The following is a 70460-nucleotide window of genomic DNA, read 5'->3' as shown; positions in this document are numbered from 1 at the left end:
TAACAGTCACCCTTTTCAGAGTCGCTGTAAGAAAATTAAGCAATAAGATAAGTGTTTGTTCTCTATGAGATTGTATGTTCGAGTCTCACGGATTGGAGGCCAAACATTCCAAACTTTGGGGTCGATGGAGGTTTGCCCGATTTTGGAGCCACTGGAGAGTTTATCCGTTCGTTAATTAATTTCAGGCCCCGAAATTAATCAAGATGCGCGCAAGCTGAACCCGAACAACCGGTTATAAAAAAAGAAGAAGCTTAGAGCCTGTTCCAGAACACCTTCTTAAAAAATAAGTACTTATTTCACATTTTCAAACTCAAAAATAATGTAAACGAAAAATAAATTTTTAATTTTTTTTGCACCGTATTAAAGATCTCATTGAGATCTCTTAAACAAGATCCATATTGAATATTTTTAGATTTCAATAAGCCTATTATTTTTGAGCTTAAAATTGTCTTTTTAAAAAATAAGTACTTATTCGGCTTTCTGGAAGAGAGTCATTGTTGATAAGGATGTCATCAACTTGTTGAGAAATTAAATCACTGTAGGAAAATAAGTAGCAAGAGCATCTGCAGTGGAATAATCAAAAGTCAATAATCGAAAGTTGTCATATCATCTTTTGGTTATTTATTTAAGGAGTTGTTAAAGTTAACAATGTAGAGGTCCACAATAGTACAATCAATATTGAATAACCAAAACTTGCCACATCACTTTTTCAACTTATAAAAATTTGAAAATTGTGACATATTAAACAATTTTTTAAAATAGTATTCAAACTAATAAAATCAGGTTATTAGAAAAAGAGAAAATAATTTTTTGAAAACTTTGATTTAAAATAATCAGGTAATTTTTTTGAAAATAATTTTTTGGAAAGGGAATTGATTTCTATACTCCTTTTTTTGATAATCACACTCTTTTTTAAATTTTAGTGTTGAAAGTGTATGAATTTTTTTGGCTAAAAGATAAAAAAGGAGTGTGGATATCTAAAAAGAAAGTGTAGAAATTAATTCCCTTACGGAAATTTTTTTTAGAAAAAACAGTTTTTGAAAAATAGTTTTATTTTTAAAAAGAACAGTTTTTGAAAAAAAAAACTTTTAATAAAAAACTGTTTTTGTTGCAAAAAAAAAAAACAGTTTTTATTAACAAACATTTTCGCAAAAAAAAAAAGTTTTGGAAAAACAATTTTTGCAAAAAAAAAAAAAAAGTTTTTAAAAGTATTTTTCTTAAAAACATGTTGAAATGGAAAAAATAGAAAGTTTTGTGTAATGATATGTACTTGACTAAGGAAATAGGTTATTGATAAAAAATTGCTAGTTTTGATTATTTAAGAGCTTAAATTTGATGATCGAGCAGCTCAATGTAATCAGAACGTAATTTTAAAGGTACCCGCGAGAAATTGACCACATACTTTTGGAGTAGCCGTCCATAATTTTAAGAATACCGGCAAGAAATTGACCACATACTTTTGGAGTAGCCGTCCATATTTGATATCACTCTGCCCCGCATACTTTGGAGTAGCCGTCCATATTTTATTCATAATGTCTACACACACAGCAGATTTGTGCACAGATTTTGTTGTGGGGCCCACCACGGGTCTCACACAAATCATCCGAGCCGTTCATTAAATGTGAAACATTTTTCAAGGGTCCTTTCAAAAAATTAGCTCAATTCGATACCTATATGTGCTCGATCCAACTATATAACTTTTAATTATCCAAAAATTTGAATGAAAAGTTAGATGGTTGGATGAAGCACCTATAGGTATCGGATTGAAGTTATTTTTTACGGGAACTATTGAAAAAATGTTTTGCATTTACTGAACGGCTCGGATGATTTGTGTGAAACCCGTGGTGGGCCCCACAACGAAATCTTTGCACAATCTGTGCACCGATCTGCTGTGTGTGTAGTAGGACTCTATTTGATATCACTCTGCCCCCCTTTTCACACCTGAAATAAGTGACCTCTCGATCAGGTTATTTATACAAACTTAACGAAAAAACAAAAATATATAGGAGAGAGGAAGGGACGGACCCAAGATTTTCGCGTAGTGGTGGCAGACATGTATACTAAAATCAAAACCAAAGGAAAGGACTATATATATATATATATAATCCGGATCCAATGAAGGATCCCGCACGGCCTTACGGTGCGGGACTCCCCTTTTCCGATCGAATTGCGACGATTCGAGCCGCTCAAAGTTTGCAGAACGTGATTTTAAGGGTACCCACGAGAAATCAGCAAAAAAAATGATCGGGAAGGGTTTGATTCGAGCAGTTTTTTACTGAACTGTTCAATAAAAAATTGTTCGGATCAAGCCCTTTCCGATTATCTTTTTTGCTGATTTCTCCTGAGTACCCTTAAAATCACGTTATGATCATTTTGAGCGGCTCGGATCGTCGCAATTCGATTGGAAAAAGGGAGTCCCGCACGGTAGCACTGTGCGAGATCCCTCATTGGATCCGGACTGTATATATATCGGGGCGGTTCCGAAAATACCTAAAGAAATATTTAAAAAAACACCCCAAAGTTCCCGATCGAATTTCGATGATCTGAGCTGCTCAATGTAATCAGAACGTGATTTTAAAAGTACCAGCGACAAATCAGCAAAAAAAAAAGTTTCAAATGAGGACCTCTTAAAATGCGGACTCCCCTTTCTCGATCGAATTTCGATGATCAGAGTCACTCAATGTATTAAGAACGTGATTTTAAAGGTACTCGCGAGAAATCGGCAAAAAAAAAGAACGGGAATGGCTTGATTTGAGCAGTTTTTTTATTGAATTGTTCAATAACAAACTGTTCAGATCAAGCCCTTCCCGGGTTTTTGTTTTTGCTAATTTCTCGCGGGTACCTTTAAAATCATGTTCTGATCACATTGAGCGGCTCGGATCATCAAAATTCGATCAACAAATGAAAGAAATGTGGAGGTTCGCATTTTAACTAAAATAAGAACCACCTCATATGAAACAACGTACTAAAATCATGTAATAAACGTTATTTTTCAGATGAACACGGAGTAGAAAAGATATGATTTCACAGAAGAGTTTCACTTTGAGGAAGATCTTAAACAATTCTTAACTACATTTTTTTAATCACCGAATATCCAAACCACTTTACGTTGTACTTCGACTAATCAAGGTTCTTGAGTGATAGGTCAGATGATAAACTATCGGTAACTCTAAGGCAAAGTTTTAAACAGAAGCCATTACATATCGTATCGAGTCTATCGACCGACACATAATGTTTTTAGCCTATGCCATTATACCCGAATGCACCGGTGATATAGAAAATCAAATGTGACGTGTGTATCAGCCCGTTCTCGTAACGTATCAATCCGTTTATGTTTCATGGATCGGTTCACAGGCCACAGCCGTTACAGGTGATAGGCGTTTTAAAATTTACTCTTCTTTTAAAAAAAAATGAATTTTAAAAATTTACGACCACTACAATCAATTCTCATTACGTATCATAAATTCGATATGCTCTGTACCGTTACGTGTTCCGATACTTTTACTTAATTAAAGCTTTGATGTAAGGAATTTTTTGGCTTTTGGCTAGAAAAACGATGGTTGAGAGTTTCATGGACTTCCTTTGCAAAGAATTTAATAAGTCAAATTGGACATTGGTGGCGATTTATTTGACAAAGCTGGAGCCAACCGTCCTGGACCATAAAAGTATGTACATCCAGCTTGCAAAGTAGACTCATGACTGCCCACCTTAATTGATGGTGAGATCATGGGGAAGGAAAAATCAGTTAACATATTAAAGAAAACTAGCTATGCTGTTTGTTGTCTTGATGATGTACAAAGCGCGAATGTAGCTAGGTAGTCTGGCAACCCCAAGGGGTTGTTCCAAAAAAACAAAAAAAGGGGTTGGTCCAAGTAAAAACGAGAAAAACAATAAGTGTTTATCGTCTACAAGATCGCATATACGATTCTCACGGAATTTAAACATTTCAAATCTCGGGGCCAGTGAACCACTAAAGGGTTTGTCCGGCCAATCGTTTAGAAACTCAAGATCTCAAAATTGATCGATGTGTGTGTAAACTGGCTCAGACATCCGCTTATAATTAAAGAAACAAAGAGGCATTGTCCAATTCATTAGACAGAGAGAAATTTGATTGAGTTATTTATTTCCAGTATACTTTTTAATACGTGTGGCCAAGTTGTCGTCCAACACGAGATCAAACGACTGAGAGAGAGAGTATTTAATTTAGTCGTGCCATCTAAGGCTCCGTTCCGGAAAGGAAAATAAGTACTTATTTTTTAAGAAGACAATTTAAAGCTTAAAAATCACGTGCTTACGCAAATAATTTTTCTACCAATATGGATATTATTTTATAGATTTCATCGAGATCTTTAATACGGTGCAAAAAAAATTAAAAGATTCTTTTTTATTTACATTATTTTTGAATTTGAAAATGTGAAATAAGTACTTATTTTTTAAGAAGGTGTTCTGGAACGGGGCCTAAGTATTCGGTCTTTCGAGCTGGGCCTTTATGAGTCATGGTTTGATCTGTCCACTGCGTAGGGTATATTGACAAGAAGTTGATGATGACCTGAATCGCTATGAGACTAGGGAGAGATTATTCCATGTCCCCGGGCATAGCCACGTGGTGCCCCGGGGCTTCCTGCACCACACATTTCAGTGTGGCTATGCCCTTGGGGCATAGTATAATTTTTCGAGACTAGGACCATCTTTGTGACTAGTGAGAGGAAGATATATAATATAGTGCATACAAAATGTTCCATTAGGTAAGTGGATTATATATACATATACATTACGGATCCAATGAGGGATCCCGCACAGTGCTACGGTGCGGGACTCTCCTTTTCCGACAAAATTTCGATGATCCGAGTCGCTTAAAGTGTGTAGAACTTGGTTTTAAGGGTATTTCTCAGAAATCAGCAAAAAAATGATCAGGAAGGGCTTGATCCGAGCAGTTTTTTACTGAACCATTCAATAAAAAGCTGTTCGGATCAAGTCCTTTCCGATCATTTTTTTTGCTGATTTCTTAAGAGTACCTTTAAAATCACGTTTTGATCACTTTGAGCAGCTCGGATCATCGAAATTTGCTCGGACAATGGGAGGTCCGCACTGTAGCACCATGCGGAATCCCTTATAGGATCCGGACTATATGTATGTATGTGTGTATATATATATATATATATATATATATATATATATATTTCTGATAATTAACTCAAGGTGTTCGGGTCAATTGACACTGATCATACTGCAGATTAGCGAGGGCTCTGCTTTGATTAAAGCCGCGCAAGATTTCACATGGAGTGGTATTATCAAAGTCGAGCAAAATTTCATATGGAGTAGTAGGTAGGAGATTTCGAATTTAAGTCTCAGCATGCCTACCCCTAGCTAAGGGTTTGGTAAGTGGATCAAATGAAATGGGAAAATTGGTAGGACAAATAAAACATGGAAGATATATAATTAAAGTACCCGATTTTGGATCTACTGGAGAGATAATACACATATAAAGACAAAATGGCTAGAACTCCAATATACGGAGTATATCGTTTTCACAGATATTAATACACTTTAACAGATATCTATGCACTTTTTATAGATGTCAATACACAGTTTTAGCTATTTTTCCATGAAGATGTCATGTAAAACCAAGGGTGGTACTACGCTTAGGCTCCACTAGGCTATAGCCTAGGTGCAATTCCGAAGAATTAAAAATAAATACTCCCTCCGTCCCTTTTTTTATGTCTAGTATTCTATTTTGGGCTGTCTTTTAATAAGTGTCTATTTTGTAAAGTTAGGGGGGTAAAAATTAGTGTATTGTCTATTTTGTCCCTAAAAATATATTTTATTTTGAAAAGTTAGTGAGTAAAAGTGTAATGATGATGTCTTTTTAATAAATTGGAGTTACGAAGCAGGACACTTAAAAAGGGACGGAGGGAGTAATAAATTATGTGTAAAGTTTCAGTCCAAGTGAATTTAGCCCAATACACCATCCTCCCCAGCCTAGCTCAATCCACCATTCGTTTGAACGGCGTGAAGATCTTATTTGTTTGATCATTTTATCATAAATTGTCATAATTAATTTTTGTTTTTAGGGCTTTTGAAATCAAGTATCTACTCTTTATTTGAGACTTTATAGGGTAGATACTTGATTATGAGAGTTCTAGATGCAAATATTAATTATGACATTCTAGAACAATATGATCAGAAAAATAAGATCTTCGTACTGATTCAAACGGATTAAAAAAATGGAGTACTTGATTTTTTTAGATAGTTTATATATTTAAAAATATGGTTAAAATTAATTATAACAATTTAGAATATTATAATCAGAAAAATAAGATCTTGAAATGATTCAAATGAATGAAAAATTGAAGCACTTAAATTTTTTGAGGCTGTTTAATAATATAAGAGAAATCAAGAGAGAGAAGTGAAAAATAATATAAAAGAAATTGTTGATGAACAGTCGTTCAGTATATATACCAAAGTATTGTAGCGAAATGTATTTTATCTAAGCTTTTATCTAATTGCTTTAGGTGGATTTTCTCAGTTTTAGGTTGCTATGATAGCTAATATTTTATTTTTGCTGCTCTGGTGTACATACTCTAATCGAACAACAAAATAAAAAGGGAGGAAAAACACTTTTGTTTTGTTTATTTTTAAACATTTATATATTTATATATGAGTTTGCCTTCTTTTTGGTTCACATATATAAATTTTGGTTAGCCCAGGACGAAATAAATTCCTGGTTCCGCCGCCCTTGTGTAAAACAACACGCATGCAAGCAAATTAAGTTTCTTGGTTTTTTGGAATAGACATTTTTTGCATTTTTTCCATGAAATGTAAAACAACATGCACGCATGCAAAGTTTCTTGTTTTTTTTTGGAAGGATGCATGCAAAAGTTAAAAACATGACGACCCGTTCGTTTTGGAATTTTGGATTTAGATTTGGATTTATAGATAATAAGTATAGAGAAAAACAGAGTAATAATTGAAAATATGTGTAATGATTAGAGAAAAAATGAGAGTAATAATTAAAAAAATGAGATAATAATTAGAGTCCAAAATCCGCTGCCCTTAAACAAGGCACAATTTTCTACGTATATCATTTTCATAGGATTTGGACTCTAGCGCACGTCAATTTCTTTCAGCAGGCAATGTCGATCATTCCTTTCCCCCTCGTCAAAGGATAATATGTGTATGGTGTTGATTAAAAAAAAGGACAATGTGCATGGAGATTTGGTATTTTTCCTCGTTTTTAGGTCACTTTCAACTTGTGAGATAGTAGGTGGAGAAATTTTTGGGTGCCAAGTCGGTACCATGTCACCCGGTCGACGTGGTGCTCGAGTAACACATTTGGATCATCTAAAAGTATATTGGACGGCTCAGATTGAAACGCTTTATATCCTCTCACCCCTCAACACTCTCTCTCCTCTTTCTCTCTCATTTTTCTCTTTCCAAATTCGAGCTGTTCAAAATCAAATTGGATGGCTCGGATGCGCCGAGCGGACACCACCTAGTATCCGCTCGGCATTGAAAATCTTCTCTAGTAGGTGAGATAGAGCAATCTACAGTGCCCCATACTGGATAATTACTCCATGAGTTGACATTTAAGACTTATTTTGGCTAAATAAGCAAAATGTGGTTTGTCCTTATTCAAATTTTTCGCATTTATTAATTTTTTGTTAATTTTTTTGTGAATTATTGTGTCATTGTGACGATAGGAATATAAAAAGTAAAAAATTAACATTTAAACATAATTTTTTTGAATAAAGACAAAAAAATTTGGCTTATTGTCTTACTTTAGTCTTTATTCAATTTTTTTTTTTTTGGTTACGGTAATAATTTTTGACTTTTTAAATTCCTCGTCATGACGAAGCAATAATCGACAAAAAAAATTGACGAAAACTAACAAATAATTTTTTTTGAATAAAGACAAAAAAAAATTCAGCTGGATTATTAAGCCAAAAAAGAGGACGGCCTAAACCAATTAGAGCATGTACACAAATGAAAATGTAAAAATGCTGATCAATAGTGCACTTTTTTCATTTTACTTACTCACATCTCTCTAAACACTACACCAATATTATCTATTTTACCTAACTCCAATTAAAAAATATATTTTTCACTCATTTTTTTATTATCTTTATTGTTTAAAGAGAGGAGAAAGGAGGGAGGAGAGAGAGAAAGAAATAATAAAAAAAGAAAGGAGTATGAATGGTGCATAGGTAAAAATAGAGAACAACTATTCACAAATGCATTTTAACTCCTCTTTTAGCTCATTTGGTGTAGACTATTTTTTATATTTCTCTTAGGTAAAATAGCAAAAAATGTATTTTTGCTCATCTAGTGTACTTGCTCTTAGAACTCTTTAATTCCTATTTTTTCTTTTTTTGGCTATTTTGATTGCTTTAATTCATTTCTTCTTCCAGTCGAATTCCATCTTTCATCATTCAATTAATAGCCGTTTAGTTTGGTAGGAGTAGTACTTATAATTAAATGATGATTCTGACTTTTATTATGCCATGATTAGACTAGTTTATTAGTTTGGTAATTGTACTTATCAAATGATGCAATATAGTTAGTTATTTGGCCACAGCCCACGATATGATTTTGATTCATCACGGGCTTAACACATAAGCTTTCAAATTATCTACCTGAAAAATTGTACTCCTTTCGGTCCTAAAGCTGTTCGCAAAACGAAAATTTAAAAAAAAACAAAAAACTCTGTAAAAAAATATTTAGTTTTTTTTGCATAAGTTACATAAAAGATATCAATGAATTTCTTTCCATTTTTAATAATTTGTAGAACTTCGTAAGAAAAGAATCAGTGGAGGCTAGCTATAGCTTAGTTGATGACAACCTGTGCACTTTCTAAGAGTAGTGAGCTGGTTATCAAAGCCAATAATTAATGGCTTACTTCTTTGGTTGTGTATGTCTTTCGTGTTGTGTCTTTTTTTTTTTAGGAATAACAAAAAATGCATTAATAAGAATAATGAGCGTACGTATATCTGTGTTGTTGTCGTTACATTAATGAAGAACCGTCAGCAGTGAGCGAAGACCAAATTAGGGCCTAAGGAACAGAGCACAACGTACAAATCTGCAGAAACACATGCAAAATACACAACATATGCTATCGCCAGAAGATAAATACCAACAAGAGGCCTATGGATGACGACGATAAAGGAAGGCCAACAAGAGCCTAATGAACAAAACATAATGTGGAAGTGTGTGCTATGTGCATGCGGCCAAAAACAAGTACATACGAAAACTTCTTTGGTAACAAGTTTTTACATATGAAAACTTCTTTGGTAACAAGTTTTTACATAAGGTGGAAGTGTGTGCTATGTACCACCGCAAATCTTGATCGAGTTTGCTTTAAAATTGGTTGTATTTAAGGGGGCGTTTTATAATCTTTTTGTTTTCAATTTTTGTTTTTACTTTTTTGAAAACCAATGAAGAAAACTTCTTTGGTAACAAGTTTTTACATTTTTGTTTTTCATAAACTTTTTTAGAGTTTTTATAAACAATGGAAACTACAAAAAAGTGTTTTCCTCAGTTTTTTTTTTTTTTGAGAAACACAAATTAATATTACCAAATATGTTTCTTGTTTTTGTTTTTATGAAAACATAAACATGTTTCTACTTCTAGTTTCTTAAAAACAAAAAATTAAAAACTAAAAAGGTTACCAAATGGACCCTGACCTTTTCCTTGATTTCGTCTTTTTTTTTTTTTTACGGGCAAGGCCTGACTTCTATTATACTCTATTCCGGACCTTATGGTTCTCAATCGACGAAGCCTCGCAGCACGTAACGCACTGAGAGGAAGATTATCAATAGGAAATGTATATTAATGTAAGTAGTGGGTCCACCCTTCATAAATAATGCTCCATTCTATCTTATCCGTTTAAATAAATAATACTCCTAAAACTCATCTCGCATTCAATCGGCCCCTTATGTCCGAACACAAATTTATTTAGCGTGTATGCATCTAAGGGCTTGTTTGTTAGGGACGATATTAGGGTTGGCCGTTGGCTCCAAAAATTCCCCTGTTGGCTACAGTATTATTTATGGTCGGGTTTATATATCCGGACATAACTTGTACTCCATTACGGATAATCCCAAAGAACAAATACTACTAGATTTCTTCTTTCTTTATCATTTCAATATCTTAAGTTAGTTTATAATCCAATTATATCCTCGGATATTTTTTTTATTTATCTCCGACTAATGAAAGCGAAATCCAGGAATTTCATATTTTATCTTTTTATCTCCGAGTAAACAAATGAGCTATCGTGTTGACGCACGTGCATCCACGTTTGTATATACACGCAAAGTATAAGTACAAAAACTCAGGAGGAGTTAAGCTCAACGTTGACAAAAATGTATATTAAAAAAATTTAGTAATACAAAACTATACATGAAATAAACATATATATTTTGGTTGCAAATTAATTGAGCCAAATTTATTTTGTTCTTTTATTGAGCTATATCAGTTACTTACAAATTTTGAGTGAATTTTCTTTTACTTTAGCTACGTACATATGGATAATTCAGTGTTGACAGTATGAAGTAAAATCAAATTATAGAAACAGAAATATGAATTATATGTAAAAAAAAATACAAAATTCCTAGTATGTTTTCCGAGTTCCCCTCAAACCATAGTCGAGCCGCCTATGAAAAAAAGTATAAGTGGTTAAAGTTTGGGACTTAAAAAGTTACTCTCCTAAAATCAATCTCAGGTTCAAAATACATATGTTTATCAACTCTTTTAGGGCCAATACATACTTTAATTTGGACTCTCGCAAGTGAACGGTGAGATTAATTTCTCAAAGTTAATTGAGATGGGCGTAAACTACCGGAACCCCTTGAGGGAGTTGGATCCTGTCAAGCATCTCCCGGACCAGTTTGGTCCATTTTTTTCATCCGAGCCATCCATTAGTGTTTTGGAAGGCTCAGATTTGTTCGAGGTGTTTAGAATATTATCCGAACAAATCTGAGCCGTCCAAAACACTTTCGAACGGCTCAGATGAAAAAAATGGACCAAACTGATCGGAGACAACTTGTATTGACCGGATCGAACCCCACCCTTGAGTTATATACTATACTAGTATAAAAAGAGAGTATAGGAAGTGTAAACGGCAGCTTAATTTGCTTTCAGATTCAGTCAATACTTGGACTGGGACATATGTTTCCAAGGCCAAGGCACCGACTTTTACAGGCGCACGTACGTGTCATTGAAATTGCAAGTAAAATAAAAACCTAATAAAATACTCTAAATAGCTAGGTTTGCATGTTCGGAATCGATCGATGACAAAGAAACAGTCTAAGGTTTGCCTGTGAAGTTTCCACTTTTTCAGCCTCGGCTGGCTGGCTCCCCTCACGTAAACTACTATTCCTACTACCAAGTTTGAATCCTTCTGTTGGAAATCAGAATATCATCGAAAATACTAAACTAGATGCATGCATGCATGCACCTGAAGGGTAAGAAACTTCCTCGATCCGTCCCTAAATAAACGTCCGCACTGCAAATCTAAAGTCTCTAAAAGGATGCATTTTGTTCGTTAAAAATATTTTAAATTTTTTTAACGAACAAAATCAATAGATATTAATGAGTTCTTTCAAGTTGTAAAAAAAAGTTTGAATCTTTTGATCAATTTTTTTAAAGCTTTTTAAAGGTCTAGGTTTGTCAGCCAAACAATTATTTAAGGACGGAGGGAGTATAGTTCATCGTTTTTGTCTTTTTGTAAAATTTCTCAATTTCTGGAATGATTTTTGCGCTTTGTATTTTTACAAATGCATTCCAAAAGTTATATTTTAGTGGCTTTTTAGTGCTTTAAATTACACAAACAAAAACACTACAAGACGAAATTTAGAGGTTATTTATAAAAAGAGAAGTGCAAAAATTATTGTTCTTCAATTTTATCTTAGTTGCAATTTGTCTCCGTTAGAAACCTGAAGAGGTGAAAATTTTAATAAAAAAAATAAATAACACCAAAGTGAAATAAGCAAAAAAAAAGAGAGTCAACTTTTACTGTTATAGAGTAAGCGATAAGATTATCCATATGGCTACGGGACAAGAGGGCCCTAAGGCAAAACATACTATCGAGCTCAAAAACATGATCCGAACTTTTCGCTTTGTAGACTTTAATGTGTATATACAACAGATCTGAAAAAAAAAATCAAGTCAATCAGACATCTGCAGCACAATAATCAAATAGTAACTTTTTGCTCTAGCAAATGAACAACATATATACAATACTATAATAAAATACGCAACAAGATTATTTGATTCGATCTATAATCTATAAGCTACCGTTGCCCAATCGACTTGATTTTTTTTGCAGAAATTGTAGTTCGCACATTACTCTAAACAGCTATTGGTTTGGATTATATTTTCGAGCTCGAAATATAACCAGGGCATAGCAGGCCCCCTTTGTCGTTATATGTGTGTCGCATAGTAGTTTTCGCTGATGTAATTGGAGTGCCCCTTGTCGGTCGGTACGGGTACGTGCGTGTCTCGCAAAAAGTATTTTTCGCACGAGAAAAACTTTTTAACGGAGCATCCCGTAAAGAATATTTATGGCGCTAAATTGTGCGTATCCAAAAGTATTTTGGACAGTTCAAATTAAAAATCAATTTTGACCAGTAAAAATTATTTTTAAATTGGTCAAAATTGAAAACATATATCAGCTATTAATTACACAAATAGACGAATGAAATTGTGCAGAACCGTAAATAAGTTCTTTCTCTTTATGCAGCTTGGCAGATGTGAACAAGGAACTTTAGAATTTTACTTGAAAACATCATATAAAGGTGCTATTTGTGAAAACTTTATGTCCAACACAAAGGCAATCGACAATGAATTAATTAAGAGGATCCAAATGTCATTAAGTGTTCGCTCATTCTACTCTACTCCTAACCAACGTGAGATTATATTTTCTTAACATAGCTATGGTAGAGCCCTGTTCATACGGAGTTTTCTTTTTTTTTTTTGGATCGGCAAAAATAACATTTTATTAGGGAAAGAGAAATAGGATCCAACCAAAAGTTGGAACCGTTTAGCTAGAGGGCAAAGCCCAATATACACCTAAGGGCCTAAATTACCTAAATTAAAATAATGAAAAACATAAACAACCCGAAAGACCAAAAAGCCCAGATACAACAATAATGCCCAGCACGGAGAAAACCCAAAACCTTAAAAGCCCAGTTCATACGGAGCTCTTGCCAGCGAACAATGACTTGTGATCATCCAAATTACTTTAATTGGATGGATATCTAGTCCGACATAGGTGGTCCTGAATTTTTGTTATTTTATGACTTAAGGTATTTGGGTCAACTTATGCGTACCTTAACTAACCTTGGGGAGCAATTTTGCCGTCCACTTGCGGAAGTCCCTGATTAAAGTCAGACTAAAACGAAGTACCTTATATAAAAATTCCGAATCGAAGACTTCAAATGAGAAAGCAAATCCCGAAGTATGGGACGTTGGCTACTTGGCCAACTCCTTCGGGTTCGTAGGCGGTCCTGATTCAGTATGTGCCAAAACGAGAAATGGAGGAAAGTGGGCTTAATCGCTCTCATGACTAACGCAATTTTATGAACATTTTTTTAACTTCAATTGTCAACATTCTAAATTTACTATTACACCCTCTGTTACGTTGGTGCAGTTCTTCGAGAGCAGACGTCCCATAAGCCTTAGAAATTGCAATTTTCAGTGATGAAATTGAGAAATAATTCCAAGCAAAATTGAGCAATAATTCACTTGGTTATTTGTTTTGTCATTATTAAAAAAAAATCGTATTTATTAATTTCGCTTCTAGCTTTGATAGATTATTGGTTCGTCTCGATGAGAGGAATCAAAAAAGTATAATATCATGACTTTTACCCAAATATTTTCAGAAATATCCAAGAAAAAGTATAAAAAACTCGTGGAGATGAACCAATAATCTACAAATACTTAATGCAAAACTAACAAATAAAAAAAAAAATAGAATAAGGATAAAACAAAAAGTCAAGTTAACTTTTTATGGGGGGGAAATAGGCCAAATTTAACCTTCTATGTTGTTAGAATATTCTTTTTCCAGAAAAGGAAAGATATGTCAATATCTATAGCAGTAAAAGAAAATTTTGATTTCATCCTTACCCAAATGTAACACTGCTTGGTTCGTTAGTAAACTAGTCGAGTTTGAGCTTGAATTTTAAACTTGAGGTAAGCTCAATAGAGTAATAGCTCAACTCATTTTTGACGGGTTTTTTTTTTATAAAGGCTCATTTAGCAAATAAACTGAGCTCAAACACTTTCAATATTAAACGAGTCAAGTTCAAGCTGTAGGCTCAACCTAGAGCTAGAGTGCTAGACTAGTTTTGCATGAGCCAAACTAAAATACTCCTTTTGTTCCAATTCTTTTGTCTCTTTTAAAAGTCTGCACCATTTTTCAATTAATTATATCTTGCAATTTATAATGTTTTAAGTGATTTTAAAAATATCGTTTAAAAAAGCTCATTAAAATTTATCAAATAAAATTTATATTGCATGTAATCGATATTTATCAATTAAAAATTATAATTAATTTTTTAACCGATTAAAATAAGACGATAAACGATAGAATCGGGACGGAGGAAATAATTCAAAAGTCATATTGGCGTCGGCTCGTTTGCTGGGTAGCTTTCGAAGTGTGGAAAACTTGTACTCCTACTCATGTCATTCGAGAACCAACAAAAGTGGAGTAGTAAAATTGAAAGAAAAACACGTGCCACGCGGTACGTGTGGGCACCACGTCCGCGGCGCCAACCCCTCTCTCTCTCCTCTCTCTATAAAAACACCTCCTAAACCTCCGCTTCTCCATTCAAACCCAACATTAACAGACCGTAAAAAAAACACCAACAATCCCTCTCTCTCTCTCCTCTCTCTCGTTCACACTCTCTCTCCCTCATCGGGGCGCCAACCATGGACGTTCGCCGGCGCCACCTCAACCCCCTCCCTCCCCCCACCGCCGGCGAACCCCTCCTCAAGCCCCACAAATACCAACAAACCACCAACAACACCAAAGCCTCCGACGCTCTCCCCCTTCCCCTCTACCTCACCAACGGCGTCTTCTTCACCCTCTTCTTCTCCGTCGCCTACTTCCTCCTCCACCGCTGGCGCGAGAAGATCCGCAACTCCATGCCCCTCCACGTCGTCACCCTCTCCGAGCTCGCCGCCGTCGTCTCCCTCATCGCCTCCGTCATCTACCTCCTTGGCTTCTTCGGGATCGACTTCGTCCAGTCGCTTTTTACTGGCCGGAACACTCATGATGGGTGGGATGTGGAGGATGAGATCAACTCGGTGGACCGGTTTGTTATCGAGGAGGACAGCTTGAAGAAGCCTTGTGGGGCCGGGATCGACTGCTTGCCGGTTGTGGTGGCGCCGGCTAAGGCGGCGGTTCTGCTGGCGGAGCAGCCTGCGCTGGTTTTGGAGGTACTTGACTACTTGTTAAAATTCAATGAATGAAAATGAATCCTAAATTTATGTACACAATTCTCGACCATAATTGTGTGCGGAATTATTGAATGCACATGAATAATATCGAATAGCTTCGGATGCAGTTATGATCGAGAGTTTGTGTACGTAGCATTCCTTAAGAAAATTTAACGGGAACGAGTTCTCGGGAGAAGTGCCAATTTTTTTTGAAATATCGGTAAAAAAATAAAATACGGAAGTAAAAAATGAGTAGTTTGCCTCTCTTCATGCCTTTTGAATTCAAAAGGTGATTTTTTCAACTCTTGGTAGGCCATATCCGAAAAAGGAAAAAGTAAAAGTAAATAAAATGGTTTCTTTCTAGTAATCTGTGACAAAGATTGGTTTAATTTTGGGGCGTCATAGGTTTACTGTAAAAAATTCACGGTTTAAAATCATTGATGTGGATCAAAATTGGACCCGTCAATTTGTCAAGTACTATTCCAGATGGGAGGGAATCCAACTCCAATTTAATAAATTACTTTAGGGTTGAATTTTTTTTTTTGGTACTAGCTAGTAGTACTATTGTGAAACTATACATGATGTTATGTTTTCCGTTTTCGTGTAAGAAAACTTTAAATCTTGGGTAGCGAGTTTAAGTTTGGGATTCGAATAATGTAAATTATTCTAACTTGAAGGGAGGTGCATGCACAAGCATTCAATAAGGCCCGTTCTGCTTTTTTTTTAAATTTTTTTTTTGAAAAAAAAAAAATTTTAATTTTAAATATAATAGAAAATAAAAAATAATTTTCTAATTTTTTTTTGTACCTTTTAAAATATTTCAATACAATCTATCAAACAAGATTTATATTGAAAGAAAAATTATTTGCGTAAATATATGACTCTTGAGCTTAAAATTGCATTTATTTTCTAAAAATTCTTTTTAAATGAAAATGGAACACCCCCTAAGTCTCTTAGTAAAAGATAGAAATTATTTACATATGTAAATCTGGACCGTCCAAAAGTATTTTGGATGGTCCAGAAGTTCCTTGTTTTTTTTTGACATGGAGAAGTTCCTTGTTTCATACCAAGACTTTCACGTACATCAAATAAAGCCAAACAAATCTTTGTCTATGTGCGCAAGTAGCATTAGTAAAACAAACTTAATTAATCAAAAATCTCTTACCATAAATCATACACGATCTTGGACGAAATGATTGCCTAGAGGTCTAGAGTTGGAGAAATTTTTCGGTGCCGAGTGAATGGATATATCCTAAGTGGCTCGGCATATTCGGATTGTCCAATACATTTTAGGATGGTTTGGATTAAAATATTCTCTCCTCACATCCCAACATTTTTTCTCCTTCCAAATTCGAGCTGTCCAAAAACATAATGGACAGCTCGAATGCGCCGAGCAGGTACCACTTGGTATCCACTCGACACTGAAATTTTTTCTGAGGATTGGCCTCTTAGAAATCTAACAAATGCATCTTTCTATTGCCCGGTAAAAAACACGTAGCAGATTGGCCTCTTAGAAATCTAACAAATGTTATCTTTCTATTGCCTGGTAAAAAACACGTAGCGCCATTTTGTTTGGTTTTCATTTCAGAAATATTATCTTCATAATTTTTAACTATTTCGTTATCCATGTTTTTTCATTTTTAGTCATTTTTTATCAAGTTGTACTTATTTGTTACTTTTGAGATGTATATAGCGTACTTTTATTTAAAAATTAATTTTTTTGCTAAAATATTAAAAAAATTAATTAAACATGAAAAAATACACAAATTTATAAAGAACTCCTATTTTTATCTAAAAAATATACAGTATCTCAAAATTAATTCCATTTTGTACTTTCCACCAGGCAGAGGACGAGGAAATCATCAAATCAGTGGTGGCGGGCAAAACGCCGTCGTACTCGCTCGAAACAAAGCTAGGAGACTGCAGGAAAGCGGCGTTGGTACGCCGCGAGGCGCTACAGAGAATCACCGGAAAATCCCTGGGAGGCCTTCCCTTGGACGGGTTCGACTACGACTCGATACTGGGCCAGTGCTGCGAGATGCCGGTGGGGTACATCCAGATTCCGGTGGGGGTAGCGGGCCCGCTGTTGCTCGACGGGAGGGAGTACTCGGTGCCGATGGCGACGACGGAGGGGTGTCTGGTGGCGAGCACGAACAGGGGGTGCAAGGCGATTCACTTGTGCGGTGGGGCTACTAGCGTGTTGTTGAAGGATGGGATGACTAGGGCGCCGGTGGTGAGGTTTGGGACGGCGAAGAGGGCGGCGGAGTTGAAGTTCTTCTTGGAGGATGATATGAATTTTGACACTCTTTCTGTTGTTTTCAACAAGTCAGTACTCCTCCTTCTCTCTCTCCTTTGAAATTACTTTGCAACCATTAATCATCCGGTGTCACGTAAGCGGATGTTACCGCGTTGTGTACTTACCATTATTTTTTCGTTAAAAGATCTTGGTCATATACCTTTGCCCCTATCTCATTTTGTTTGCTTTCTTGCAAGAAATCGTGTCATTTAGCCAAAATAAAAAAAGCCACACCGATGTGTCCCTAGCACTCCCCCATACCTTTGCCCCTATCTCATTTTGTTTGCTTTCTTGCAAGAAATCGTGTCATTTAACCAAAATAAAAAAATAAAAATGGGACGGCGATGATTTCACTTATTTTTGTCTCTTTACTACTCCAACATTCTGCGTGCATAAACTTTTGTCTACAAATCAAGACATTGATGTGTTCAGAATTTTCTATAAACATCAAGACATTGATGTGTTCAGAATTTTCTATAAACTTGAAGCGTGCTTGTGTATTTGAAAGATTCAGAATTTTCTATAAATTTTTGTACACAAATCAAGACATTGATGTGTTGCATTTTTTTTTTCAATTTCAAGCTGATTTAAAAAAAAAAAAAAAAGACATTGATTTTTTCAGAATCTTTGGGATGTTGATGTTTGTTGTATTATTGCCTTTTCATTACTCCTAAATTTTGATCCAATAATATCAGGGGAGGTGGTTGGTTGTCGGCTTCTAGCTGTTCTTTATACTTCCCTTTTTTTGGTTAATTTTCTCTTTCTCTTTCTCTTTTCTGTTTTCAAAGTTTGGTAAAATTCTCAATTTAAGCACGGCTTTTGTGAATATATATTTTCATTTTGCCTTTATGGAAATTCAAGAGTAATGGAAACGCTATTTAAGCAATAGTAAATTGACCGAATTTATGTATCGTGTGTTGAACACAGGTCGAGCAGATTTGCAAGGCTACAAGGGATTCAATGTGCAATCGCGGGGAAGAATCTGTACACCAGGTTTACCTGCAGTACCGGGGATGCGATGGGGATGAATATGATTTCCAAGGGTGTCCAGAACGTTCTTGATTTCCTTCAGAATGATTTCCCTGACATGGATGTCATCGGCATCTCTGGTAATTTCTCCTTCCTCCCAACATTTTATTGAAGAACACTGCTCTGTCGTATGTAGAACGGTCACCACCATAGCGCCACATCGCAAGGACCGAAGACCGTAGGGTTTTAGATGAAGCGATGGGTATCACATGATATGTTGGAGTTTTTGGCATCTCAATACGTTATGTCCATCGTTTTCGTATTAGGCGGTTCACCATACGTATCAATTTTGACCCAATTCGCTAAAACGTCCACATTCAAGAGAGTTCAACCACAGGCGATACAGTCAAGTAGCTATAGGTCCGTCTTGTGAGTGGTAATTTACGAAATTCATGATCGCGACCCCTGCTTCTCAGTCTATTGCATACCAAGTTTTCATTGAAATTTCACGAAAATGGTGCAAGAGAAATACTTTGTTTCTACACGGCGAAGTTAACATCTCATTTTTTAGTACTTGCACTAGTTCTTCTAGATGCATAGCTTTGTTGTATGGTCTGGCGTGTTGATATTCACTGGATTCGTGGATTAAACTGAAACAGGAAACTTTTGCTCGGACAAGAAACCAGCAGCAGTGAACTGGATAGAAGGGCGTGGGAAATCTGTTGTTTGTGAGGCAATCATAAAGGAAGAGGTGGTGAGGAAAGTGTTGAAGACAGACGTGGCTGCTCTGGTGGAGCTCAACATGCTCAAGAATCTAACCGGGTCAGCCATGGCGGGTGCTCTCGGCGGATTCAATGCCCATGCCAGCAACATCGTCTCGGCAGTGTATATAGCCACGGGTCAGGACCCGGCGCAGAATGTGGAGAGCTCTCATTGCATTACTATGATGGAAGCTGTTAATGATGGCAAGGACCTTCACGTCTCTGTCACTATGCCTTCTATTGAGGTATTCTTTGTTTCTGGTCTTCGGCAATTTTTGACCTCATACTTGTTTTAGACCTTGCTTGGATCAGTTTCATAGACAGTTTTTGTTACTAGGTTGGTAAAATTGACTTAATGAACGAGGACAAAAATGGCCTTTCCAAGTTAAAAGTTATCTAAAAGGGTAGTTAAAATGCTAATAAAAACAATCTAGACCTTGTTTGCCAATCCAAGAACATGGTATCAGAACTAAGTCTTGGGTAGCCTCGTCTCTCATTGTCGAGTCTTTATATGCTCCTGAGTCAAATTGCCTTGCCTCCTCAATTTCGTACCTCCATGTGCATTCACGTTGCACATGAGAGGGTATTTTACACTTTATCTCATGTTTTTCGTCTAAGCCAACAAGTCTAAGCCAACAAAATGACCAAATTTGATTAGTATAATCTAGAGAATAATCTGGCAAAATTATCACATGATGCCATGCACCCAACTGTGTTTTGGGGAGGGGACAATCAGATTGGATGCATGGGAGACAGTGTAATGGAATCTTTCGTAGACAAACAAAATTTGGGGAATTTAGATCTACTGCTTCAATCACTGCAAGGTTGTAAACAGTTGGCCTTGGGCCTTGGGGATTTGGATTCTTCCTATCTTTTTAATTCACTGTGAGTAATAAATAAGAAAAACAGACTGAAAGAATCCAACTTTCCCTGTTACATTAAATTATTCAAAGGTTCTCTATAGTTCAGATGTAACAGAGGAATTAAATATCAGAACTTTGTCATACAAACACCTGTTTCTCTCATGCGAAGGAGTATTATTTTTTTTGTGAATTTTCTGGTTTCGGGGTGGACGACCATTGAACCAAAAGAAAACCACTGACCATTAAGGTGTGCATAAACTAGCTTGAACATCACTGACTATAACCAAAAGAAAAATTAACTCAATGAACACACACACACAAATATTATCTACTTTTTCTTAGTTCTGATTTGTTTGTTTTTCTAATGATTTGAAAAACAGGTGGGAACAGTGGGAGGTGGGACTCAGCTAGCATCCCAGTCAGCATGTCTGAACCTACTTGGAGTCAAGGGTGCAAACAAGGAGTCTGCAGGGTCCAACTCAAGGCTGTTGGCCACCATTGTGGCTGGCTCTGTTCTTGCTGGGGAGCTCTCTCTCATGTCGGCCCTTGCAGCTGGACAGCTAGTCAATAGTCACATGAAATACAACAGATCTAGCAGAGATGTGACCAAGATGTCTTCCTAAAGAAGAGAGAAGAAACAAACAAACAAACCAAAAAAAAACTAGGGGACCAAAAAAAACCCCACGTACCCACTACTTTTTCTTTGTGTAATTACCCATTAAAAAGATAGGGACCCCAAGAAAAAGCTAGAAATAATAAGTTCTCAGATGACAGAGAGAGTGAGGGGAGAAATAAAACAGAGAAGTCATGTGGAGGAGGGAGAGAGAGGGAAATTAAGAAATGGAACAGAACAGAGCCAGAAGCTAATACTCTCTGTTTTTGTTAAAGAAAGCAGAGCCCATGTGGAGTAAAGCCTGGAAATGTTGTAATGAAACTCTGGAAGTGGATTGGCACTGGCTGTAGTGATGTACTATTTGTTGTTGTTGTTGTTTTGGTTTTTTTATTTTCAGTATGTGAAAGAGGGCTCCCCACTTTACATGAATTGTGGCTATTACTATTAGCTTGTAATTTAGGAAGAAAGTGTATGGATCCAGAAATTGGATTTATATTTCTTCAGAACTTCTCAAGTTGTATATGAAAAATGGAGAGCCACCTTCTGAAAGACTGCGTGGTGTTCGTGTTTTTTCTATTTGTTGAAAAATTTTGGTTACATTTTGTGGGACTAATCAATCTAGGGGCAGAGCAATGAAAAAGAGAAACAGTCTACGAAAACTTGTTTCGTCGTTGCCAAACGAGGCCTTAATATTTTGTTTAGTCCGTTTGGTTGGCGGGTTCGCTCTCCCCACAATTGTGAATTGATCAGGGTTCGATTCTTGGAGTTAGGCCGCAAGAGAAATTTTTCTTGAATATCTTCTAATTTCGATGTGGATGGCTTGCGTTGGAGTAGACTGTAGAAAAAATTATTAGAGGTGCAGATAGGCTAATCCTTGTTGACCATAGAAAAGAGTCTTTGTTTGGACGTGGAAGCACCGTAGGATCCGGTAGTGACCAATGCTGCGTAATACTAATACTCATGTTTTTGTTGCTTTCCATAGCGATATTGATGGATCAAGACTAGTCTATTTGAGAAATAATTATTCTACAACCACACCCAATTTTCATACCCAACTACACACCTAACTCACATGATTTGTGGCCCCCACACACACTTACACATCCAAGTGCTAATATTTAAAGCTGGATTTGACTTGTATGCGGTTAGGATTTCAGCTGCAAACAGCAATACTTGTAATCTCAGCCGTTAGCATTTTTTTGATAAAAGAGATTTTTTTAAAAAAGACTTGGGAGTAATTGATTACGGATTGTAAAGGGAAATGATTTTGCAATTCCATTTTTTATCAACGGTGCTTCTTTACACGTGTATTTTTATATCAAAAATACACTAACAATGAAGTGACGTTAATAAAAAAAAATAAAAATCAGCAGCCATTATAAATGGGCGCTGTTATTCGCAGTCTCGTATTTTCTCCCATAGCCTACTGCATTTCGGTAAATAGTTGTTGAAAATCATATAACATTTCGGTAAATAGCTGTTAAAAACAAAATTATATTTCGATAACTACATGTTGAAAATATGTTCAACATTCGGTAAATAACTGCCGAATATACATTTTCGGTAAATAGCTATTGAAAAAAATATTATATTTCTGTAATTGGATGTTGAAAATGTATCTTAATTTCGGTAATTAACTGTCGAATATAATTAAAAATTTTTAACGGACTATAAAAAAAATAAGAGGCTGCAAATAACAGCGCCATTATAAATTTGAATTATTGATTATTGAAATGCACAACGGATTGATAGATTTTTGAAACATAGAAAAGCCTGGCCCTGCGAAGCAGCTGATGAGTAGGCTCCCCAAAACTAACCTAATTGGAAAAGTACAAGTTGGATGATAGGCTTAGCTGGAGGGTACAGGCCCACTTAGGCTAGGCTATACCACCTACTTATACTAGATTTAAATGCTGCCAAAAGCAGGAGGCATTCACACGCACAATTATAGTCTTAACAAATTAGGTCAAAAAGGTTGTTCCAAATTAAAAAATAATAATAATATTCTCTCCGTTTGGATTTAATAATTTTTTTTTTAAAAGTTCGTGTCATTTTTCAATCTATTATATCTTTTAATTTATAATATTTTACACGATTTCAAAAATATTATAAAACTAATTGAGATCTATCAAATTAGATCTATATTCGATATGAAATTTATTACGGATTCAAAGATATAATCCATTTTTTAGCCGGTTAGAATACAATTAGAGACAATTAAATCCAGACGGAAGGAGTATATCCCATAAAGTGAATTTTCTATGATTTGCTTGCCCTGTCTTGTTAGGTGCCGTTCCAGTTATATTTGATCTTATCTGATATATCTCGCTGAGATCTTTTAAACGGTGTAAAAAAAATTAAAAAATTTATTCTATTTGAATTTGAAATTAATATTTTTTTTAAATTTTTTCTAGAAAATTAGCGGAACGGGGGCCTACACTGTAAGTACACACGAGTTAAATACATATAGAGGTTAGGTTGGTATGTGGCATATGGAGTACGTGGGTAGCAGCATATCCAGTAGTCAGTTAGTCACTTGTGGGCTTCTTGTGGCTCTGTGTATAGACTATTGTATAGTATAGTCAAACAAAAACAGCTGCTTTGATTTCATGCCAGGTATACTCATCATCATATCTCAAGGTCATCGCATATTGTTCTCTCATGAGCTTAAAAGAGAAAAAAAATTCTTTCCACCTTAATTAGGTGGGAAACCCATGGTTTTTACCGCATATTGCGGGCCTTGCCGTGTATTTTTTTCAGTAATTTGAATCATTCATTTTTGTAGAGTTTGCATAGTAGTACATTCATACAAAAAAATCATATTTATTGGATATCGATAGGTATATTAAAAATTAAATCTTAGTTTATAAAATAGACAACTATGATTAATTTAACTAAGTTTTTCACCTAAGTTTATAAAATACCCAAGTTTTTCACCTAAGGTGGATAGAATTTACACTAAACTTAAAATGGTACTGCCATAAAATACACCGGACTTAAAACAACACACAAACTCGCGCACATATTATGGAACACGGGACCGTGTAGCGTAAGGATGCACTACAGCCTACAAGGGTGTAGTTAGTGCACAGTCCAAGCCGTCAATCTCTACACTTATAGACGACTTGGATTGTGTACTACAGGATTCCTATTACACACATTACAAAGCAGCGAAAAAGATCTGGTTGGGATATTCAGCTGTTGGCTTGCTACAGGATCCCCGTCGCATGCATGGTCCTGTAGGGGAAATCCAATATTTCAATAACATGTAGTATTAATTAGCTTATGGCTTCTTAAAAAGTCTGATTCGATTTTAAATATTACCTCTTAGTATTTTTCTCAGATATATCACTTTTATTCATGGGATATGATAATCAACTCATCTTAAAAATTAAACTGTTAAAGAGATGGATAAATTTCTGCTATTATCTTCTTCATTACTATATTCTCATATGTAGGAATACCCTTGTTAGTCGGCTTTTGTAGCAAATTCTATTTTTATTATATATATCTTTAACACGTCCCTTGCGTGTATGTGCAAGTATTTTATTATCAAGTAGGCAATTATGAACTTCGAACACAAAATCTTCTGCCTGCTTTGATACATAGGGGCTACAAACAATCTGATCAGTTGAGCCAAGTTTGAAGTTCTGATTCAAGCGCTTTAATTATTCACCTAACGACTCGAGTTCGAGAGAGTCGTTAATTACTGGACCGAGTCTCGATTGAGCTGCTCACCAACGGCTCGTTTCGTTTGCAACCCCAGTATCATACCAAAGCAAAATCTGGATGCCATTGTCGATGTGCCATTCACTTGGGGTAGTCTAGTTGATTGTGTACGGAGACTCCAAAGTAGAAAGTAGGTGCATGATTGATCAGATATTTGCCTTGTTCCCATGGGAAAAGGGCTTTTATTGACTTTAGAGGTGCCATAAGGACCATCCAATTCAGGAGTGCCCCAATTCCACACTGCTAATTTCAGGCATTTATGAACAGGAATTCAAGGCCTCAAAGTCCCCTTGGCCTCTCAAGGTTACGGCCTCAACAACTCTATGGATTATGGTCAGAGCTAGTCACAGACTTTAATATGTGTACCTAAATATTGGTACTTTAGAGTACGAAAAATGAACGCCGCCACACTTGAATCTATCTCTATATGCAAAAAATGTAAATTTCTGGGGGGCATATTCTTGACTTATGAGGCTCTCTACTTTGATACAATATTCAACAAGCACTCAATGCACATGTGAAAGTGTAGTTTGGCTTTCACACCAAACAACCAGTTTTTCCTCGATTTATGAACATTGCATAGCCATCAACCACTAATGAGAAAAAGCATGCGAGTTTAGAAGAGTAAGCCCCGTTGTACTCACTGCACCACCGAACAGAGGCGGTGGCACATTGAAGCATGGGTTTCAACTGAACACCCTAGAAATTTTATAGGGTGTATATGAGTCCTATGTACTTTTGTTGTATCCCTGATTTGAACACCCAATTCAATTAAGTTTGAACACCCACCCTATAAAAGAGCCAATCAACTTATATCTAGGTTCAAAATCTTTCAAGTGCTATCAACTCCTTTGAGGCTAGTCCATACGACATTTGCTTTGGCTTTAAGTGGGCTACAACTAGTGAACGACATTCTTATGGTCTCCTAAAATTAGTCGAGGTGCACGTAACCGAACACCAAGTTATCCTATGAAAAAAAACCACCACACCCTCAAGAGGAGGAGAGAATGATAAAATTGTTATTCTATTGATTTTTAGTTGTTCACCGTGTAAACTATTGATCCATTTCAAGTTGAATATATATCAAGAGAAGGCCAGGAGAGAATGATACAATTGTTACTCTATTGATTTTTAGTTGTTCACTGTGTAAACTATTGATTCATTTCAAGTTGAATCTATGTTGTTGAATATTTATTCCACTATTTTTAATTTTTTTTTTCTAATTAGTTAAACTACTTAAGCCAAGGAGAGATAGATGAATGTTGGCATGATTAATTATATTTGAAAAGATGAACCGAATATTGTTGATTATGAAACGCAACGGTTTCAAAATAGTCTAACTTATCGACGACAGTTTTGCTTGGTTTAATAGTTTCTAGTAAAATTTTGCTTAACTATTAGTGTTGAACAAAGTTAGCAGAGATTAAGATTTTTTTGAACACCCTAGAAAATATTTCTAGAGCTGCCATTGCCACCAGACAACTCGAGAAGGTTAAACATAGTCCTTCTTGACTACTCCCTCCGTTCCTTTATTTATTGGTCCATTTTAATATTCTTTATTGTCCTAAAAAGATTGTCCTGGTCTAAAACCAATGGGCTAATAAAGGTTACGAAATTACTCTTTTACTCATCACTTTTGAAATGAATTATTCAGGCATAAGAAAATAAAATGGAATGATGATATTTTGATAAGACTTAAATGGTAAAGTGAGAAAAAAACATGGCAAGTGCAAGGATAAAACTTCGTCGTGGAGAGGGAAACCACCAGGATAACCAGTTAAGAACCTTAAACCTTAAATGAACGCTCGGTGATAAAAGGAGGTGGGGTGCAGAAAAAACCACTAAAGATTGCCTAGATAATATACTACCCCGTCGCGCAGGAATTATCATGGTTGGATTCATTGTCCTAACATAAAATTTCGCCTCCAACCTTTTTTTTTTCTTCAACGAAAGTAAGGCCTGCATCGTAAGCTGCCCAACAAAGCTAATATCCTAAGAAGAAGAAAAGAAATGGGAATCCAAGCAGATCTTCATTTACGAGCCGAGCTTAGTCATTTACTAAACGAGCCTCTTTAATCGAGTCGAGTCTCCCTTAACGAGCTGAGCTTTTGTCGAACGAGCCGAGCTCCACTCGGCTCGTTTAGTAAACGAGCCGAAAACTCGAGCTCAAGTTCGGCTCGTTTAGTAAATGAGCCAAGCCTTATTGAGCTGAGCTCGTGAGCTGCTCGGTTCGTTTACAGTCCTAGAGGTCAGTTTTCTTTCAGACATTGTAGTAATCTCAAGTCATATACATCGTACTATTACAGGTCCGTTCCTTTTTCTATTCCTAGGCCCAAAGGCAAGCTTCCTTTATTGACGATAGAATGGGGAGTGAATTGAAGGGCTTCTGTCTCTGTTCTTGGTTTGTGGCCCTCTTTTTGGATCTCTTTTGATCTTATTCGTGACCCCTCAATTGTCACCACCAGGCCTCTCTTGCTACCACAGTAGCACCATTAAGACAATATAGCAAAATGATCCTAGTCCTTGAAATTAATTAGGAACCACAATAACAAAATGTGGCCTTAAGGGAACCCCTTTGCACAGATGAGTTAAGTGCAGACTAGAAACCTTCGAAGAATAACTTGAGAAAAGGCCCCAAGAACCAGGAAATGAACAAAATGATGTTAGCATCCGATAGAAAGACCATCAAGGCTACCTTCTGTTTAGTTGGAAACATGGTGTTCCATGTAGTTAAAAGTGGAAACTAGGCTCTCTATTCTCTTCTACTTTGCTAAACGTTTTGCTTTATTTTTGAGATCCAACGCTCGTCACCTAATTTTTTTTTCAGACTCAAGGATATAAAGGTTCAAAACTACACCAACGGCAAGTCATTCTTATGATGCAAATAGTACCGAGAGATTACTCACTCAAAATAAAATGCAACAATCATTGCCTTCCGTAACATAAGGTTGCAGTTTGAATGACATTCCGAAGCAGGGATACAACCTAAAATCTCATGTCTCACTTCTTGACTAATCTTAATACATCATCACCCACTAGATGTAATCAACCAGTTACGAGCACCTGATAAAAGAAACCAGAGAAAAAAGAAAAAGTCAGTATTGTAGAAGTCTATGACTTCTAATCATCATCCACAAGAAGAAGAAGAAGAAGAAGATACACATTAGAGCAACATGATTTATTGACAGGTGGAACACACAATTGTTTTTCAAGAGATGTAGTGGAAAGGCTGCAAAAGTAAGATGGCCAATTTTATGGACTATTATTGTCTTTTCTTTGTTCATCATAAGCTTTTATGTTTTACCCAATTGTAACTAGATTAGCAGAATGATGTGATTCCTCTCACACATAGTTATCATAGAGGAAGTAGTACTCTGTGACTTTTCTAGTTGGTCTCTCAGGATTGTATTAGTAGGGAAGGCAAATACCCCACTGTATTACGCTTTGGAAAGCACGCTCCCAAACATGATATAAATTTGTCAGTAATTTAAGACATCTAAAGAGGTCCCCAAAGTTTTACTGAAAAATCAAATAGTAAGCTAAAAATCTAGAAAGAGTGGAATTTTGACATGAGAAAATGTTCCAAAAAATTGGTCATTATTCTCTTAAGAGTGTGTTTTGCATGAAAAGTTAGAAAAATAGTAACTTCTATTGGAAGTTTATCTCTTGAAGGAAGCATGATAGTTTAGGGTATGTGTCATATACCACATACCTTCCCATTCCTCATTTCGGTATGATCACCTTTCGAGTAACATAACTCAGGTAGAACTCACCAAAGAGAAAGTGCAAGGAAGTCTTATTCAGCTTAGGCATGGTTCCTAATCGGAGATGGTGCATATGGGAACGGAATATGGGCTGACAATGAAGACAACTAATGGACAAACACTCTTCAATTGCATGTATAGCAAAATATATGAAACCTAAAACGTCTACACTATTGGAAGTTTCCTCGATGGTTCAAACATCAAACAATAAAAAATTGCTGGTCTTCCTCAAAGATACTTCAATAATGTGGTATGCTTTTGTAATCCTTTCCTGGTCAGATAAGTTTTAGGAAACATGTTTTCTTGAAAGCAAACCATTACTTGAAAACCGTCCAGGGCCGGCTCATAAGTTTTGGAGGTCGGAAGCGAATTTCTTGAATGAGGCCACCCTATATTTTTTATACAAAAGTGATCTACAAATTTTACCAATTAGCTCAACTGGTTAAGATAATAAAAAACTTACTTAGTAGAGGTGGAGAGTTGGAGATAGTAAAAGAGAGGCCTCAAGGAATTCCTTGTGCAAGTATTTTCCGTCCATAGTCGTTGGTTGTTGTCTTCCCTCCCTTTCGACTCCTCAAGCATGAAGCGTTTCTAGTTCTTGCCGTACTTACTTCTTATGATCGGCTATATCTTCTTTTTCTTTTTTGATTTTTTTTGATTGGCTATATCTTCCTTGCTAGTTCCTGCCGACCCTTAAGTTATTTTCTTTTTCTTTTTTTTTAATGCATTAGTGTTTCTAATGATTAATTCCACAATTTGGGCTTATTTTATGGCTCCTAAATTTCAATTTGGCCTATTTTGTGGCTCCTAAATTTCAATTGGACCTATTTTGTGTAAAGAAGTCTAGTGCAATTTTTTGTGGACCATATATATATATATATATTGGAATCCTAAAAATTTGGGGGCCCTCGTTTTTAATTTTTTCCGGAGGCCCGAAGCGCTCGCTTCCCTCGCCTTGGCTATAAGCCGGCTCTGAAACCGTCCCACAACCATTTGATAGCAAGGGGAAGTGAGGGGAAAACCATGTTCTCACAGCTCCTAACTCCACTCTCCCTGCTATTGTCATTTTCTTCGTAGACCAGGTCCCCATCTTTGGCGTCCCTTCCTATCAAATCGAAGCTCATATTTTAAAGGCACGCAACATATGATTGTGAAAGAATTCCATACAAATCAGAGTAGTTTCCCATACAAATTGGAGTTAAACTATCAAGATCAATTCGAAGTACATGAAACTTAAATGCCAACAGTTGAAAAATATGAGGAATTATACTCTTTTCTGAACAGGAAAGGAATCATATTGTTAAGTTACTCAAATTTTGATCACTTCTCCATCTGAAAAGAAAATTTATCGCAAGTACCAGTAGTACCTTTTTTTCAATGCCAACGAGGTTCTCCCGTACATTTGAAGAGTCAGTTGCCATGACAGATCAGCCTGGGAATCAGTTGGTGGTAAGGCACTGGACAACACTTTGTAATTATATAGGTATGTTTAGTACAAATAGCACCTTCTGGAAGTGGACTCCTGGAATATCAAGTGGGCAACCCATGAACAACACTTCAGACTTTCTTATAACCACAGAGAACGGATAAATGTGCTTGGAAGGTTAAGATTGTCAGCTGCCCACTTAAAGTTTAGCTAACAGCATTTTATCCAATAGCAGGTCCTCATTTAAGGCATTTTAACTATTTCTTGCTTGGACGCCCCCAAATGTATCAGCTACGCGGAGCCATTGCATGGTAAATGTAGTGGTCCGAATATTCTGGTTCGGCCACAATCGCTACATTCGGCGGAAGGCCACGAGGCTCAGCCATGTCTTCTATTAGAGCTCATCCACAAGGCTCGGCTCATCCCGGAGTTAGTCCACAAGGCTTGGCCATGTCTCCCATGATAGCTCCCACGAAGCTCGGCTCAGCCCGGAGCTAGGCAACTGGGCTCGGCCATGTTTCCCATGATAGCTCCCACGAAGCTCGGCTCGGCCTGGAGCTAGGCAACTGGGCTCGGCCATGTTTCCCATGATAGCTCCCACGAAGCTAGGCTTGGCCCGGAGCTAGGCAACTAGGCTCGGCCATGTCCCCATAATGCTCCCTCGAAGCTCGGCTCGACCCGGAGCTAGGCAACTAGGCTCGGCCATGTCTCCCACAATGCTCCCTCGAAGCTCAGGCTCGGCTTGGAGCTAGGCAACTGGGCTCGGCCATATCTCCCACGATGCTTCCTCGAAGCTCAGGTTCGGCCCGGAGCTAGGCAACTGGGCTCGGCCATGTCTCCCATGATGCTCCCACGAAGCTCAGCTCGACTCGGTCTAAAGCTAGGCAACTAGGCTCGGCCATGTCTCCAATGACAGCTCACACTAACCGCCTTATCCACTACGTCACGGGTGACGTCAACCGACGCGTATCAGACGCATAGACGAACTTGGAGAGCAAGCCAAGAATCCTCTATAAATACCAAGGGATAGTCGCCCTAAAAGGTACATCGTCTCCTACCCTCGAAACCCTAGTCCTTTGCTTTCCTCTCTGTGCATTATTCTCATCCTTGCGCCGGAGGGCCATTCCGGGGCTCCTCCGGTGTGGTCTTTAGTCGTGCTTCATGGTGTAGGTTAGGTTCAAGGGAACGAGGTTAGATCCAGACGAACAGCAGTTCCAGAGGAAGCGAGCCACGTTCATCGGAGCCCCACAGTAAAAACGAAGCAGCTATGTCATTGTACGCTGCTTTGAAGATATGCCACATCCACTCTTCCAAATACGTGAAGTGTCCATATGGGTTTTATATCCAAAATATCCAGTTTCACATGGACCTCGCAAGAATATATCTAGTTTTTCAATTGTTCTGTTTATTTGTAGGTAAAACTGCCTTAACTCTCCCGAGTTGGTTCGAAAGGAGTGAGGTGCCTAGGTTAACGGACCCAGGAAATTAAAGTACGACAGACAAATTATAAAGGTTCATATTGTACTACCATTTATCCTCGTGGTAATCATGGTAAGAAACCAGATTCTTGGATCCTTGTCATCTTCCTCAATAGGTAAATGCATATGTCAAGACATTAGATTAGATCAGCAGGTATAAAGAACGCAAGTCAATCCAGAAGGCACTTGAATTTAAAGGAGAAAAGTGGCAACCTGAGACCTCGAAACAAGAAAGCAATTTATTTTGTCAAAGATCAATTAATAGGTTTGCTACCAAATCGAAGAAATTGGAGGCCCAGCAACTATGCTCAATTATGTATCTAATCGAACTTGCTGCTTGATGCTATCTAACCACTACGCCAATATGAATGCAAACTACTTCATTCTAAACTACACAGAGCCTGTACGAATAGTTATTTACGGTGCTAATCGCGGTGTACAAAAGTGTTTTGGACGGTCCAGAGATTAATGAAATTTTTCCGGGAAAAAGTTTAGGGAACCCGGAGAAGTTTTATTAAAATTGGACCATCCAGAACACTTTTGGACCATCGCGATTGATTGCTGCCGTAAAGAAGCTATTCACGGCCGCCGTGAATAAGTTTCTCTCTAGCAAGAAATTTTTAAAACTGTATTCTAAACTTCACTAAGACAAAAGGATTGGAACTGTATGATATAAGAAATTTCGATATCCACAGGACCTATATTAATAACACAATAATTGATTCTAACCGGCGGCGAAGAGGCGACGGTAGCGTCGGCGGGAGGATGGCGGAGCGGACGGCGTGCGGTCGTCCATATGTAGCGCGAGTGGAAGGATTCGGGTCGTGAGACTCCATTAATCATTAATTAATAGGATTGGGTTTGATACATTGTGGTCAAATTTATTTTTTTAAAACTAAATTCACACAGATTATCTTTGATTATGAACTAATCAGCATTTGATTGACATGATCTTTGACATTCTATTTCTTCTTGATAAGTTCTACAACTCGAACAGATTCGATCATAAAAAGGAACCGGATTAAGTTCACAATTTACCAATTACGGAGTTTCAATAGACTTCTCCTGTTCTAACTGCGAAGTCTGAATGAGTTCGGACGACATCGTTTTAATATACTTCGCTTGTTCACTCTGTCCTTGTGTGGAACCTCGCGTCTGTTAGACGCGAATTTGTATTGAACTCAAAAGCTCGACTGAAATTCCACTCACCTCGCTCGACTATAACAGACTCTCTCTCTCTCCCTCTGCACTTTTTCATTTCCTCAAATCTCACAGTTTGATCTTCATCGTGTTTTGATATTTCCTCAATTCAGACTGATTGCAGCGAAGAAAAACACTTAATTTTCTCTCTCTTCGACGCCTCCGTCGAGTCCGGCAATACTTGCACCTTGAGCTGCAGTACTCCTGCGCCCGGTTTTCAAGTCGATTCAGTCAAATGGAACCACACCAGTGAGGACTCAATTTGATTGAGCTGCACTCCTCCTTCGTATTTGAATTTGATTGTAATGAATTTTTTTGAATGTTAGCATTCGCACCCTAATCGCGTAAGCCTTGAGTAGTACCCTCCGCTCTTGCTCTCAATCAACGCTCTCACGAATTTAGTAGTTTGTATCAATCTGGTTAATCCTGTACCATACAAGTTTAGGGCCTTCAGGCTGTTTGATAATGTGGGTTCGCTTACGCCATATTTTTGCCACATGTCGATACCAATAGGAAATACCGATGGAGAATTGTTTCTCATCTTAAATTGAGGTGATTGGACTAGCACCAATGGAAATAAAAAATCTAGAAATCAGAAAAGTATAAAATTGTGGACCGAAGTTTATAAGACGATACGTTGGACAGAAAATACTGTCTGTTTTGTATTTTTTTTCGTCTTTAATGATTTTGTTATGATTTCGGTCATAATTTTTTTCTTCTTAAACTAATCCTCTCGTCGGCAATCGATTAATCTAAATTTTTTTTACCCGAATCTAATAAAAATTCAGAAAAGACAGAATAAATATACTGAAACCTAAAATAGGAGAATTGAATGTACAAAAAGTTAAGCGCCATTATTCATGCCATAGTTTGACATGTAGTGCCGCGTTCGTTCTATACTTTGAACAGACGTTATTGTCTTTTTCTACATGTTTAATTTCTTAAGTCAAACAAATAATGACATTAATGGTTTAGGTGCATGCATGGTAGCACAATCTTCATTCACACCTACCATGCATCAACCTTCTCAAGATTCGCATATTTTCTCAGGATTTGCATAATTTTTTTTTTATCAACGTTAAGAAATTCTTTCATTAGTACCCGCAGGGAAAAGATTTCATCACAATATACAGGAATGAATCAGAACTATCAAATCAAAGACACGAGTTACTGTGAGAAGCATACACGCTACAGATTCAACGACACCCTGCTAAAGTAAATCTACACTAAGCGCTGGTACGAGAATCCCGTTCGTGACTCAGTAGTAGAGGAACCAAGGAATCCTAGCTCAAACCCGTAGTAAGCGCAAGATGAAATGGACAACTCGCATATTCATTAGGATTTGCATATTCATTAGTATATATATTACAAAGATCGAATTACTAAAAGAAAGGGAGAAGTACAACTCGCACTATTAAAACTAGTTCGTTTTCCTTGCAAAGACTTATATTTTGCAGCAAAATTCCAAACATGGAGAGCCAATTACTCACCAACATTTGACTCAGAGCACTGCTCTTGAGGAAGGAAGGGAGGAAGCGCAAAAAGAAGAAAAATTAACCAAACTTGCGGCCTTTGGGCTCTTAAATTCAAAACTAACCAAACTTGTGGCCTTTTGACCCTGAAATTCCATACAAGAAAAGATCAAACGCAAGCAAGCAAAAAAGTGTAAAGAAAAACATGGCATGAACTTAACCAAAGTGCATGCTTCGTCTGTACACAAGCTAGCTCTTCCCTTTCTCTCTCGCTCGCTCTCTCTACGTTTGATTTACTGGCTTGTACTCATCTCCGGAAACAGACGACCTTTTGATGAACTCCAAACAATCAGCAATGGCTTCCGAATAGAAAGAATTCGATCGGCCAAACGACCTTAGCCTATATTCGGCTCGACTTGTATCCGGCACAACCAAATTTCTTCGACAACCACTCTCTCTCCTGCTGCTGGAACATCGCGTAAAACCTTTCTTCAGTGATTCCAGCGCTTCTCCGTACGAAGACCGCCATCTGCTGAAAAAATCGAACAAACAGAAGATCTTGGCACGTAACCGGTAGACTGAAAACCTTCTTGGGTACTTTAGCTTGAAACATCTTTTCCCGTGGCACGATCTCCGTGTAACCTTATCGTAGCTCATATGACCCATATTTATGTTGCCTGACCCCTTAATGACCGCTCTGATAAAGGAGGCAGGGGTGTAGAGACAACGGGGAGGTTCCGTTATATACGTCCACCCTGATAAAGGAGGCAGGGGTGCAGAGACAACGAGGAGGTTCTGCTATATATGTCCGTCCTGATAAAGGAGGCAGGGGCGTAGAGACAACGAGGAGGTTTCGTTACATGTTTGTAGGACTATGTATGTATTTATAAGGGAGGGGAAGGAGTGGGTGTGGAAGGAAGGAACTTGGAAGGGTTTTGGAGACTTGGAGGTCTTGATGACTCAACTAAGTAATTAGAGTAGTGAGGTTAATATGATTGGAACAGAGATTATAATATCAATTTGTTATGTATGGAGGGGACAAATGAAAAAGTTAATTTGGAAGTGTCTCTTTAAAAAATTGGTGATTAAAGGTATTAGGTATAGGATTGGACATGTTTGGTATGTTTAGTTAATTGTGTTTGAATAAATTTATTGAATCGTGTAGACTAGTAATCCGAGACAGAATTCCTTTATTCCGGGTGCTCCTCTGTTCCAATCTCCAATTCCTTATAATTCAATTAAAATATTGGAGAGAGTGATCGTCTGAGGGGGAGAATTGCGAGTAGAGAAAGAAACCAAATACGCTAAATACTTTTGACTCGACTCGTGAATAGTATTTAATTTTTTCATAGAAAGCAAGCGTTTTAATTTAGATTTTTAAAAAAAAGCAGATCATTCGAGAGAGAGAGGATTGCGAGCATAGAAAGCGAACCGAGTACGGTAAATGCTTTTGACTCGATTCATGAAATAGTATTTTTTTTTTCCCATAGAAAGCATGCGTTTTAACCTAGATAGAAAAGAAAATATTTCGTTGCAAACAAGTAGGAAAATATCAAGGGATCACCACTATGTAAAATTGTACTAACAAATTTTAGTGGTCTAGCTTGTTCTTAAAAATTTAGGTGCTAGAATTGTATTATTAAGTCTAATACAAAGCTTGACCCATGATGGATTTGTCACATTTCTACTTGGGTGACCAACTTTGTCTTTAGGGCACCTAGATTTTCTTCCTTTTTAATTGTTTTCCCAATTAGAAAATGACACAATGGGTTAGACGTTTTTGCAATAATCAACTGTTTGAAATTTTTTAGAGCAAGTTGAATGAAATAAAGAAGAAACTACACAAAGGGACCATTACTTTGTGAAGTTTCAAGCATCCATTTGTTGACCACAATCGGATAGAAAGTAGAAATTATTTATGTGAAATTATTTATGCTAAAGTGAGGGGAAAAAGGGCAGGCCGGTCAACCTGACCGGTGGGAAACAAATTACTTTTTCGTAGCCTACATCAAGGAATATTTTCCACTCACACTCTATTCGTAAGCGTGTGAAAAGACTATAGAAAGGGCTGTAAGAATTATTTCAAGGTGTGTACAAGCTGATCCGAAACACCCCGCATTGACGAAAAAAGGAAACTTCAAAATTTCAAGTCTTCTGTTTAAGAAATGATGGGGCATTGAACGTATGGTAAACGCAACAAATTTGACGTAAGAGTGTGAAAGAAAAGTTGGATGTCGAAATTGTGGAAAGAAAGGAAAAAGAAGAAAGAAGATAGAAGATGAAAAGCAGAAAATCCATCTTGGGTTGGGTTGAATTTGGAAAATAGAGAAAATGGAGTACGTAATTACTTGTCTAAAACAACATATACTGTGTGGAGTTACAAAACCAAGCTGAACAGAACCGAACCTTAAGTCTCAATCAATTCGCGGTAGCTATATGAATCTATTTTTGTCATTGAGGTCTGTCAAGGCCCACATGTTTTTTGATATTCAACAAACGAAATGAGGGATGGTACTGTGTAGTGGTGTGCGCAGCACCGTGTCGCATCAAAAATTAGATTAGTTTCCACAAATTCAATATCCATACAGAAGAGAGGATTGTGCAAGCAAACTAACACACTCTACAGAACAGGGGCAGCTGCAACATTAGAATACTTATAATATGTCACTAAATCAAATTTATCACGATGCAAGAGATTAAGGCCGGCAAGATTTTTACGTGGAATCCACATAAGCACCGATTCGGGAAAATTACTCGAGATGGTCAATTTTCAAATTCGGACTGTTGATTGTTTAAAAATTCGGACTATTAATTGCTGAGATAGACAGCTGAGATGCTCACTACAACACTGTAGTGACTTTGCCCGGGACGAATTAAATAGTTCAAGGGCAGCTAGCTATATAGGTCAACTGTCATCAACTCATGAGAGTAGGTGTAGGTAGGCTGGAGGACTTTATGCCGTTATGCCCGCTTAGTTAAAAACAGCTAGCTTGTGGCTTGTGCACCGCGTACGTCAACATTCTGCACATTCACTAATAACCCCCAATTATTGGATTAAAGTTTAGTATTTTAGAATTTAAAATAATTTTTTTTAAATGCGTTTAAGCTTGGTATTGGTAGTTTGAGCTGTTAGATGTGGTTCACGTTGTAATTTTGTTACACCTAAAGGTAAAGGGCCTAATCTAGCAATGAAGCATGCTTGTGTCTATTCCCCTTTCTTTGCTGTATTTTCTCATATTATTTACTTTTTATAACTCAGGTGTTTGGATCAGCTTAGGCGCACATTGACCAGTCTAGAGGGCTCTATCCCGCCGCCAATATACGGGGAGCCAAATTACAGCTAGGTATAGATTGATTCCATAGGAGTTGATAGCATCTTGGTGGTTTCTAACCTAAGACTTTAAGAATTAAGAGGGATCGAACTCCTAAATTCCTATCCTCTTGAGATTTTCTTTGCAGTATTTATTAGTAACTTAAATTCGTTTCTTCAGGTTATTAAAACATGAGTTTCAGAAAATTGTGCTTAAGCTTCAAGTTTTGACAAGTCAATCGCACAATCTAAGTTTGAGGAACATGGTTGTCACGTATCCTTTTTATTTAGTTTTGAAGTACTTATAATTAAATCAAGTCGAATTTGATTGTGTATATCACCACGTGATAGGAGCGTTAAAGCAGATGTTTGACACTCCCCAACGACTATGGAGGCTTGAAACTCAAGCATTGAGCGAAAAATTCCAACTAGTTACCCTTTAAACGTCATGTGTATTTATCATGAAAAAAACAATCCTTCTTTGTTCGAAACAAATACTTTTATTTTATAATTTAAGAAAATCCTACTGTACAGTACTATACCTGGAGAAAGAAAAGCAGGGGTGAAGTTTGAACTTTCACCAAATAAAGTGCCCATTACTTGCGATCTACCAACTGTGATAGGCGACAACTTCACGTTTAACGCTTTTTCCTCATTGATCTTTCAAAAAAAAAAAAAAACCGTTTTTTCCTCATTACATTTCTCCTGCCCCTTTTCAGTCTTCCCCACAAGCTCAAAGGTCCAAACATAAGAGAGGAAATCCCATCTTTTATAATGCATGTGGTGTAGATTATTAAGTTCTTCTACGAGATTCCCAGATAAATTTAGGGCCGTTCATGCTTCGGATTGGATCGGATTCCTATGAATCCAATACTAATTCGTATCGAATTGCACTTGGTCGCATTGAATTGCAATGGTCGTATCGAATTGCTCTTGGCCACATCGAATTGCACTTCTATATAGATATGGGCACCTCTACTTGAACTTCTACAAACAAACAACGAAAATAATCTAATCCAAACTCTAATTAGAGGGAGATTTAAGGTTGAGGGCATCCAAGTCATTACAACAAGTGAGATAAGGTATAGATAAATTAGTTTTGGCCGCAATGAATTATAATTGGGCGCTACAAATTGCACTCGGCCGTGCAATTCGATGCGGCCAAGTGCAATTACACGCAGCCAAGTGCAATTTCATGCGGCTAAGTGCAATTCCACGTGGCCAAGTGCAATTTCATACGGCCATGTGCAATTCGACGCGGCCAAGTGCAATTCCATGCGGTCAAGTGCAATTCGAGGCGGACAAGAGTAATTCGTAGCAGCCAAGTGCGATTCGATGTGGCTAAGTACAATTCGATTCGGCCAAGTGCAATTTGATGTGGCCAAGTGCAATTCAACACGTCTAAGAGTGATTCGTAGCGGTCAAGGGAAATTTGATGCGGCCAAGAGTATATTGATTTTTCTCGAATAACCGAATACTTTTGTTTGTAAATAATGTATATTTAATTCCATCCCTAATACATTGCTCCTTTTCTTTTTTCTTTTTTTCGACAAATTGTTTCAGCAAATAGATTATTTTTAAGTTTGAAAATTAAAAAAAATTACTTATTTTTTAAAGAAAACTTAGCAGAACGGGGCTAGTCTTAAGGTACTTACAATTGAATTGACTGAAAGTTGAATTTAATTAACTCAACCATAACTCGAAATGAGTTTCAAAACATGTTCAAACCTTGGTTTGTTTATACGTTAAAAGATTGGTTTTTAATTAAGGAGAAGAAAATAAGATGACACCCATTGCAAGTGGAATGAAGTGCAGTTGGTGTATCCCTTATACTTTGACGCACATGGGCAGGGTTCGATTCCTGCGGTTCCTGCAGTAAGCACCCATCCCTCTCCTTAAATCCCCCAAGATATAGTAGATTGGGAATAACGAATGAAAAAAAAAAACCTCCCCTATTATGTCACAAGCAATTTTCTTCATAAACTAAATTTGCAGGCATCTTAACATTGCATAGCTATTTGTAGGAAATTCCAATGCATATTTCAAGTCCGAAGCTAAGATATTACCATGTGATATGAGCATTAAAGCTGATGTTTAAATCTCCCCAACAGACTATGGAGACTTGAAACTCAAGTATCGAGTGAAAAATTCCAAGCAGTTAACTTAACGCGCATGTATTTATTATGAAAAAAAAAAAAATCCTTCTTTGTTCGAAGCGAATACATCTATTTTCAATTTAAGAAAATCTTACTAGGAGAGAGGAATGTGGGGGTGGGGTTTGAACTCTCACCAAATTAAATGTCCATTACCTGCTCTACCAATTGAGATAGGAGGCAACTTCACGTTTACCTTTTTTTCATAGTAAATTTCTCCTCCACTTTTCAGTCTTCCCCACAAGTTCAAAGGTCCAAACATAAGTTTGAAAATTCCAACTTTTGTGATGCATGTGGTATCTGGTGTGTACGAGTTTCCAAAGCTAAAATGGAATGGTACTATACGTACGATTGTGGAAGACTCTGGAACACAGAAAACCCAATATATTTGGAAACGTGTACGTTAATTCCTATCAAGACCACCTATTTCTTCTATTGTAGAGAGATGTCCATGACAACTTGCGCGCACTCTAACTAATTCTGGAGCCCTAAAGTTTAACGGTCGGACAAACTTCCAGTAACCCAAGGTTTGGAATGTCTAGCGTTCATGATATTCAAAATTCCGACTTCTTGGATGAAAGCCCTTTAGTTGGTTTCTGATTATGCCCACCTGACCAAAGGTTTTTGGTTTTATTTTGGGGATTTATTGTTGGAAGATTAATGTGATTTCTCCATCTAGATTTCCTTCCTATTTTGAATCACAAGATGAGGTGGCACGCTAGTGAAGCCCAGCCCTAAGTGGCACCCTCAGAATAGAAATAGAATTGAAGAATTGAAAATTTGAACCCCAACTTCCATGGATGGTCGGCCAGGGCATAAGAGATCAATGGAAGCAGGGGTTCAAATTTTCTGACACTCAATGCTATTAGTAATTTTGTTTATTTTTTGAGTGTCAGAAAACTTTCCTCAGCTTAACCTCGCATTTGGGTGTCAAAGTCATTTACTTTATAACTCGGTATGCGGTCCAATGAGAGAATTGGAGAGATCAATCACGCCGTCAACTACCAAGACATTAATGGCAGAGTTGTTAAGGGGCTGGGGGTGGCCAAGGCCCCTCGAGTGTTTTTTTTTTTGAGTTTTGCATGTGAAGATTTTTTTTATTAAAACCAAATCAATCAGTACCAATTTAATTAGGAGAAACGGGATGAAGTTGGTGGTGTTTGAACCCTCACCTAGTGTAAGGAGCATAATGTGTTCATCATTTGGCTGTCACTCAATTTGCCACATGTGAAATGGAATAACACTCTCATAGGTCATTTCAAAAATTTCATTTTGGAAAAATGTAAGGAGCATAACGTGTTCATCATTTGGCTGTCACTCAATCTGCCGCATGTAAAATAGAATAACACTCTCATAGGTCATTTCAAAATTTTCATTTTCGAAAAAAAAGAAAAGAAACACAAAACACATCTTATCATTTTGATGGTTAAAGCCTTTTTTAGCATACTTAATTAAATTTTAAATTCTATTTTAATATACTTAATCAATCTGAATTTCATTTTTGTCAAAAAAAAAAAAATTTGTCTTAGTTCGGCCCTCCCGAGTGGAGATCTTGGCTCCGCCACTGCAAGACACTCAATGAAAGTTTGACAAAATTCCATATTTTAATTGGTCCGAAACTAAAACTTTGAACACGAGAGCATGGATGTCAATGCCAACTTCTTACAACTATGCCAGTGAAGGTATATATGATGTTTGATTTGATTACTTGATTGCGATTAGGTTCACTTATTATGTCTGGATGCCAAATGCTAGGCTGCAAATTTTACACATTCTATGTTATGCGTACATGTCGGCTGACCAAGAGATCAGTCACGAGGTAAGTAGTTCATTGATCGGACTCCTTTGAAAGATCATCCTCCCCCGAAGTACAACTCTCCTAATAATTTTATTCCCCTAACTTTATTCCCCTAATGAAATAGGAAGGAAAAGAAACAAGCTAGCTAAATGATGAAGCAAATAAATCGGGGAAATGTGTCGATGATACAACAAATGGACAACAAAGAAGATACAACAGATGGCATGGACAACAAAGAAGACACGGGGAAGAAGGAGGAGGCGGCGAAATCAAAGCATTGATCAAAGAACTCTCAAATTAAGATCAGCATAGCCCACCCTTGCTTTGTGCGTCTCGAAAAGGTCTTGAAGCGCTTCGACAAACTGGCTGTGCACTTCATTCACCTTCCAAAGAAGATCAGGAGGCAAATAAACAACCCATCTAATATATCCTTTCACCACCATTAATCCCATATTTAATAAAAACAAGAAACAAAAAACAAAAAACAAAAAGGAATTACCAAAAAAAAAAAAAACAGAGGCAAATACAGAACTTTGAGTAAAGAGAATTGGTTTTAGCTGTCAAAGTAACATTTTGGTGGACGATTTGCTATATAAATTTCTGTAGGGAAAGTAAGGCACACATCATGTTGACATTCCTACTTGGAGAGAGGCGGGTGTTCAGTTTTGACATTTCCCTTCAAACAGGGAGCTAAACACCTCTCCCACATTGGAATCGCACATAGAAATGCGTCGATCTGAAGGCATCAACTTGGACAGATAATCACAACGTAATACAATACATACATATAGGAGGGTGTAATTGGCTTGAATACCTCTCCCATGGTGGGTTGTGGATTTTTCTGAACTTCAATTGGTCGACCGACCACCACGTGCATTGGATGTTGAAAGGGTATAGGAGACCTGAGGTGGAAGATTCGCAACTCTCAGTTCAAACAGCTCTATAAAACGGTTACTGTCCAGTAATCCTAGAGTGGTTCTGCAACTACATATGGTCTCAGTTTTGGTCATTGAAGCGGATATTACCAAAGAAAACAATTGCTAGAGAAGAGTGATTTCTAGAAACAACAAACTAGCATGAACCCGTGCTATGCACGGGAACAGAGGGCTCCAATGAAAAATACCCTCTGCAATACTATATAGTATACGCTTGTGAAGAATGTAAGGTTAACATACCCAAATATTCCCCAGAAGACAATTGGGCTGAATTTAAGGGCCCTAGATAACTGCACATATAGTTTCCCTCCAGGCTTCCACCACTTAAAGACGTTTGACTGCAGCAAAATTTGGAATGCTCTAGTGAGAAAGAGAGAAAGATCATCTTTGTCCAAATCACAAGAAAAAAGGAAAATAAGATACAAAAGTTCACAAGAAGTAGAAGCTTGGATAGCTAAATCAACATTACTCAACAAGATCAAAGCATCGGCAAATCAGAGAAATAGGAGTATAAATAGTACCGCGAGAATTCTGATCCGCCTTGCTGCTGCTTATATAAAAAAGTAGGAAACGAAGAACGAAACAGAATCACTACCTGACCAAAACAAAACACTGGAACCAAGGGCCGGCCTGTCTCTATGGCTATCCGTACGAATCCTCTTCTTGACTTGAGGAACGCAACCTACAAAAAACAGACACAAGTCACATAACAACTTGAAGACTTGGGTGAAAGACTGAAATGTTTGAGTGCAGTTGTCATCAAAGGTATTCAAGTATTATAAACCGACTCTTACCCTGAAGAGACAGGTCTTAACAGGTCCTAAAAAGGGTCCGTGGAACCAAGGGACAGAGGAAGACTATGCTTGGTTACCCACAGATACGCAAGAAAAGAAAGACTGAGACTATCATAACGGCAAAATGGAGCTTATTTTTGCATGTGTGAAAGGAAAGCCAAGAAAAAGATGAAATCTATCAGTAGTTGATGAATAAGGTGGTTCAAGTTTAAAATCTTCAATCCAGGATTCCAGATGCATCGAGGACATTAAGTACACATAAGAATCTAAGGCAATGAGTGAAAATGAGGTAAACCTCAGAATCGTGTTGCATATGAATTATCTCTTGGACTCCACCGGGCACCAAGATGCAGCTATAACCATCTGCCAAGAGTGAGACAAAAGTTTTTCTTGTTGCAGGGGACAGCCCCAACCAAGTCCACATATGCCTCAGGAATGGTGTGTGGAACACCTGTTTTTTTTTTGGTTGAAATAAAGAATAGTCAGTCATTGATTATGAATTCAAGAGGATGAGAAGCTATAGATAAATTAGTTTTGGCCGATTCGAATTACAATTGGCAGCTACAAATTACTCTTGGCTGCATCGAATTGCATTTGGCCGTATCGAATTACTCTCTTGGCCGCATCGAAATGCACTTGACCGCTACGAATTACTCTTGGCCACGTCGAATTGCACCTGGCCGCGTCGAATTGCACCTGGCCGCGTCGAATTCCTCTTGGCCGCTTCGAATTGCGCTTGGCCGCCTCGAATTGCACTTAGCCTTGCAATTTGATGCGGCCAAGTGTAATTCAACGCGGCCAAGTGCAATTCCATGCGGCCAAGTGCAATTCGATGCGGTTAAGTACAATTCCGTGCAGCCATGTGCAATTCGAAGCAGCCAAGTGAGTAATTCGATACGGCCAAATGCAATTCGATGCGGCCAAGAGTAATTTGTAGCGGCCAATTGATTATGAATTCAAGAGGATGACTCAATTAACTCGAAGAATATGAAGGGTGGCATTCTTACAGCAGTACTTGCGAGGACCTTAATTTTGGGAAGAGGCATAAAACCTGAGAGGTCAGCAAGCATAACGACACCAATAGGCAAGACTGAATGCGGCTCATAACCAAAAACTGCATGACGCACAACCATGTTTAGTCGGGTCTACTTGGCCAAAAATAAATACTCCCTATGTCCGTTTTTGCTAGTCCTGTTTGACAGTCCCAACTTTTTAAAGAGGACTAATGTTTTGAGATAACCCAAAATGAAATACAGGGCTGACATTAAGGGGCAGAGGGAGTGTATCTTTGTTACCTGATAATAAACTACGGCTAAGTGAAGTCGAAGCTCGATCACCTTAAAGGTTATAGTGGCAACAGCCAGCCACTTCAAGTCATTTGCTCATATCTTAGCTTAATGGACTAGTTATTTGTTGTCATCCTCAATAAGAAAGGACAATACAATTATGCAATAGCAACATAAAGCAGATATGCAATGCCACCCTTACAACTTTGCAACTTTGCAAGAAGAAATAACAAGGACAAAGATGTTCACCATAGGCCTGGTTCGGATCGAAAGCTTTCATATCCTCGACGTGAAGAATCAATGGAAAGTAGCCACAAACATGCTTGCAAACATACCTGAAAGACACATAACACAACAACACTGTATTGTTTTTAATCCGATGGTTTAGAAATTAGTCTTATAGGTGAGGATGCTTGCCCCAAATATGGCATTGCCATTTCTCCAGCCTCATTCAAGCTATTTGATGATTTACATTTGGAAAATGAGATGACTAGATGAGTTTTTAATCCGATGGTTAAGATTTGAGATTTTCTCCAATCTTTGATTCCCGACTGACCTTCACTCTTCTGAAATTCAATCCCTCCGGAAATTCATAATCCAAACACAGCCTCGGGAGTTAAAATTAATAACAAACCTTGATAGTCTCCGGCCCCATTTGCTTTTATCGTCTATTGGAATCAGCATTAGTACCATAAGCAAACCCAATACCCTGAAAGAAACACAACACGACACTGTATAGTCATGTATCCTTTTTATTTTTTTCCTTGAAAAGGAGTCATGTATCATTTTGAGTGTTTAAAAAACAGAGAGAGAGAGAGAGAGAGAGAGAGAGAGAGAGAGAGAGAGAGAGAACACGAACAATAAGAACATGGGAAGGGAAAGGAAGAGAAAAGAAGCCAAGACGATAACGAAGTTGAAGTGGATAGCTCCAAGCCACAAAACCAGGGCCAGAAAAGTTTGAAGGGCTGAGCCTTGTGAGCCCCTGAGCTCTGTTGGCGGCGGCGCCTCCTCGACGGGCGGCAGCTGTGGCAGTATTCCGTTACTCTGCTCCGTCTCCATCTGAGAATTTGACCGAAAAAGTTTCGAACGGTTTTGAACAACGACGGCCGATGCTCCAAGTTCGAGGGAGTTGATAAACTAGTATTAGTAAAAAACCGGTCGTCTGGACAAGGAGGTTGGTTCAAAGCGGTGGTGATTGATAGGGTTACACGTGGCTAGCTCGCACACTTGTTAAGTTTTAGCCACATGCAATCCATTTCGTGGGCCCGTAGACCGTGTGAACCGTAGGCCCCTTACAAACACCCTGTGTTTTTCTTTTTTTTTTCGATATTGTACAATAGGTGTTTAGAGACTATTCAAGCCTTGAATCACAATCAACTGTCCCTCATAGGGTTAGAACCCAGACCTCTCTAAGGAATGCGGTAGGTGATGCCAGCTAAGAGCTCATTGACAAACACCCAATGTTTGATCCCAATTCTTTTTCATGTTAAAATGAATGGTTTGCATGCTTTTGAATAAATAAAGTGATACATGAAGGAATGGGATGAGAATTATTCGAGTTGATTGCATTACAAAGGAAAAATGGGCTAGCTCTTCAATAGAAAAGAATTTCCAATTTTATGCCCGTGTAAATGTGCTCCTTTCCCGCTATCCGATTTAACTTTAATTTCGCACCTGACTCTTGCACTCAAACAAGCTTTACAATGAGGTGGCGGCACAATTACCAATCGAAGCCTATATAAACCGCCGCACTGTTTTTTTTTTTTTTTGTCATACGGTATACATTAGTAGAGTTTAGTGGGATGTTAATATGTTAGTCAACAGGAATTTAGAGACTATCCATAACCCTGAACTCCAAACCTGGACTCACACGCACCCTGTATAAACCGTCATTGTCACTGTCAACTCACACGCACCATCAAACCGACACATACCAATCACCATTAAATATGGAAGAAGACGAAGCAGAGATGTACGAGGGAGTCAGAGCTCACTTCCCTTCAACTTTCGGTGGGCAGCCGAAGCCCAGAACCCCTCTCGAATCCCTCCACAACGCCACCTGCCGTCCCTCCGCGCGCTGCTAATCCCGACCAATCTACCCCTAAGTCCCTAACGATGACACCACCACCAAAGGTTTCCCTTCTCTCTCTTCCTCCTCAAAATCCTGGCTTATCTCCCTCAAAAACTCGAACCCTAGCTCCCGCAACCGCTCTGATCCTAACCCTGACCCTGACCCTAAACCTAATAATGATGTGGTTATTGGGCCGCCTCGGCTTCTGTTGAATTCGGTTAACAGTGACAATGACGATGATGAGGATGAAATGATTGGGCCGCCTTGGCTGGCGGCTATTAATGAGGAGGTGGAGGATGGTGAGATGATTGGGCCGCCTAGGCCGGGCGATTCAGATGTGGAGGAGGATTCGGCCGGGGAAGGAGAGGGTCGGTTCCGATACCTCTCAGTAATGAGATTGTCTTGAAGGGTCACGCTAAGGTTGTTTCAGCTCTTGCCGTTGATCATTCGGGATCTAGAGTGCTTTCTGGTAGTTATGACTATTCAGTTCATATGTACGACTTTCAAGGGATGAATGCTCGCTTGCAATCCTTTAGATAGCTTGAGCTATTTGAAGGTCATCAAGTTCGCACCCTCAGCTGGAGCTCGTCAGCTGACCGATTTTTGTGCGTGACCAGCTCCGCCCAAGCTAAGATTTACAACCGGTATGGACTTACTCTTGGTGAGTTCGTTAAGGGGGACATGTATATCCGTGACCTTAAGAATACCAAGGGCCGTATAACAGGAGGCACCCAAAAACGAAGGAAACAATTTTGAAGTCATCAGAGGATGGTTTGCTACGTCTATGGTATGTAAATGACTTCAAAAGGCAAAAGCAGGTGATCGAGCCAAAATTTGCAAGGCCCGGAAGAGTTCCTGTTACCACATGTGCTTGGGATCGTGAGGGAAAAAGCATTGCAGGTGGTATTGGAGATGGTTCTATACAGATGTGGAACCTTAAGCCTGGCTGGGGAAGTAGGCCAGATATACATGTCGAAAAGGGTCACTCAGATGACATCACTGGACTCAAGTTCTCTAGTGATGGGCAGATTCTACTCTCAAGAAGCTTTGACGAATCATTGAAGGTTTGGGATCTGCTCAAAATGAAAGATCCACTCAAGGCGTTTGAGGATCTTCCTAATCATTATGCTCAAACAAATGTGGTAGCATTTAGTCCGGATGAGCAACTCTTCTTGACTGGAACATCTCTGTTGAAAGGGAAGGCACAACTGGAGGTTTATTATGCTTTTATGATCGAGCAAAACTCGAACTTGTGTCAAGAGTTGGGATTTCACCAACCGGTAGCGTTGTTCAGTGTACTTGGCACCCGAATCTGAATCAGATATTTGCGACAACTGGGGATAAACACCAAGGAGGAACTCACATCCTATATGATCCAACCCTCAGTGAGAGAGGAGCTCTTGTTTGTGTTTCGCGTGCACCAAGGAAAAAGTCGGTTGATGATTACGAAGCAAAACCAGTGATACACAACCCTCATGCACTCCCCTTGTTTAGAGATCAACCAAGTCGTAAGCGTCAGCAGGAGAACATATTGAAAGACCCAATGAAGTCTCATAAGCCTGAAATTCCTATAACAGGACCAGGTCATGGTGGAAGAGTTGGTTCAACGAAAGGAAGCTTGTTAACTCAGTACCTTCTTAAGCAAGGAGGGTTGATAAAGGAGACATGGATGGATGAAGATCCTAGAGAAGCTATTCTGAAATACGCTGATGTTGCAGCAAAAGACTCGAAATTCATTGCTCCTGCATATGCACAAACTCAGCCTGAACCTGTTTTTGCAAAATCTGATTCTGAGGATGATAAGAAGCGATATGAATATGTTTGCCCAGGGTGGTACTTCTTTTTTCCCCGACAACTTATGTCTTTGCTCTTTTCGCAGTTCATATTGGTTTTCTTGGACGTTTCGCCAGTGTATCCAATTGGCCTTATCAGTGTTGTAGAAAGCTGTCACAAACAAGCTTTACAATGTGAACAAATCCAATAATTGAAATGAACCCAAAAAAATACTCCATCTAAACTTGTCGAACTGTATGGCACAGAAGGCTCTCCTAGAACTGTTGAGTTGATTCCAGTTCCTTGGTGTAGCGTAGATTCGGAAAAGTCTACAATACACACCTCTTAAAAGTGTATCATATGCACTTATTATATAGTTCATTTATAATATTTGGATGTATTTCATAACTTTTGTTCTAAAACTCATAACCTTTTAGCAATATGATTCATAACATTTTCACTATGATTCATAACATTTTGGTGCATCTCGTAACTTTTATACTAAAAAAATCTTTTCACGACATGTTCAAGTTTGTTGAGCTGGTTTTGAGCTCAGCTAATAGAATTAATTAACATGCCTTCATTGCAAAATGAGTAGGTCTCCAACGATCTTTTAACGAGAGGACACGAGACAAGTTCTTAATTCATTCTGCAACCACACACCCTCTTGAGATTATGCACAAAAAAAAACCAGTACAAAGACAAGTCAAAGCATGCATTCATCAAAATGTAAATCCCTGTTCCACAAAAGACAGCACATTTACCAGGTGAACAAGATTCTACAAAGATATGCTTATTAGTTCATCATACTTGCAAACGCGATTAGCATTAATCAGAATCAGGTCCCTTTCGTCATTATATATAGGCTTAAGCAAACCATAAGTAACAGCCATTGACAACGACCCTCCAACTAATACTCTAACTGCAGATACTCTAATGGGAGAGCCACCAAGATAAGCTACAACTCCACCAAAACCGCCAGAGCAACCGATGCCACCAACGTAGCAGTATAACAACCATTGTCCTAAATCTGTGAGGAACAAGCACAGCAGGCAATAAAGGCACAATCGACCTGCTCAGGAAAGCCAAGGCCAATGCAACCCCAGCCCTTGTATGGGTTCGGAAGCGCTTCCTTTTCACTTTCTTCATTTTCTTTCCTTTCTGATTATTCAGAAGCACCAACCAGACTGGGTAGCAAAACACATTTATAGCTTTGACTTCTGTCATAGCTCATTTGAAAGCTAGATGTGCTTCAATTATTTGTCTCATGCATTCAGCTTTCTTCAAATCAGCTTCAGCTATTTCAAGAGTTTGCTGAGCTTCTTGTGGATTTCAGAGGCAAAAAATGAGGGAGATCTTCAACAAGCTACTCCTAGTATTTTTTTTCTCAATACACATAAGATAAACTCTGTCAATTTGCAATGGCTGATCACAGGGAGCCCCTTCTCGCTCCTCATTTCCAGACACATGATCACTTGGGTTCTACACTTCTACTAAAGTGGAGTGAAATTATGCGGAAGTGTTCAAACTACTCCTAGAGGGGGGTGAATAGGAGTTTTGATAAAAAAATTACCAATTTGAAAGTAGATTCACTGATTAAAAGTTAATATAGATGAACGGGTTGGTTATCGATTAATCCAAACCTAAACTCAAGTAGTGCAGTAAAATAAAATTGATACGAGAGACGCACAATTTACGTGAAAAAACTTAGGGTCCAAAATAACCCTAAGCCAAAACCACGGCCTAACACTACTGATTTATTCTATTAATCAAAAAGAAGTACAGATTGAGAAATAGTAAAAATCTTACCCAAGTCTTTACCCATTCTCGCCAATCTCCGATGCTTCCCAAGCTTCTTCAAGATCCAGTAGATGCACCACGGACTTCACACCCGATTTCTGGATTCAACCGGCTCCGAATCAATCTCCTCGTTGATTCGGCCAACAACAGCAAGCTAAGAAGCACGGATACGGATATGGATACGAGATATGGATAGGATACGATATGGATACACGGATACGTGATTTTTCCAAAAAAAAGGATACGATACGTTGGGGATATGTTGAATATAAAAGTAAATAAAAAATATATTATATATAATTTTTAATTCCTAAAATTTCATTAATGATTAAAGTTTTCTATTACACAAGTTCACCATTTCATATGCCAAGAGAGATATATTTGCATATAGTTATATATATATATATATATATATATATATATATATATACATACATACACACAACAAGAGAGAGAAAGACGAGAGACTTACAACGTTGTCGAGAGAGAGGATATCGTCGGTGTGTTTCTGATGTCGATTGGTGGGGGAAAAAGAAAAATATTGTCTTACTTGCAATTTTAACCCATATATTTTAAGTAATAACATATTTTCCCTCGTGTGTATCCGAAACATACCCGAGTGTATCCAACACGTATCCGCGCGTATCCAAAATGTATCGGATACGTATCTGGAATGTATCCGAGAGTATCCGCGTGTATCCTTTATGTATCGGGATACCAAAAAATAATTCTAAAAGTAGGATACTTTAAAAAGCGTATTGGATACGTATCCGGAGAGTATCGGTATCCGATACAGATACGATATGTGATACGGAGGCCAAAGTAGAGTATCCGTGCTTCATAGGCAGCAAGGCATGAACAAATCACAGGATGGAATGATGTATGATGCATAAGGCGATCTCGACAACCCAAAACCGTTCAAAAGAAATTCTAGATGCAAGAACGTAATGAAAACAAGGGTTGCTGCCAAAAACTGTGGTGGCTGCCCAACTTTTTAAATTCAATTGCCATGTCCAAATCCCTAGCAACCAACCCTTTTTATATTTTCAAAAAGTAAATCGTTTTATGATCTCTACATATGGAAAAAGTATTTCCCTAGCCCCTCGGCCAATAATATATTATGAAAAGGAAATCTTTAATACATAAACAAATTTTCGGAGATCTAATCTTGGTAACAAAATTCAATCATATGCATGATGTGCTGTGCAATGAACTTAGCATCACACAAAAAGATCGACTTCCTAGCAGTCAACTTGGCGCAGAAAATGGGAGGAGCGTCGAGCGAGCAACTACCCCCTAATTAACCTACCCATTACAATCAAATGGAGTCAATATAATAAAGACACCAAAGGAGGTTTTGAACACCTCCGGAAAGTGCCAAAAAATCTAACATGGAGAAATCTGATGCCACAGCCCATAGAATGCTAGCCAAAGAAAACAGCATCTTGTAGTACATTGCGTGTTTATCTTCGTTATTAGAATGGAGAGATGAAACAAGTCTACTAGCCTATCCAAACCATATGTACTTCTGCAATGACAGTAGTGAGATGCTTAGAGGTCAATCTATAAAATGGAACCCCTAGGATTTGTGTACATATACAGAATCCAATGTATGAGTAGAAAGCAGAGAAACACAAGTAGTATATTATCATTTACAAAGTAAAATGCAGAGTCAACATATTCAAGAATCAAATTCAAAAGAAATGCATTATACAAGGCCAGAAAGGGTTATTGTTCAATACTAATCATGCGCATGTGCCCGCAAATTTGATTCTACCGATAGCCATCCCTCCGGTCTTGTTCCTCAGCCTCCTTGTTAGCCACTTGAACCGATTTGAACCACAAAAAGCCCTATATTGGATTAACAAGTTAGCGAAAAGAAGGCAACAACTGAGTTTAAGGCGAAAGTTGTACATTTTCACGAAAGACAATCAATCTAAAAGTTCAATTGGACTTGGGCCTATCTGGACAGTAACATATTGCCTCCATAATTGAATTGTCAATAAGTTTTCTCCTATTTTTTTTAAAGTGGCCATGAGAAGACCAAGAAACTTGCCAAGTTGTTAAGATAATAGCATTCAAGACTAGCAGGCACTTTATGTTTGGTTTGTGAAATATTAAAAAACCATATTATGGTACCTTGTGAAATATTAAAAAACCGTATTATGGTAATAGGTACCGTAAAACCTAACAATATGCGTTCTTGGTATACGCAGCAACCAATGTACTTGGTACTCTATTCTCCATTCGATAAATAGTAAAAATGTATGTGGGTCATGGATTGTGGGAACCACATAGCACAACTCTTTCTTTTCTTTTCTCAAATTTTCTCACCAACATCCAAAGGATTGTAGGCCATTAAATAGATTGAACTTTGAAGCCCTTGTGTATAATCACCATTTCATTGAAAACCCACAATTTCCCCTTTCTACCCCAATACATTTTGGAAACTCCCAGGCATACAGATTACAACACACAAGAAACAACTTACAGCAGTGGGAATGCCCGTAAACGCGAAGAATCCGAGCACCGGGGCATAAAAAACGCTGTCTGATCCCAAAACTCCAAAAACAGGCTTCTGATTCATGTACTCAAAAACCGACCCAATCTGCGCCCAACGCACAAAATCCCATCAAGAAACAAACAAAACCCACAAAACCAAAAAAAAAAAAAAAAAACTGGGTTTCGTAGAGCTTACGGCCGCGATTGCAGTGATAGCAGAGGCGAGTAAGTACACGATGAAGGGAACCTGAAAGCTCTGTTGGGACCCACTCGAACCAGATTCGGTCCGAGCCCAAGGCGGGGGCTCGTCCGAATCTGGGTTAGCCCAAGAAGGCACTGATTCTTCTGCTTTTTCTTTTTCCACTTCCTTTTTGGACTTTCTTGAGCCCTCGGTCACGGCAAGTACGGTGAATTTGCGAGATTTCTTCTTGCTTCGGTTTTGGGGAGTTTTTGTTGCAGTGGGGCGTGGAATTAGAGTGGAACGACATGGGTTCTGGTTTATTGAGGTGTGGACTGGTGGGTTTGATGCGTAGTGAAGAGGGGATAAGGATAATGTAACCATGGGATTCAAATGGGAATGGAACTGGAAGCGGTGAATTGGGGGCTTCAGAAATACATTCTCTGCACAAGGGGGAATTGGAAGCGTAGGAGAGAGAGAGAGAGAGAGATTGGCCTAGAGGTCTAAGAATATCTTCAGAATTAATCATATATATATATATATATATATATATATATATATATATATCTCTCTCTCTCTTCAGAAATTTGGGCTGATCCTGGACTCCTGGTTCACATCCGCCCCAAAGAGTCTGATATATCCTCTTCTATGCAGAGGTGTCAAACAGGTCGACCCTAATTAATTGTGCCCGTGTCGTGTTAATCCGTTTATTTAATCGTATCACGCCGTTTTTTAATCATGTCGTGTTCGTGCCAACAGTTTGCCAACCAATTTTCATTCGAAAAAAATCTTCTAAAAAATTTTACAAGCTTATTTTGGTTAAATTAGCTAAAAGGCCTTGTGTGGCACTCCTAAAAGTAGGCTTCCTCCCTCTTATGTGGCACTTACAATCTTTTTGGCAATGGAGGTGAGAAAAGAAAAGAGAGGGGAGTGGTCTCCCTTATTAGTGAGAAAAGAAAATAAAGAGTTGTTTCTCACACACCCATCCAAACAACCATAAGAAATCAAACTCTCCCCACATCTCCGGCAACCTGAAATTCTCTATTTCTCTCTTCTCCGGCAACCAAAAATCATCTCCTTGACGAGATGAAGACAACGATGCAAGTACAACGATGATCTGACGAGATGGTGGACCACACGTGTTGCTCGAAGTTGCGCGAGTGAGAGCTACTCTCACTCACGTGCCTCACTCTCTCCCTTTCTCAACGGAACTAGGGTGTGAGGGGGCCCTTGTCTCCCTCCTTCTCTCACCCTTTCTCGCCTTCTAGGCCTTCCAAACGAGAGAGAGAATCAATTCTCCCTCCATCTCCTTTCTTTTCTCTTGAAATCGGCTATCTCAAACGAGGTGTTAAGTGCTTCCTCCCAACCCAATTCCCCTTTTTCTTCTTCTTGCTTTCCCAATTTCTAGCCAGCCAAATGTTTTGCATGGAAAAACTACCACGGACTTTTGAAAAATTCAATTTCAAAAAATGTTCAAGTAACTTCCCACAACAACATTGACCTCATTTTCCCACCAATTTCCCCCTTTAAAAAAAAATATATATTTCCCCAAATATTCTCTTTTGTGTTCCTTTCTACCATCTCCCTCATCCACTCCCTACTATATATATCTCCAAGATTCCGAATTCCCTTTTTTTCTCTTCTTTCTTCCCCAATTTCTAGCCAGCCAAATATTTTGCATGCAAAAACTATCATGGACCTTTGAAAGGTTCAATTTCAAAAATTGTTCAAATAACTTCCCCTGACAACATTGACCTCATTTTCCCACCAAGTTTCATTTTTTTAAAAATGTTTCCCCTAAATATTCCCTTTTGTGTTCCTCTCTACCATCTCCCTCATCCATTCCCTACTATCAGCTCCAAGATTTTTTCTTCAACTATCGTTCTATTAACTATTGTGTGTGTGTTTGATACACGGGAACGAAAACAATATGAACGTACTTGTGTCCCGTGCATCAAACGGGTACGGCGCTAGTAATATATAGATTCGCTAGTAATTTTTTTAAGTTCCCGAAAGTGGTTGGAACACATTTACGATGCACATGAGGAGATTCCACACAGATACATGTGTGGTCTCTCCATGCACGACAACCGTGTCGGCGTGCCTGATACGAGTGAAGATTGTTTTGTGTCTGTCTAGCTATGTAATACATTTGGATGTAATACATTTGGGCTCCGTTTGGTTGGACGTAAAATGTTTTACAATTGAAAATATTTTCCATGTAAAACATTTTACATGAAAAAAGAAAATTTACAATTATTTTTCGGTGTATGATTGAAGTCAAAATTTATTTTCACAAATCAATAACTCGTCTACTTGTCCTACCATAGCATTGGGTACTTGGAGGAAAGGTAAGTAGAGAGATGAAGAACATTTCTGCCTTGGCTTGGTGCACGTGGATAGAGAGAGATCAGTCTTCATTTGGAGAGAGAGAGAGAGAATCCTCCATTACAAAGCTTTTGCAGATGTGTTCACGTGGCCACGCAATAGTGGAATAGAATTCTTCACTGGGGCACAACTAGTCCAGCAGCAAAGATGATCGGGTAAAATAACTTACGGAGCTTTTGGCGGTAAATCGCTTTACGCCGAAAGTTGTAAAAGATTTTCCCAAAAAATTCATTTTCTGTAACTTTCAACAACCAAACATCGGAAAATATGTAAAATATTTTTGGCAAAAATATTTTACATCCAATCAAACTGAGCCTTGTTTTCCTAAATTGTAGTCCTTTAAGAAAATACACGTAATTTTACAATAAAAAAACGTATCACCTAATTAAAAAGATCTCGATCGAAGATGATAACAAGACTACAGTACTCACTTATGATCTTATAACATTGTTGAAATTTGAAGAGAAAATACTTGGTATTGTGACGAAAGAAACTACACAGTCTTGAATTTATCATTGGCATAGAGCTCTCGGCTGATGCATTCCGGGGTAAAGCCTAATACCAAATGGGTCGTCCGAAAGGACCTTGTCTCCATCGGGTGCTTGGCCGAGCTGATGATATCCTCTTCTTCCACGGAGGGCATCGACGGCCATACGAAGGCGGGTTTAAATGGTGGCACATGGGGCACTGGAGCTAAACCGGATATGATTTGAACTATTCTTTGAGTTTTTGGTCTTTCGTTTGCCATCGGTTGAGAACATGCCAAAGCCAAAATCAGCATTTTCTGAGCTTCCTCAACAACATACTCATCTTCGAGCCGCTCTTCTACAGCATCTAATATCCGGCCCTCACGGTGCAAAGACCAGACCCAGTCAACCAAGAAGTTGAACTCATCGATTTTTGTTCCAGGTTGCAAGCCACAAACTATTTCCAACAAGAATACACCGAACGCGTAGATGTCAGACTGTTGGGTGGCTTTGCCTGTGTGGAAGCATTCAGGTGCAATGTAGCCCAATGTACCTGCCACGCCCTCGGCCTCCGTATACGAGGTCTTCTCCTTGTCCAGAGCACGGGCGAGGCCAAAATCCCCAAGTTTGGTGATGAAGTCGTTGTCCAGCATGATATTGCTTGCCTTGATGTCCCGGTGGACCACCCTCTGGTCGTACTCGTTGTGTAGATAGTGCAAGGCCGAGGCCACCCCTAAGATGATCTTGTAACGCAAATCCCAGCTTAGTGGCTTCCTGTCTGGTGTTCTAGTGAATAAGTGTGTGTCGAGACTACCGTTAGGCATGTAGTCATATACAAGTAGTAGCTCTCCTTCCTTGTGACACCATCCTGTCGAGATCAATCGATCGAGAGAGAGAGAGAGAATTCCTCAATATGGTTCATAAAGTAAATATTTTATCTACCAAATGTTTTAGCTACTGTTGGATTAGGTGCTAACCAACTCACCTAAAAGCAATTGCTGTTAGGAGAAGGTGCAACTTAACCTTTTAAAGGGCAGCGCAGAATCCTACACTTAGCGGCAAGCGCACATGAGGAGCTTCGCATTGCTGCCCATACAACACCGACGGGTGAAGGCTGTTAGTCCTCCCAATACGCTTGCCCCGCGCCAGCAGGGAGCGTCTTGAATACAAGATGGATGCTCGCCCCATAAAGGCAACAGCTACCAAATATGCTCTCGCTCTCAACGTCAAAATGACGTGGTTTCGGAATACTCCTCAATTTGGTTCAAAAAAAGTAATCCATTTGGAGAACATATTTATTGAAAGCTGACAAGTTCTTAGCAATAAACTAGTCAAAGGGGGCGACTATTCGCAGCCCCGTATTTTTTTCCCATAGCCCGTTAAAAATTTCTAATTATACTCCACAGTTAGTTACCGAAATTGAGATACATTTTCAGCATACAATTACTGAAATATAATATTTTTTTCAACAGCTATTTACCGAAAATGTATGTTCAGTAGTTGTTTACCGAAGGTTGAACATATTTTCGATATGTGGTTACCGAAATATAATCTTGTTTTCAACGGCTATTTACCGAAATGTTATGTATGACTTTCAATAACTATTTACCGAAATGTAGTGAGCTAAGGGAAAAAATACGGAGCTGCGAATAGTTGGCCCCCTAGTCAAATAGGAACGAATTTGGATGCCTTAGGAACCAAATTTTTGGTACTGAAAGCAAATCATTGGGGAAATTCAGAATATGGTCACCCAATTCCCCTTATTTACTTTTTCAGATGACCCTTAACAATCGATTTAGTGATAGGAAAAAAATAGTCCGCAAAAGTTTTTTGCAACCAAAAAGTATGCTTTCGGAAAAAATAATTGCTCCCTAAAGACCTTATTCGTTTTAGTAAATACCATGTGTCTTACAAAGACACTATTAAAACGACATTTCAATTGAATGTAGAAGAGAGATACTTGAGAAAGGACAATACCAAGCAGTTGGACAAGGTGTTTGTGTCGGAGACGATTGATGATGGTGAGCTCTGCCAAGAAGTCATCCTGACCCTTTACAGTTTCCCTGGAAAACCTCTTGACGGCCACCTCCAGATTTTCATTCTGTAGATGGCCTCGGTACACTACCCCAAAACCACCCTGACCCAACTTGTTATTCTCGTCAAAGTTGTTGGTCGCCTTCTTCAGATCCTTGAATTGGAACTCCCTTGGAGTTCCTGGCAATCTCTTCAAGGCCCCTAGTAAGATTTTGGACTCAAAATGTACCACTGATCGCTTCTTGCATAGGTTACAATACCCCGTTAGTGCGGCCCCCATCACAAGCAGTGGAACACCAACCCCAACTATAAGGAGAGTCCTTTCCAATGAAGGATGTTTGTCCTCCAGAGCGGGAGCGGAAGCGAGAGCGAGAGCGGGAGCGGGAGCGGGAGCCGGAGCCGGAGCCGGAGCGGGAGCCAAATCCTGCGGAATGATAACATCCTCCTGATAGGAGTCCACCGTCAAGTTCCACCTAAAGATACCGTTCAACTGCGAACCAGATCCGGTCGATCCCGAGAAACCAAAGTATGAGTACTGATTCAAAACCGCGTCCAAATCAAGATTCGATTTCAAGACTGGCGTACTGGGTCGCGAGGGCGTCTCCCCATTAGGCTCGGCTTGTTGTGCAATGTACACCTCAATGACCTTATTGATCCCGTCGTACTGGACCCACACATTGTAATACCAGCTGTACTCGTTAGTTGAAGCAATTTCAATTCCCCATGGGGTCAAAGGGGTAGTAACATTAGATATGATGCTGTTTATATTAAGTCCCACGTGGTTAGCATCCGGATCAAAATCCTGCTTGACGTTGTCGAGCTCGATGGCGAACAATTGGTTGTCAGGGTGGCCGTCGGTGTCAATGTTGGTCAGGCCCAGATATTGGCCTGAACTGTTTGACGGAAGGGACATGTTCGGGGCTATGATGAAGGCCAGTCCTTCGCCCATAGCGCTACCACTAAACGGGTCGATGTTAAAGAGGAAGGAGGAGTTGAACGAGGCAATCCTGTCCGAGGTTTTGTTGTAACCTTGTTCCCACAACTTGAATGATTGGTTCAGCATCACTCGTCCGGCTTGATTCGCTGGCAGGGCGACCACGGAATTTTGAAGGTTCAGCGTATCACTGTTGCTGAAAAAGACCTGGGTTATTTGGAGTGAGTTGTCGAAAAAGCCAGCAGCGCCCTCGAACTGGAATATATCAGAATTGCTCGAATTGAATGGCCCGTGCGTCAGGGTGAAAGTCTTGAGGTTCTCGGCGGCGACTGCTGTAAAACAGAGGACCACGGCGGCTATCGTAGGGAGCTTCATGGCCAAGCCCATCAAGTGTTACTAGTACCGTGGCCGAGAATGTACACGGACATAAATGGAGATCACGGAGATAAGATTGTGACAAATGGAATTAAAAGCAGTCTTTCTTTAATTTTTCCTAGGTACCGGTCGCTATAAATAAGATTATATTTTTTAATTGATAACACTTTTTATATGTTAAATGAATCTTATTTGAAAGTTCGCAATTGGTCTTGTTAAACAAAGTTTCTAAAATCACCTAAAACCTCATAGAATGCAAAATATAATCAATTGAAAAGTGATATAGACTAAAAAAAAGACTAAAAAATTAGGATGGATGAACTACTGTGTCCCAACTTATTGTCCCCTTTTGGGAACTCCAACTTATGAGAAGTTTTTGGGTGAATAGGGTATATAGTCCACGTGATATATGAGTGCGCATCTTAGCCTTGCAAACATATTTTGGACCGCTTAAATCCAAGTAGAGAGAGTAGAGAGAGTGGTCGGCTATGTAGGAAAGAGATTGTAGGTTTGGTCAAAATAATGGATCGTTGACTAAAAGAAAGACTTTGACCAACCACTTACAAAGTGACACGTGGATTTGACAAAAGAGCAGCACACAAGTGATAATGCTACGATGGAAGCTTGAGCGCCATATGGCGCAAGATGGGTCCCGCGCACAGACATAGCACGCGAGAGCATGCCACGCGAGGGAAGGCGTCAAAAAGATTAGATAAAAGAATAAAAGAATTAGAAGGGCAAAAAGATAACGAGAGTCACCACAGAAGGAGTTTGGTTCGCGCGGCTCCAGGGAGCCAAAGAGCGCGAGGAGGACCCAGATATTCAGAGATTACTTAGATAATAGAGCGCGCCTTGGTCAAAGGCAGGACCAAAGGGTTTAGCAAAGATATGATTGTCACCAGTCGCGACCCTGTTTCCATGGGATTTGAGGGAGATCTAGTGGTTTGGTGGCTAAAGAAGAGAGGGGTCCGTCGCAAGGTGGCTTGCATCACCCGCGCGTGCGATGACGTCACCTCGCGACCTTGGGAACAGAAGGGACACGTGTCGAGATTGCATTGGGGCCGCCCTGGAAACCACCTCAGGCCCAGAGGCCTATAAATGTGGGTCCGACATTCCTTTTTTAGATAGAGATACATATACGGACAGAGACAGAAACAAGACTTTTCTAGAGAAAGGACTGGAGGGTATTGGACTAAGGAAGGAGAACATTCTTCTTGGGCTAATATCGCCCAATCCATCTGAGAAAACCTGTTTGCGACACAGTGCCTTTGTTCTTCTCGTTCCCGTGCCCTTTTCCTTCACCTCACTAGATTATTCCTCCCTTCCCCATTCTTTTAACCACTAGTCAATCACACCTGTCCAGCTCACGTAAGATTTACACGTCGGCTACTTAGCGCGAAATACAAACCTACAGAGATTAATGCTTTGGATCTGCGCCATCCAAAACACGTTTTAATGGCTCAGATGCACGCTGGGTACCGCCACATGATATTTCCTTCATCCCATTTTAAATGCTCCCTACGTAAAGTCGTGTCATCTTGACTTTCAAAAAAATCGTATTTTTCATAATTTCTTTTGGAACTTTTTTGCACCGTTTTAAAGTACTAATCAAGATCTTTTCAACGATGCAAAACAATAAAAATTAATCCCAAAAACTCTTTATTTTTCGAGGTCAAAGTTACACGATCTTCTGCAAGGAACATTTAAATTGGGACGGAGGGAGTATCTTATTTGAACCCAGAAACTTCTCCCAATTTATTGGGGGAATACCATTATTGCACTGGTCATATTTGTTCTATCTTTTTACCCTTCAAAACGTCAAAAAAAATTTTTTATCAGTCCTTTCAAAACATCTTCATTGCCTGTTTTTCATTTCAAAAAGTAAGAGTAAAAGAGTAAATTCTTCATTTTTTGCTTATCACTTTTCAACTGGAACAATATTTTTAGAGTGGCAAATAGTGATACTCCATTGGGACGAAAAACTTGGGACAGAGGGAGACAAGTAAAAGGTTTAAGGGAAATGATAATGTCAAAATTATTTTTATTTGTGCCAAAATTCTTGTGCATAAAAGCTTTGTACCTTGCACGTGGTACAAAAATTTAATGAACTATAATTTTGGTACAAATAAAAATAGTTTTAGCATTAGTGATGCATTAGGAATACAACGAACTTACGAGTACCTTTATGGCAGCTATTAATGGCAAAAAAAAGTTCAACATCTATGAAAAGAACCGGGAGATGGTGCGCAGCACCGTACTCTGCACCATCCAAGCTGCCCGTTCGACAATCCAAATTTGTTAATGTACTGGTATTCGAAAAATATGAGTGAATTATCCACCTAATCATATCATAGAGTTAAAAGGAAAAACACAATGATTTTAGTGAAAAGTGCTTCATTCTTGGGGCAACTTCATTAGGAGGGTCAAATTATACTATCGAAATGGAGCACGTACAATTTCAGTTAAAAAAAAATGAAGAAATCCATTATATATTTGCATCAACAAGTCCCGTCACAATCTTGTGCCATTATTTTACAAACACTGCCGATCGAACAAGAGATTCCCAAATTAAGAATATAACTTGTTCAACGGTGGTGTTGTGCTAATGACTTGGTAACGAATTCGTTATATGATATAATTCATACTATTATTCAAAAAAATTCGTGACACCGACATCGTGGCAACCATTTTTATAAGCTTTTTGACTTTTCAAACAAGGTGCACTACTAATACTAAGGTAGTACTTTTTCCAATGCTTTTGCAAGATTTGCAGCTTCTTCAAGGCAATCCATTCAAAACAGAAAATTGTACTTGGGTTAAACTACTCTACTAACAACTAACAAGCCATGAAATCACAATGGTTTACTTGGGATTTAGGGATTCGCTCTCTCTCAAAGTTTTATATTCGATTTTTCAAACCAGCAACTCTTGGGGCCACCGCACTCTCAAGCACAAGCATTTGAAAAAGATGTGGGAGGGAGCAATAGGAATTAGTCCAATGTGCGCGCAAGCTGGCCCGTTAGCCATACATCAACACATTGTTCTAGTGGGAAAAACCATCGATCATTCTGATTGGAGATTCTCATTTGATTGAATCGTTCAAATATGACTAGAGCCAGCTCTTACTTTACATAAGCCTAAAGCTACAATAAATATTATAGGAAGCCCCTTTGGGTTTCAAACCTTTTTCGAGTGTTTATCTTTAATTATTCGTCACTTTATAGGACTTAATCCATTCACATCAAATGAAAAAACCAAAACAATCATCGAGTGATCTCATTACATGCGTTATGAGTTTTTGGACTTTTATAGTGGGTACCAAAATATATAGAAGGAGTCGAGCATTTTTTTAGTGGCCTCAAGCAACTGCACCTTAAACTTTAGTCCGGGCAGGTACTGTGTGATGTAGAACACGTAGAGGCTCAATTTCATGATCAATTGGACCGATCGAAGTCCCGGAAGTCCAAACGATGCTTAATTACAAATTATCTTATTTGGGAAAATTTGGACGAGCTCCGATTGGGCCCAAACTTGGTGGCCTGACTTATTTTTGAGCTACGGTCAAGACTCACCACCTTTGGTCGTGAGCCCCGGTGTTTTTTGGCCTAATTCCTTCATTTAGGCATTCAATTTACTTTTTTTGCCCTGGTGTTTTGTGCAATGTACACCTCAATGATCTTATTGACTCCGTCGTACTGGACCCAGACATTGTAATACTAGCTGGACTCGCTAGTTCAAGCGATTTCAATTCCCATTGGGGTCAAAGAGGCAGTAACATTAGATATCATGATGCTGTTTTATTAAGTCCCACGTGGTTAGCATCCGGATCAAAATCATGCTTGACGTTGTCGAGCTCAATGGCAAACAATCGGTTTTCAGGGTGGCCGCTGGTGTCGTAGTTGGTCAGGCCCAGATATTGGCCGGAACTGTTTGACGGAAGGGACGTGTTTGAGGCTATGATGAAGGCCAGCCCATCGCCCATGGGGCTACCACTAAACGGGTCGATATTAAAGAGGAAGGAGGAGTTGAAGGAGGCAATCCTGTCCGAGGTTTTGTTGTAACCTTGTTCCCACAACTTGAATGATTGGTTCAGCATCACTCGTCGGGTCTGATTGAATGGAGGGGGGATCAAGTTTTCCTCGGTAAAGTTGGAGAACTTGTTCTTTTGGTTGTTGAAAAAGCCCTGGGTCAATTGGAGTGAGTTGTCGAGGATGCCAGCAGCACCCTAGAACTGGAATATATTTTAGCTAACAGGTGAGATGGGGACAGCGGGTGTTACGGGAGGGGCAAGTCAAACAAGGCGGGTCACCCACGATGTGAGTATAATGTGAGGACGAAACTATTTTTCTATAATCGGATGTTCGGATTAATTAGCGCGCATTTCAACTAAATTCGGGGTTCTGAAGGTAACGACTGGACATAACTCCCAGTGGCCCTCAAGCTTTGGGATGGTTGGTCTTCATGAAATTCGAACATGCGACTTCGTGATTAAAGCACTACTCCATTCGTCCAAAAAAGTTGGACACTTTTAAGAGTGCGTGCCATTTTTGATCGCTTATATCTTTCGATTTATAAAATTTTATGTGATTTTAAAAATTTTATTTAATAGAATTAATTAAAATCTATCAAACAAGATTCATATTGCATATTTTTTGACATTCATATTGAACAATATAGACGATTAAAAATAGCAAAGTGTAACTTTGTGAGACGGATATAGTAATTGCTTTCTCGTGCCCATTTTACCGACCTGTTAAAATTGTGAGAACGAAACTTGCATGGGGGCAGACATGTGGGGTCGGACGAATCGAATGGCCCTTACGTCATGGTGAAAGTCGTAAAATAAATTTTAAAAAATCTTATATCAAAACCAATTTCATTCAAATTACCAAAATACACTAAGATCAACCAACTAATTACGAGTACAATACCAATAGTTGCCTCAAGTTTTAAACTAAGAAAATGAAATACTAGTAAGTCACTATAATGATTAGAGATTCTTATTGGATTGAATTGTCCGAATTTGACCAGGGTTGGCCCAAATTTTACCAGAGCCTAAAGTAAAAATAAAAAAAATGAGGCTCTTTTATAAATTTTTACAAACTAAACATCAAGTAGATAAATTACGTACCTTCCCACAAACGCACAAGTATGAACAAAAATAACTCAGATTTCAAAAGCAACAATTAAATATCACTCTTCTTTTGCTGATAAAAAAAAGAGGTAAAAAAACATAAACATCTCCTCAACTATCACTTTTTCTCGTAAACACCCCTTCACATTTAAAAGCGCCGCCCATAGAGACCCCCTCAACTACTCCCCTTACCCATGTGACACCCTTCCGTCTCAGAACCGTTAGCTGGATGGTCACATGTCAGTTACATGGGCTTTTTTTGGACAAATATGCCCTTTCATAGCAATATACATCTGCAAATCACCAATAACACCTCAACCACCAATTTCATCACCTCCACCATTGTCACCACCACAATGCCAAACCACCACACAACCAACCGGAAGCAGCCCACAGTGCTCGGGATGGCATTCGGGGCGTTAGGAGTAGATATGGGGATTTTTGTACCCGATCCCCGAAATTGAAACACTACACATATTTGCCTCGATAACCGAACGGGGAGAAGAGGAATGAACCACAACCAAACCAAACGGGGTTCGGGGATTTCCCGAACCGATTTGGTAACCGAATTTGACATGAAAAAATCGGTTTATCCAATTTGTACCCGCCCCGAACCAAACCGAAATAAAATTAATCACAAATTTTCAAGCACTGATTGTCTTGCAAAAAAAATACCAACAAAAGCATGAATTAAACAAGTGCAAATGCAATTCAAATATATGTGTGTACTTGAATCTTGACTGTTTCGTACCCTACGTCGTCACTTTTACGCTTTTACAGAAAAAATCCCTACGATCAAACGCGAGATTTGTTCAACGAAAGCTCAGATCAAACTACAGATGGTGGCAATCCATGGCGTCGGAGGCCGCGAGCTCTTCATTTGCTCCTCCAATTGACTCCAACCACCATGCCATGGACGATCCATGCTTTGGTCGAGCTTGACGAGAACGATCCTGAGGAACAAGAAGAAGATGATGACGACGACGATGGAGTAAAGATCAACATTGGGTTCATGAATCTGGAGAGAGAGGGAGTGGGTAGTGTTTAGTTAGAGTAGGATTCCTCTGGCTTCCATGAGAGACAAAGGGTATCTTGGTAATTTCCTTTATTCCGTTAATGGAGTTAGCATTTTTTTCGTTTTCAGTAGTTGAGGGAGTCTCTATGGACGCTTTTAAATGTGACGGGGTGTTTACGAGAAAAAGTAATAGTTGAGGGGATATTGATGTATTTTTACCAACCAAAAATCACTCTTATTGTAAGAGCGCTGCTATTCGCAGCCCTTTCTTTTCTCCCATAGCTCACTACATTTCAGTAAATAGTTGTTGAAAATCATAATTAACATTTCGGTAAATAGCCGTTGAAAACAAGATTATATTTTAGTAACTACATGTCAAAAATATGTTCAACTTTCGGTAAACAACTGCCGAACATACATTTTCGGTAAATAGTTGTTGAAAAAAATATTATATTTCGGTAATTGGATGCTGAAAATATATCTCAATTTCGGTAACTAACAATCGAGTATAATTGAAAATTTTTAACAGGCTATAGGAGAAAATAAAGGGCTGCGAATAGCAGCGCCCTATTGTAATTTTAGCAGACAAAGTATTACATATGCCCGCACAATGAATATTATAGGAAGCCCCTTCATGTTTCAAACCATTTTCTAGCTTATATCTTCAAACCTTCATCACCTACGTGATTTAATTCGTTAGCAGTAAACAAAAAAATCCCGAAACATTCGTCGATTGTATTTCATTATGTATGTATGATTTTTTAGACTTTCATAGTGAGTACCAAAACATATAATAGGAGCCAAGTATTTTTGTAATGGCCTAAAACAACTGCACCTTACTTTAGCAAGTGCCGACATAACCGTATTCGATAGAAACATATAGCTGTGAAGATAGAGGGGAGGAATCTGCCAAGAATGGAAGGCAACAGAAGTGCATTAGATTATACTTTTTGATGACTTGCCACAACACTCTATCACATCAGTATAAAACTGATGACAAGTTAATTAATGAGGTAGTAGACCGTAGACCTAATAATTTTGAATATTCGGGAAAACGCGTTGAGCGGGAGGATATTATCTTGATTTGACGTGGCTACAACCAAGGAGTTGGAAAGTCTTATCGAAGTTGGTGAGAAATCGTTGAGGATATTATACTTTGTTTGCAATTCTTATATAAAAAAATAAGTTCAATCCGGTAATGGTAAAAATGTTTATAAACATTTAACTTTGCTTTAGAATTTAGGCCTGAATTTTTGGACAAAGTTGAATGTTTCGTAAACGTCTTAACCGATACCGAATTGAGCTTATTTTTTGTAAATGGCAGCACGTAAGGCACCGGAACTAAATCGAATATTATCTGAACAATTGCCTGAGTTTTAGGCCTTTCGTCTTCTACTGAATGAGACAAAATCAGGACTTTGAGAGCTCATCAACAATATAGTCATCTCCGAGCCGCAGTTCTACAACATCTAATTAATATCCAGCCTTGGTGCAACTGTGCAAGGACCAGAGCCAGTCGACATAGAAGTGGAACTCAACGATCCTTGTTCCAGGTCACAAGCCACAACATAGACGTCGGGCTGCTTGGTGGCCTCACCTGTTCGGAAGCATTCAGGCGCGATGTAACCTAGTGTACCTGCCACGCTACCAGCCTCCGTGTACGAGGTCTTCTCCTTGTCCAGGGCGCAGGCGAGGCCAAAATCCCCAAGTCACGCGTTGAAGTTAGAGTCCAACATGCAAAGCACAAGCCGGTTCAGCACATGTGTACCAGATCTTACGACTCCAGTATCTCTTTCCCTTTTCCCTCGTTCAATCATCTATCCCCTTTGAACTGCTTCAGTTTGAATTGTACACCATTAAGGTTTAAGTTTCTCGACTTTTTCAGAGCACACTCATTTGGTGGACCTTCACTGGTAACTAAACCATGCAGAACAAATGAGTTTCAAAAGAAAAAATAGGGGCAACCACTGTTAGGCATACATAAGTTTCAAGAGAGAGGAATGGGGTGAATTGTTACAGAGTAACAATCAAAATAGTGACTCAAGTTCAGCTTCGTATGGTGCGCAAGGTGCAAAGTCATACAGAAAAACTGTCAAGAAAGCCAAATCCAACGAAACCCCCTTACAATCAAAAGATAACTTGCTCATAAATTAACAAACATCTAGAAACAAAAAGAGAATGTTTCGCGTGAATTGAAGTATTGAAATTGAACAGAGAAAAAACAGTAACATAAACAGTCATATTAAAGCTCTTACTACAAAAGTAAGAATCGCGGGAGAACAAGAAGTGTTTAGGCCGGAAATTGGATCCCCTCTGCCAAGTGCTGAAAAATCCAAATAGCCGCCGCCGAAGTTGATGAGAGTGAACAAGGAGGTACGATTATGGCATACGTTACAATAGGAATTAAATGTGGCCTGATTGGTAGAAAAAAGAGTCCCAAACCAATTGGGTTTGGATCCTTGCGAAGGATATAACCACGAGCGAGGGGCTTTTCTGTTCATTCTCCCAATAATTCAAAGACATGTTTCATAGGTGATTTGAAACACATAATTTTGTATACGCGTGCATGAGAGGATTCGGACACAATTGTATGCATAGCCATTCCATTCACAGGGTATGTGTCCGGCCAATACAATTGAGAATGGTTCTATTCATTCCAATTTTCTCTATCCATAGCATTGTTCTGTCTATCTACCTACGTATTCTCTCTGTCTCCCAGTTTTAGTTCACTACAGAAATTCGCACAATTTTTAGCACAAAATGAGTTCTTTTGTGCACAATCCTTTATAATAATTTCTACAAAACATAAGATCTCGATTAGTTTTTAAAATTGATGCACGAACATTTCAATTAATTTATTATTCATGACAGATAAGCTGATAACCAAAATATAGTACTCAAACTTGGTTTTAGTTTCAAAAGAAACTACACAGATTTAAATTTGTCCACGGCATAGAGCTCTCGACTGATGCATTGCGGGGTGAAGCCTGATACCAAATGGGTCGTTAGAAAGGACTTTCTCTCCGTCGTGCTACCAAGGCTGCTGATATCATCTTCTTCAAGAGCAGGCATCGAAGCCCATAAAAAGGCCAGTTTGAATGGCGGCACACAAGGTACCGGAACAAAACCTGATATGATATGAACAATTGCTTGAGTTCTAGGCCTTTTGCCTGCTATCGGATGAGAACATGCCAAAGCCAAAACGAGCACTTTCTGAGCTTCCTCAACAACATACTCATCCCCAAGCTGCTCTTCTACGGCATCTAATATACGGCCTTCTCGGTGCAAGGACCATACCTAATCAAGCGAACAATGAAACTCATCAATCCTTGCTCCAGGTCGCAAACCACAAACTATTTCCAACAAGACTACACTGAACGCGTAGACATCAAACTGGTCGGTGGCCTTACCTGTCAAAAAGCATTCAGGCGCAATGTAGCCAAGTGTGCCGGCCAAGCACTTGGCCTCTATGTACGAGGTCTTCTCCTTTTCCAAGGCGCGAGCGAGGCCGAAATCCCCGAGCCGTGCGTTGAAGTCAAAGTCCAGCATGATGTTACTAGCCTTGAGGACCCGATGGACCACCGTCTGGTCGTACTCATTGTGGAGGTAGTTCAACGCTAAGGCCACCCCGGAGATGATATTCATGTAACGTAGATCCCAGCTTAGTGGCTTGCTGTCTGGTGTTTTAGAGAATAAGTGTGCATCAAGACTACCGTTAGGCATTAATCATGTACAAGTAGAAGCTTCCCATTTTGTGACACCATCGTGTCACATACAAAGAAAGAGTACTCCTCAATTTGGTTCACGAAAATAATCCCTTTACATACCAAATTTAACAACGAGCTTCCCTTAAACTAAATGAACTAAAGCTCAAATTTTCACGGATTTCTAGGTGTATCATTCTCCTCACATTCATCAAGTAAATTACCACTATTTTTTTGTCATTCGTTATTCCTAATCTACTCCATTCTCGGGGACTTGGGGAGGGGGATGGGTGCTTACAGGAATCGAACTCTGCCCATGTGCGTGGGAGTATAAGCGAGGCATCAACTGCACTGCACTCCACTCCACTTGCCAAGTAAATTACCATTTAGCGGAAAGAACTTGATTAGCTATTGGCATTAACCGGTATCTGAAGACAAGAAAAAATAGTGGATACTCACCCTTGTTGGAACTAAGATAAGTTTTTTTTTTTTTCATGAGCTGAAAAACAAGAACAGAATTGAGATGACAGTTAGGAACCAAATTTTTAGTCCTGAAAGCAAAATTATGTGGCTCAAAATAAGGTCACCTAATCCCCTTTTTTTAATCAATAGCCGTTTAACAACAGATCTAGTGATGGACAAAACAAAGTCCATACATGTTTTTTGCAACAAAAAATAAAGCTTTCGGAACCAAAACAATTGGGGCCTAAAATGAACTTATCTCTTGCAGTGAATATCATGTGTCTTAGATCGAATATTGAAGATAGATTTCTATGGAGAGAAATATTAAACTGCCGGTTAATGCCATAAATCACTGCTCTCATATAGAGACAAGACTAGAAGCAAATTGAAGAATAGAAAGTTGTAAACTTGGAAAAGGACCTACCAAGCAATCGGACAAGATTTTTGTGACGCAGACGATTGATGATGGTGAGCCCTGCCAAGAAGTCATCCCGGTCCTTTATAGTTTCCTGAGAAAACCACTTGACGGCCATGTTTGCTCCATAACTATGATTTTCTTTTTACCCATCGATTGGGTGACACGTGGCAAGGGTAAGATTGGAAAGATGAAAGGTGATCTTAGTCCGCCTTAATAAAGTAGGCTTAAGTTAGTTAAATCTGATTAATGCCAATAAAACTGTGATAAAGTTTTAAGGGTTATTCACCCGTCAAGTGATTAGTTCATGGCGTGTTCCTTGTATTAAATGAATATTATATGGATTGTTTCTTCCGTCGATCAAGTGACAGGTGTCAGAGTAGAGTACACCCAACTCTCCCATGATCAAAGGAGCAGTTAAGCTCGATTAAAGAGGCAGTTTGTTCCAAACGTGGTTTACTCATTGTATGTGGAAGTTATTTGTTAGAATTGGAAAGAAGAACTCAACTGCTACTTCGGAGGGAAGATTCAAATTCAAACTTAAGAAGGCCTCTATTTATAATCAAGATCAAGACAGTTTGAAGGACACACAAACAACGCCAACAGGTTTTTATCTTTTCTTTTCTAGGTGTAGTTATAACTTGTAATTGTTCACTAAATTATCTTAATCGATTGTTCTTCTACTTTGGAGATTAATAAAGTTCATTTTGTTAGTCTTCTTCCACAATCCATCTACTTCATTGTTTGTTTCCAAAGAAGTCTTGAAAACGACAAGGAACCAAACTCTACTTTTCACATCCACATTCCAGCAAATCACATATACCATTTCTCTGTCGATTCCCCGTCGATTGGATAGAAATCAGAAAATTAGGTAACAGGCCACCTCCAGGTTTTCATCATGCAAATGGCCTCGGTACACAACACCG

General features: G+C 38.6%; 6 protein-coding genes and 1 pseudogene across 8 annotated transcripts; 2 read left to right on the top strand and 5 right to left on the bottom strand.

The window, feature by feature from the left end:
- Window positions 1-14827: 14827 nt before the first annotated feature.
- Window positions 14828-21486, top strand: LOC131299050 (3-hydroxy-3-methylglutaryl coenzyme A reductase 2-B-like). The gene is made up of 5 exons (XM_058324587.1): window positions 14828-15435; window positions 17279-17760; window positions 18659-18840; window positions 19360-19706; window positions 20705-21486. The coding sequence occupies exons 1-5, from the start codon at window positions 14926-14928 to the stop codon at window positions 20945-20947; spliced, it is 1764 nt and encodes a 587-aa protein (XP_058180570.1). The 5' UTR covers window positions 14828-14925; the 3' UTR covers window positions 20948-21486.
- Window positions 21487-27114: 5628 nt separating this feature from the next.
- Window positions 27115-32282, bottom strand: LOC131336257 (uncharacterized). Its single transcript, XM_058372043.1, has 7 exons — window positions 32064-32282; window positions 31385-31438; window positions 29936-29952; window positions 29802-29862; window positions 29385-29537; window positions 28379-28407; window positions 27115-27141 (listed from the first exon to the last, which is right to left on the bottom strand). The coding sequence occupies exons 1-7, from the start codon at window positions 32128-32130 to the stop codon at window positions 27115-27117; spliced, it is 408 nt and encodes a 135-aa protein (XP_058228026.1). The 5' UTR covers window positions 32131-32282.
- Window positions 32283-41409: 9127 nt separating this feature from the next.
- LOC131299049 (diacylglycerol O-acyltransferase 2D-like) lies at window positions 41410-45392 on the bottom strand. Of its 3 annotated transcripts, none has more exons than XM_058324584.1 (9): window positions 45142-45392; window positions 44917-44991; window positions 44532-44617; window positions 44004-44110; window positions 43292-43447; window positions 42798-42884; window positions 42443-42540; window positions 42082-42169; window positions 41410-41650 (listed from the first exon to the last, which is right to left on the bottom strand). In XM_058324584.1, the coding sequence occupies exons 1-9, from the start codon at window positions 45339-45341 to the stop codon at window positions 41549-41551; spliced, it is 999 nt and encodes a 332-aa protein (XP_058180567.1). In that variant the 5' UTR covers window positions 45342-45392; the 3' UTR covers window positions 41410-41548. The 3 variants fall into 3 exon arrangements, with proteins under 3 accessions (XP_058180567.1, XP_058180568.1, XP_058180569.1); XM_058324585.1 differs by having other exon boundaries at window positions 45151-45389; XM_058324586.1 differs by having other exon boundaries at window positions 41525-41650; window positions 42082-42251; window positions 45142-45389.
- Window positions 45393-46216: 824 nt separating this feature from the next.
- Window positions 46217-48585, top strand: LOC131299047 (uncharacterized; annotated as a pseudogene).
- Window positions 48586-51556: 2971 nt separating this feature from the next.
- On the bottom strand, window positions 51557-53219 carry LOC131299048 (uncharacterized). The gene is made up of 3 exons (XM_058324583.1): window positions 52625-53219; window positions 52418-52534; window positions 51557-51777 (listed from the first exon to the last, which is right to left on the bottom strand). Exons 1-3 carry the CDS (start codon window positions 52988-52990, stop codon window positions 51700-51702), a joined length of 561 nt encoding a protein of 186 aa, XP_058180566.1. The 5' UTR covers window positions 52991-53219; the 3' UTR covers window positions 51557-51699.
- A 2094-nt stretch (window positions 53220-55313) lies between these two features.
- Window positions 55314-58818, bottom strand: LOC131299043 (probable L-type lectin-domain containing receptor kinase S.5). Its single transcript, XM_058324581.1, has 2 exons — window positions 57439-58818; window positions 55314-56329 (listed from the first exon to the last, which is right to left on the bottom strand). Exons 1-2 carry the CDS (start codon window positions 58814-58816, stop codon window positions 55488-55490), a joined length of 2220 nt encoding a protein of 739 aa, XP_058180564.1. The 5' UTR covers window positions 58817-58818; the 3' UTR covers window positions 55314-55487.
- Window positions 58819-66906: 8088 nt separating this feature from the next.
- LOC131336253 (probable L-type lectin-domain containing receptor kinase S.5) lies at window positions 66907-69652 on the bottom strand. The gene is made up of 2 exons (XM_058372038.1): window positions 69544-69652; window positions 66907-68630 (listed from the first exon to the last, which is right to left on the bottom strand). Exons 1-2 carry the CDS (start codon window positions 69650-69652, stop codon window positions 68251-68253), a joined length of 489 nt encoding a protein of 162 aa, XP_058228021.1. The 3' UTR covers window positions 66907-68250.
- Window positions 69653-70460: the final 808 nt, after the last annotated feature.

Source organism: Rhododendron vialii, chromosome 8a (assembly GCF_030253575.1).
Source record: "Rhododendron vialii isolate Sample 1 chromosome 8a, ASM3025357v1".
Taxonomy (NCBI): domain Eukaryota; kingdom Viridiplantae; phylum Streptophyta; class Magnoliopsida; order Ericales; family Ericaceae; genus Rhododendron; species Rhododendron vialii.
Note: the sequence above shows the minus strand (reverse complement) of the source record. Positions and strands in the feature narration are given on the sequence as shown.

What these genes read in the sequence shown, in the direction of transcription:
- LOC131336257 (XM_058372043.1), bottom strand. Translation starts at nt 32,130, where the DNA reads ATGGACGACCGCACGCCGTCCGCTCCGCCATCCTCCCGCCGACGCTAC. An exon ending in CCGTCGCCTCTTCGCCGCCG is followed by an intron (nt 31,439 to 32,063) that starts GTTAGAATCAAT and finishes CTATTGAGGAAG; the next exon opens with ATGACAAGGATCCAAGAATC. An exon ending in AACCTCGTTGGCATTGAAAA is followed by an intron (nt 29,538 to 29,801) that starts AAAGGTACTACT and finishes CTTCGATTTGAT; the next exon opens with AGGAAGGGACGCCAAAGATG.
- LOC131299043 (XM_058324581.1), bottom strand. Translation starts at nt 58,816, where the DNA reads ATGGGCTTGGCCATGAAGCTCCCTACGATAGCCGCCGTGGTCCTCTGT. An exon ending in ACACCTTGTCCAACTGCTTG is followed by an intron (nt 56,330 to 57,438) that starts GTATTGTCCTTT and finishes TGATCTCGACAG; the next exon opens with GATGGTGTCACAAGGAAGGA.
- LOC131299049 (XM_058324584.1), bottom strand. Translation starts at nt 45,341, where the DNA reads ATGGAGACGGAGCAGAGTAACGGAATACTGCCACAGCTGCCGCCCGTC. An exon ending in ATATGCAACACGATTCTGAG is followed by an intron (nt 42,885 to 43,291) that starts GTTTACCTCATT and finishes TGTTTTTTGTAG; the next exon opens with GTTGCGTTCCTCAAGTCAAG. An exon ending in CACAACCCACCATGGGAGAG is followed by an intron (nt 41,651 to 42,081) that starts GTATTCAAGCCA and finishes CTTCTTTGGAAG; the next exon opens with GTGAATGAAGTGCACAGCCA.
- LOC131299048 (XM_058324583.1), bottom strand. Translation starts at nt 52,990, where the DNA reads ATGGTTACATTATCCTTATCCCCTCTTCACTACGCATCAAACCCACCA. An exon ending in CTATCACTGCAATCGCGGCC is followed by an intron (nt 52,535 to 52,624) that starts GTAAGCTCTACG and finishes CGTTGGGCGCAG; the next exon opens with ATTGGGTCGGTTTTTGAGTA. An exon ending in TTACGGGCATTCCCACTGCT is followed by an intron (nt 51,778 to 52,417) that starts GTAAGTTGTTTC and finishes AATCCAATATAG; the next exon opens with GGCTTTTTGTGGTTCAAATC.
- LOC131299050 (XM_058324587.1), top strand. Translation starts at nt 14,926, where the DNA reads ATGGACGTTCGCCGGCGCCACCTCAACCCCCTCCCTCCCCCCACCGCC. An exon ending in AGCCTGCGCTGGTTTTGGAG is followed by an intron (nt 15,436 to 17,278) that starts GTACTTGACTAC and finishes ACTTTCCACCAG; the next exon opens with GCAGAGGACGAGGAAATCAT. An exon ending in GGATGTCATCGGCATCTCTG is followed by an intron (nt 18,841 to 19,359) that starts GTAATTTCTCCT and finishes AAACTGAAACAG; the next exon opens with GAAACTTTTGCTCGGACAAG.
- LOC131336253 (XM_058372038.1), bottom strand. Translation starts at nt 69,652, where the DNA reads ATGGCCGTCAAGTGGTTTTCTCAGGAAACTATAAAGGACCGGGATGAC. An exon ending in AAATCTTGTCCGATTGCTTG is followed by an intron (nt 68,631 to 69,543) that starts GTAGGTCCTTTT and finishes CTAAAACACCAG; the next exon opens with ACAGCAAGCCACTAAGCTGG.